This window comes from Labrus mixtus, chromosome 2 (genome assembly GCF_963584025.1).
Source record: "Labrus mixtus chromosome 2, fLabMix1.1, whole genome shotgun sequence".
Taxonomy (NCBI): Eukaryota; Metazoa; Chordata; class Actinopteri; order Labriformes; family Labridae; genus Labrus; species Labrus mixtus.
In genome coordinates this window covers 14,861,756-14,922,364 of record NC_083613.1, presented here as the reverse complement: position 1 = coordinate 14,922,364, position 60,609 = coordinate 14,861,756, and the positions used below count along the sequence as shown (strand labels likewise).

At 41.2% G+C, this 60,609-nt stretch overlaps 3 protein-coding genes across 4 annotated transcripts in view; 1 reads left to right on the top strand and 2 right to left on the bottom strand.

Annotated features, from left to right (window-relative positions):
• Positions 1-4,409: 4,409 nt before the first annotated feature.
• Positions 4,410-11,812, top strand: tmx2b (thioredoxin-related transmembrane protein 2b). Its single transcript, XM_061052936.1, has 8 exons — positions 4,410-4,701; positions 5,649-5,709; positions 6,668-6,781; positions 7,451-7,527; positions 8,096-8,202; positions 8,285-8,350; positions 8,434-8,563; positions 9,496-11,812. The coding sequence occupies exons 1-8, from the start codon at positions 4,513-4,515 to the stop codon at positions 9,673-9,675; spliced, it is 924 nt and encodes a 307-aa protein (XP_060908919.1). The 5' UTR covers positions 4,410-4,512; the 3' UTR covers positions 9,676-11,812.
• Positions 11,813-13,426: 1,614 nt separating this feature from the next.
• On the bottom strand, positions 13,427-38,784 carry zdhhc5a (zinc finger DHHC-type palmitoyltransferase 5a). Of its 2 annotated transcripts, none has more exons than XM_061052930.1 (12): positions 38,397-38,782; positions 30,031-31,928; positions 27,126-27,247; positions 26,709-26,866; positions 24,885-25,057; positions 23,537-23,639; positions 23,350-23,441; positions 22,537-22,663; positions 21,411-21,519; positions 21,205-21,314; positions 18,153-19,270; positions 13,427-15,340 (listed from the first exon to the last, which is right to left on the bottom strand). In XM_061052930.1, exons 2-12 carry the CDS (start codon positions 30,192-30,194, stop codon positions 15,106-15,108), a joined length of 2,511 nt encoding a protein of 836 aa, XP_060908913.1. In that variant the 5' UTR covers positions 30,195-31,928; positions 38,397-38,782; the 3' UTR covers positions 13,427-15,105. The 2 variants fall into 2 exon arrangements, 1 of the variants encoding a protein (XP_060908913.1); XR_009675128.1 differs by having other exon boundaries at positions 15,200-15,340; positions 17,994-19,270; positions 38,397-38,784.
• Positions 38,785-41,596: 2,812 nt separating this feature from the next.
• The window catches only part of slc43a1b (solute carrier family 43 member 1b), a 24,605-nt gene continuing 5,592 nt past the window's right edge, over positions 41,597-60,609 (bottom strand). The window contains exons 3-15 of the mRNA XM_061052934.1: positions 57,709-57,892; positions 57,547-57,602; positions 57,317-57,393; positions 51,950-52,042; positions 50,772-50,905; positions 50,177-50,319; positions 48,525-48,671; positions 48,377-48,412; positions 47,928-48,060; positions 47,386-47,515; positions 47,178-47,251; positions 45,528-45,651; positions 41,597-45,413 (exon numbers count right to left, since the gene is read on the bottom strand). Of these exons, the coding sequence (XP_060908917.1) occupies positions 45,186-45,413; positions 45,528-45,651; positions 47,178-47,251; positions 47,386-47,515; positions 47,928-48,060; positions 48,377-48,412; positions 48,525-48,671; positions 50,177-50,319; positions 50,772-50,905; positions 51,950-52,042; positions 57,317-57,393; positions 57,547-57,602; positions 57,709-57,892 (1,559 nt within the window). The 3' untranslated portion in view covers positions 41,597-45,185. The remainder of the gene's footprint in view (positions 45,414-45,527; positions 45,652-47,177; positions 47,252-47,385; positions 47,516-47,927; positions 48,061-48,376; positions 48,413-48,524; positions 48,672-50,176; positions 50,320-50,771; positions 50,906-51,949; positions 52,043-57,316; positions 57,394-57,546; positions 57,603-57,708; positions 57,893-60,609) is intronic.

Sequence of the window (60,609 nt, the reverse complement as noted above, 5' to 3'; positions counted from 1 at the left end):
AATATCAGCATTTGGAGATCCATTTCTAACAATCAAAAAGGTCTTGAATGTTTCCTAAAGTTGGTCATACTGTAACTTCTTCTGTGGTAAATCCACAAAGGTAGACGATGAGCTCATACATCAAAAATCAACACAGCACCCCGTTGTACCCCAATTTTATTTTACGTCATCCTGTATGAGATCTTATTTTCATTTTCTTAGTGAGATCACTAAGCGCATTGGAGAACAAACTTTTCCGTTTGGACCCTGTAGTGTTTTCCATGTCGTCATAGTGACACCCCGGTGTGGCCGGGGTGGAGAGTATTTGGGGACACCAGTATTCTGGAAATGAGGAGCTGTCGGCCTGGACGGTATAAACAGAGATGATTATTTTCAGGTAGAGCATTCTGTTCATGACAGTTCACTGCCATATTTTTCTGACCTCAGCCACGTTGTGTGACAATTGTAATAACCCGGCTCTTACGGCCTGACAAAAACCAGGGAAGTGGTTGGTTATTAGTGATGGGGAAAGCAGTTCTTTTCAGTGTACTGAATCAGTAGAATCAGTTCAGTAAAGAGATTCGTTCAAAAGATTCGTTCACCGAATCGTTCAGTACTTCTCCGCAGCTCTGTCTGTGAATCAGAATTTAATAAGCTGAAACACGGCCGAACGTTTAGTTCTGCTCGCGATCGTACTGAGAACAGCTGGTGGTGAATAATAAGCCAATGAGCTGAGAATTTAGTTGGATAAAGTTACAGTTTGCAAACTGAAAGCTGCTAAAACAATCACATTTATTTTCCCCGACCGTTCTGTTCAGTACACGTTCAGTACACGTTCAGTTCGTTCAGTGAACGTGATTCATGTCGGAGCTTTCGTTCAGTTCGTTCAGTGAACGAACTGAACGAAAGCTCCGACTCCGAGTCACTCTCTTCCTCTCAGCACGTTCAGTGAACGAAACACTGACTGAACGTGAACGAGCGAGACTGCGAGTCACCAGCCTCAGTCACACACACACACACACACACACACACACACACACACACACTGTACTGACTGAGGAGAGGAGGGAGGGCGGGCTTTGAGTGACTCTCGCGGTTTAGAGAGAGAGACACGAGACGGGAGAGAGGAGAGCGCAACTGAAGTTGAGGAATGAACGACTCTTTTCAGTAAGTGATTCAGTTCAGTTCGTTCACCCAGATGATTTGTCCGTTTTGAACGAATCGTTCACGAACTACACATCACTATTGGTTATTCCCCCGGAGGAGGATCATCTGTTTTTGGTGAGTCTCAGTATAACTGTAGATAATAAGTCACACGGGGGCTTCACTCTGGATCACTTCAGCTGTATGAATTAACAGATTTCTTGTGAAACACCTCCAATTAATTGGTGCTTTGTTAACAGAAATAAAGACATTGATGCAGATTTGATAAAAAGTCAATGTCTGTCCTTACGAGGAGAAGAAAAAAAAACATTTTAATTGTTTGCTAGTTGACTGGAGGTTGGATAAATGATTTCTGACTCATTTCTTGAAGTGGGAAAATCTAAACGCTGACTGGCTTTTGCGACTCTAATTTAAATATTTGAATTAGAACAGATTGATGTAGATATCTGTCTACTGAGATAAATAAATCATCATCAGATTACCACTGATGGGAGTCTGGATGTCAAAATGGTGGATTGTGTTTTGCCTAACAGGCTGTTTTTCCTGTATACTCCAACGCCTTCTGATACGTGATTGGACGATACTTATCAGAGTACAAACAGAGACCAGAACACTTCAAATTCTAAAATCCAGATACTCTCTGGTTGAGCGTGCAATTCTCAGCGGTTTGGGTCATGGGTAATCCATTTTAGCCATTGGAGTTGGATCACTTTGGCTGTCAAAAGTTCAAAAAGACAGTTAGGGCTTGTATAGCAGAGCTGGGGGAAATTTCCCAAGCATAATCATTAAAGTTTCAACACAAATACAATCTCATTGCTTTTATCCTGGAAAAGTAGAAGTTTCACATTTCAATATATTGAACCTACAGAAAAATAACTGAACCAAACTGCATGGCTATGTACAAACGAGGCACTCAGGATAAATGTACATTTTTCAGCAGCCATAAATGCAATAATAGTTCATCACAAGCTCATTGGGTGATGCCAAAGAGCACCAAATTAAGATCGTGGAGATTTACTTTTTAAGAAAAAGATGAGTCATAAATCAAAGTTATTTAAATGATCTTGATGGCTGAAATCAGGTGTTTTCCATATACTCTTATCTCAAGGACACATAGCCTTTTCCTCCTGACAAATAGTCTCATTATCTTGAAAAAAAATGACACCATCATTGTCATGAGACAACCATCATTGCCATCTCAGCAACATGATCAAATTTCCAAGCGATCTCTTAATGGTGTATAAAAAATAACTGCTTAGCCACTTGCTACGTCCATAGTTCACATATTCTCTACCTGATTATTTTGTTGTGCGCTTTCAATATTTAAAATTTTCTGAATGTCTTAATTCAATTCCCATAATTTCACCTCACAAAGTAATCAAGAACACATATTTCTTACTGTAAGCTGAACATGTTGAAGGTGTTTCTCTCCAGAGACTTGTTGAGACTTCTTTTCACAAGAGTGCTTTCAGTTTTGCCTCGCTGTGTCTCTTCTCCCTACTGAAGGGAGGAGGAAATATTTATGTTTCAATGACGCCTTCACCCTGACTGTGATTATATCTTCAGTAACTACAAGTACAAGTATGACAAGTTCTGCAGTGTAAAGGAAGCTGCAGTCGGGGCTGGAGATGCAGTGGAGAAGTTCCTAAAACTGCAGTTCTTGAGAGTCCACTTTTGGCCTTCTCCAAAAATAAGTGCCATACAAAGACCCCCCATGGTAAAATGACCAACTTTACTGCAAATATAAACATGTGTACAGCCTGGTTTAAAATGGGTCTCCTGCTCATTTATCTACTCGTGACAACCGTACATCGTATGAAGTTTTTTTTTCCACCTCATTTATTTAGAATTTATTACAGCTTCATATTCCACTTAATTCATGATTGACAGGTGGAAGCTGCTAGCTGTCTGCAGAGTGTCACCTCAGCTTATTCAGGCTGGTGGTGGAGCCTTTTTTAGAATAATATGGACGTAATATATGACAAACAATCTGTCTTGATGTGAGGTTTATTTTACTAACAGACCGTCCAAGAAGTCTTGTTTGTTTTCATTGAGGGAAAATATAGCATTAAAATTTTTAACATGTTAGCAAATAAGCAGATATCCGTATAAACTAAGAAAACATGGCCTCTGGGCTGTCACTGAAGAAGATATACTTTAATTTATTGAGAGGAAATTCATTTTTTACACTCTGTTATTGAGACATGCTACACACACATAGGCTGAAATACACACAACATACTGTTTCTCATAGGCCTACATGGATTTATTTGTACAACCTGTTTTAGAACCAGCGCTGTTGTTTGCTTTATGCCAACGGCAGTGATGAGAACAATTGTTTTAAGTAAAGACCTAGATGTAATTTCACTCAATATGCTACACCTCACAAACTGTCATAGCTTTTTTAGTCTAATACAGCGGTTCTCAATAGTGGGATTAGGCCCAACAATGGGTCACCGAGCTTCTTTCAGTGGGTCGCAAACGTGCGCCTGGAAAAATAATTATGTCAAAATGTCTCTGAAGCCTATTTCAGACATTTTTTTTTTGGTTAGTGATTTTTCATGAAGGAGCTGGTGGTGGATCCTGAGACTCGACCAGTTGTTAACCACTGGTCTAATAAATTGCATATAGGCCTACGTGGCTCATTCGCGAGATAAAAAAAAACAAAAAAACTCTGATCTTAGGCTGAATAACTTTCGCCACTCTGCAGCCCCAACCCACATGCTGGCAGCCAAAATCCTTAACTCAAGGCTTTAAAAAGGTAGTGGACAAACCATTGAGTTCATGTATTCATACACTCCACAATCTAAGTTCATATAAGCTCTAAAAATGGGACAGGTATGATTGTTTCACAAGGAACCAATCAGCAGTGACCTGTTCTAAGTCACCAATCAGCGCCTGTTGTAACACATTCGTCCTGAGTGACCTCCACACCTTTGAATGAGTATTTCTTTTAGCGACTACAACCTGCAACTCTGTACTAAGCTATCAAGAATTAACCATAGCAAACAGGAAGTTATATATTTTACATCAAATTAAAAACGTTATATGCAAATGTTAATTAAGTTTGCTAAAAAGAAACATATTTAAAATGATTAATATTCGAAATGATATATAATATTCACCAAGTGTAAGATTTATTTCCCAAGATAATGCTTCTGTATGTCTGACTTTACATGACGTTTTTATAAATGTGTTTTAATTTGAAGGTGTAAACCGGAAGTAGTATTCGGCCTACTGTGGAGCGTCAAGTTTGACGTCAGTTAACGCTGAGCATTCATTTTACGCTAGCGGCGCTACCTCCGGTTACCTCGGCCTTGTCGGGGAAGGATTCCTGTTTCATTTTTTGTGTGGCACTAAGATAGAAAAATGGCCCTACTAACGCCGCTGTTTGCTTTCTTGTATCACCTGCCGCTGGTGTACAAGTGGCTGCTGAAGCCTTACTATGTATCTTCTCTCTTCATGTCTGTAGCATTTTTAGCTGTCCGCAAGACGCCTGGTATCTGCGACCATCTGTCCTCCCAGCGAGAGGACGGCAACCCCTGCGACTTCGACTGGGTCTGTACTAAATACTACACTGTCTTTTATATAATCAGTATCTTCTAGGCAGCTAGTCTGTCATTTGAGTTCGCTGGAGAGGGATCACGGCAAGGCCAGCTGATATTGGCTGAAGGAGAGAAAGCTCCGCCAAACTCCATTACAAAAATATACAATTCATGCTGATTTGCTTTTGGGCCGTGAAACTCGCATCTTAAAATCTTAATAGCAACTATTTTGCATCAGTAACATCGTTATCTTGTATACGGCACACATAGACTCTGCATGGGTGTTTATTAAAAGACAGAGATAGCTTGAAGTAGTCACATTACGCCATTCATTATTGGCATAAAGGTAACAAGCTATCGGGAGCTAGCTGATGCTAGCAGAACAATTAGGGTAAAAGGAAAAGGTTACACTAGGTCAGATAGTGAGCCAAATCAACAGTGGATCCCAACTAAACAGTGAACATACATGTGTTTAACATTGCTAGAAAGAATCTACTTCAGAGAGTGACGTTTATTAAAATGTGTATATTTTTATATGGAGTTTGGTATGACATTGTCAAGGATGCTTGCGTGTTTTCACGTCGCAAGGTCGCCTTGCAAACATCCGGTGTCCACGTGCTGTAGAAAGTGTCATACATTTTATAGTTTATATATAAAGCTTTAGATATAAAGTTGAACACTATTCAGGCACTGATGTGTATTTTCTTTAACATTAACATATTGGTCCTTTTACTATTAGATGGTCAATTACAGTTTTCCTAAATGCTAGTGTGAGATTATGGTCTTGCAAATGCTCTCTTGCATGTTTTCCAAGGCGACACAGTTGCAATAATGTGTATTATTATTTTTTTAGCTTGAAAACAAAAGTATGTGTACTGTCAGCATCTTGCATGAAAACATGTTGTTATGGCTCTTTAATGATGTAAACAGACTGGTTAGTAATCGTGTTTGTGTTCACAGAGAGAAGTGGAGATCCTCATGTTCCTCAGTGCCATCGTCATGATGAAAAACAGACGAGCGAGTGAGTGTTTTCCTTTTGCTCTAAATTTCCAGATTGGAGCATTGTTCCCTGTATCAGTTTATAACATAACAGTGTGTCTCTAAACTGCTGCCTACAGTACATCGAGTTTCAGGAAGATTAAATTCAGGATGCATGTTGTGATTGAACCATGATCAGGGCAAAATGTTATCCTGAAAGGAAGAGTCAGTAGCTTTTTCCTAAAAAAATACATATTAACAAAAGTATTTAATCACTTCTTGGCCTCTGTACATGTGTGGTGGTGACTGTGTCTGCAGAGAGTTCTTTGACTGGATTTTCATGTTATGGTTTGTTTTGGTTGTCTCTGGGCGGGGAGCTGGTGTGTTTCCCCCAGCCAATGACAGCTTGAAGGGGGATTTAGGAGTGGCTACAATTCAGCGATTTGACATGATTCAAACCTGCGAATATGAATAGGAAGGACACTGACTATCCCGCAAAGAAGATCAAATATAATCATATGGGGCGAAACGCCAAGTGGATAAAGTTTGTTCCAAAACGAGGGTGAACTTTGGGTTGGCTTTCACCCATGCACACAGAGTTTAGGTACAAGCAGTTAACGTTCACACGTCCTGCAGCGATTCTGCGCTTCTGGTGGCGACGAGCCCAGGAGGAGGGGCCCAGTTTGACAAACATTTTTTACTGACTCTACCTCTAAACTCATAAATTATTGTTTTTCAAGGCCATGTTCTGTCTATCAGATCGTTCTGCTGGTTTTATATAGAAAATGTTATTCTCTTTTTTTTTTTATTTACGCCTGTATGGATTTTTTACTGAATATCTACTATCATATTCACTCAAACCGCATTATTTTGATCTTACAAACAGAACTGCTCTGGACTTTGAATGAAAATTGAGCAACATTACTTTCTGCCAGTTTAAATGTTTTTAATGTCTTTTGGAAAAACAAAACATAAAGCGTCTCTCTCTCTCTCCTTGTCAGTTACCGTGGAGCAACACGTGGGCAACATCATCCTGTTCAGCAAAGTGGCTAACGTCATCCTGTTCTTCAGACTGGACATCAGGATGGGACTGCTCTACCTGACGCTCTGCATCGGTTAGTCCCACCATACACAAATGCATCAACTGACTTTTCAGCTGCTGAAGCGCTTACTGAAGCATTAAAAAACATTCTGTATCTATGAGTCAAATAGACCCTGAAATAAGTAAAACAATAGACTCCTTGCTTATAAAGTTAGGACCACTCTTAGCGAACGACTCCCCTCTCCTTATTAGGCACGTTTAAAACAATAAGCAAGCAATCAGAAAACAAATTGATCGTTTATAGGGCTTTCACACCTGCAGAAAACTCCTGGAGGTGCTGCATGTGTGAACGCAAACATCCAAATTTTTCACTCGGACTTTCCCCCCAACCCGGGGTTTCTCCTGTCAGCCCCCTAGTAATTTCCCAAAGCAAGTCAGAGTGAGCTGATGAGAGAACGGAGCAGGATATAATCAGGAGAATTCACCTCGAGCCAGTTGGACAGGGCGGTGATGTCTGTATCCTGTGACTGAAGCAAGGTGCATAGAGTCTTTGCACGCAACCATATTCTCATTATGGCGTCGTAAAGCAGACTCTGGTGCTTCGTCCGCTACTTCCGTTTTTTTTTTTAACTTCACGTTTTACCTCAGGAGGAGTGCAGTGTGTTTTTGCATATGTGAAAACGGCTTTGTCTCAAATTAAGTGAATAAGTCCTAATGTTCATCCTGTTGTGTTGCTCCTCAGTGTGTATGATGACCTGTAAGCCTCCTCTTTACATGGGACCCGAGTACATCAAATACTTCAGCGACAAAACCATCGACGTGAGTAAAAAGTGATGGAAGAAGCATCTGTTGGTCCATTTCTCACAGCTTTCTTTTTTATCCATCTGATTCATCAATTTTTATTTGTATAGCGCCAATTCACACCTCCTACCCTTCACATTATATCATCCAGCCTCATCCATTCTTTATGAAGCCTCTTGTTCTGAAACTATACCGTCTCCTTTGTTTTACTGAATGTTATTATTAAAGTGCTGAAGCTTTAAGAAACTGCATATGCTCAGTCATATTTGTAACCAAAAGCTGCCGCAGGTAAAAGAAAGAGAGAGCACTGCGTAGATAGATTGCGCAAATATGTTGGCAACACTTCAATACACAAGAATTGCCGATGTATTTGTGCAATCTAGACATTATGCAGGAGTGCATCTCCATTATGATGTAATTAAAAAAATAAGAAATTAGGCAGTATTGGCTGCCAAGGACTTGTATTTATGTTGCCGTGGTAACCAAACAGGTATTGATGTTGTTGGATGTTAAATGGAATCGTATCAAAGTTATAGAAACCTAATCTCAAGACTTTAATCACGTGTGTGTGTGTGTGTGTGTGTAGGATGAGCTGGACAGAGACAGTCGTGTGACGTGGATCGTTGAATTTTTCGCCAACTGGTCTCCAGAGTGTCAGTCCTTTGCTTCAGTATACGCTGATCTCTCTCTAAAGTAAGACTCCCCCCCCCCCCCCCCCCTTCCAAAAAATATCGAGTGCATGAACAGGAGTGAGTATTTCTGGTTTGTGTTTCAGGTATAACTGTGCCGGTCTAAAGTTTGGCAAAGTGGACATCGGGCGTTACGGAGAGGTCTCGAAGAAGTAAGTCGTGTTTTATCTTAAGACGGTAGACGGAGAGAAATGTGAACGTGTCGTCTCTTACGGTTTTTATTCCTGCTCTGTAGGTACAGGGTTTCTACGTCCCCGCTGTCCAAACAGCTCCCCTCCCTGGTGTTGTTTCAGGGGGGGAAGGAGGTGATGCGGCGCCCCCAGGTGGACAAGAAGTGCAGAGCGGTGTCATGGAGCTTCACTGAGGTCAGACTGGCCAGTAAACTTAAGATCTGTGTCTCATTAATTTCCAGCTAACCGTTCATTCCAGAGATGTTTTCAGCCTCATTTAAAGGGGCTCAGGTGCTTTTGAAGAATGATGTTTAAACACCTCAGAAAATATTTGGCTCTCCAAGGACCACCATTATGACCAACAGTGAAATAATCATAGGGCTATTAGCTGCTTATACAGTTTACACAGGAGGACATTCATATTCCTAATATGAATATTATTTATTATCACCACCACGTACTGCGGCATGGTATGAGTCACACAGAGAATGATAGGTAGACAGGTTTTAGATGTCTTCCTGTGTGATGATATCCACTGCATTCAGTGAAGTCGACCCTGTATGGTATTGAGCTCTCAGTCTGCTGTAACAATGAAAGTTGAGAAGAATGGACCTGCAACCGAGTTGCCAAGAGTCGTGCTGCCCACCTCTTTAGTTGAGGAGTCTTATCAATCAAACCAGCACTCCACATCTTTATTCACTCACACGTATACCACCTTTTTCTTTAACCGCTGGATTATGACCTGATGAGGGAGAAAAGGTGATAAGTGGTGCCACCAGCCTGGTCTGTGTAACTATGTACCCCGGCACAGCTTGCAATACTCGATGAATGAATTTTTATCAAGTTAGATCTTGTGCAGTCTGTGATGGTCGCAGCTGCAGATAATAGCACCATTAAATACCTCTCTCGTATATAGCTCACTTTTTAGATGAGAAAAAAAATATAGTAACAGTGTGTCTTGTACACCTTTTGACGGCATTAGTGGGTGAATTATTCTTAGTGACATTAGTATAGGAAGAGGTAGTAACAGAAGAGTCAGCACTGAAACTTTGTTGATACCTAATTCTGAAATCTTTTTGAATTCAAAGTAACTCACATCAGTGACTGTCTCTGTCCCGCTGCATCAGGAGAACATCATCCGAGAGTTCAACCTGAACGAACTGTACCAGAAGTCCAAGAAGCTCAACAAGAACAAAGGAGAAAAGCTCAGCCAATCACAGTTCCCCCCGGTCCCCGAGGAGGAGGAGCCAGAGCAGCAGGTAGACGATGCCCAGGAGGAGGAGCCAGAGTCCAAGAAGGACAAATAAAGACGGTTTGTGTCTTTCACCTCGGACTTGTTCTGGATAAAAACATGTGGCTGCTCTTCAAAGTGTTCCGTTTGTTTGAATGAGAATAAGACTGATGTCACCATCGATCAACCCTCCCCCTCCTCCTCCTTCTCCTCTTCTTCCTCCTTCTCCTCTTACTGGAAATATCACAACAAAAGAAAAGTCCAGACCTTCATATTTTTTTTGTTTCAGACCTGTCAGAGTCCCCGGACTGTTGTTTTATTATTTGCTTGTTTCTCTTCAGCAACATTTTCCTCTAAACCTTCTTTAAAAAAACTCGACCTTGGTGCAGCTGCAGTGACCTTGCGTTATCTTTCTCGTCATTAGAAAACAAATAGAACACTTTAGCGGAGGAGCAAACTGGAGATTTCGCAGCAGGGTGTCATTTTAAAACCTGGTCCAGTGTTTCAACATCAGACCAGGAAACGTGCAGTGCAGACATTCAGATCAGAGAGCTGGACTAAGAAGTGAGACTAATGGGTAAATTGGTGTTCAGAGTTTTTAGTATCATGAAGCTGGCTCCTCTCTTGTTTTTCATTCATAATTTTGCCATTGACATTCCCAGTAATAACGCCACAAAAGAAGGCCGTGCAGTTAGCGTAGATCAAACTGTGTGCATCAGGAATCTCATGTACTCGCATTGTGATGCAAAGGAGCTAAAACACTTTTAAAAAATGGCCGATGCATCTGAACCTGTTGAACAAAAGTGAAGCCAAAATACTCCCACGATGGCCGCTGACAGATTACACATTCGGAGTCAAAGTCTGCAAAGTAAGGAATCAGCTGCTGGAGTCGCTTTATGACATCACGCAGCTTCCACTAACTTATGTTAGTGTTCATTACGTTTCCTCTCACCGCTCCTCCTCCACTCTAATCCCACACAGTGCTTCAGGGGCCTCATTTGTTAACAGAGCTGTCAATCATGACATCATACATCTTTTCTATAGCATCAATAACGGAAAAATGAACACTGACATAAATCAGCATTAGAAGTGACTCTTAACACAGAAACCACGCTTGCGAAAAATGCTTCTGACATGAATTTTAATTATATAGTTTGAACCCTTGTCCGACATATTGGGTGCTTATCACTTCTATTTGTGTCGCTATGGTAACGAAACAGAATACTAGTCAAACTCAAAGTCTAACAAAGACGGGTAAAAACCAGCTTCATGATACGTTATCTCTAACTGGAGCTTCAGGCTTTGTTGATCCGGATTCCTCAAAGACGGTTTGGAGAAGGTGAACGTGTCCTGTAGTCCAGCCCTCTCGTCTGAGTCGTCGCTGCACGTTTATCCTGATGAAGCTGTGAAGTCTGAGTGAGCGGAGGTTTTTACTGAAAGGGAGCAATGAATGTGATGCGACTTTAATGTTTCTGATACAGATTATTTTATGCAACTAATTTAATATTGAGTAGATTTTTTTTTTTGTAATTATTCTATGATTAACTGTGTTTTTGTAAATGATCCTGTAACTCGAAGGTACACACACACACACACACACACACAGAGTACGCTTTGTGCTGTTATGGTAAAGTATTCAACCACAGTGTTCGGGAGGGATCAGAAATATTGAAGCAAATTCTTGACACAAGAAGTCGAAGAAGAGATTTTTTTGAGCTTAATAGAAAATAACTCGCCTCGTTTTCATCTGAGGATTTCGTCGCAGCTGTTACAGCCTATTTCATGGCGGCAGGCTGAAGCAGTTCTACAAATGAACAACTTGCTCACCTAAAACAAAAAGTATAAAGAGGTTTCATGTTGAGAACTCCCAGATTAAAGGAATAGTCGAACAGCGTCTCTTTTCTGCTGTCATGAACTAAACTCGGTTCTGCCTCAACTTTAATCAAATTTGACTGATTCACACTCCTTTTGTTTGTCTCATTGTTTCTTAAATTCATTTAATTTGCTTCTTTAATAATGAACCCGTTTGCCGTCTGCTTTCATCCCTTAACTGCCAATTTCCATATAGTTTGTGCAAGCTGCGTTCAGTCAGCGCCACAGTTTTGCTTGGTCGGATGCCGTGCGCCCCGCCCCACTGAGTCTGATTCTGGAGCGTGAGCGCAGCCATGAGCAGCAACTACAAGATCACACTGGAATAAAGAGAAAAAATATGTTACTTTGTCTTTCTGAGGTCCGTATATTGGGTTGCTCTATTCTGTTCAATTACACTCCCAGCGTATTTGAAACAAAGCAGAACGCGGCGCTCGCTGTGGAAAAAAAAACATTGATTAGGGTGGCAGCAAACGGCGGCGTAGTGCGCGGCGCTGACGGACCGCAGCGTGCACAGAGAATGTGGAAATTAGCCGAGACATTTTTGTGATTTATCTTTAATTCTGAACGGGTTGCATTTCTTGTTTGCCCAAATGTAACGTGAGCAGCTTGTGGACAAAGCGTTTATCAGCATGATGATGAACTGACGGCATGTTTGCAGCTTCAAACTGAACTCTGGTCCTAATGAAACATCTCATTCCAATGCAGTACTTTTTAAAATCACGTTTCCTTCATGTTTGTTATTTTGAGATTCTTTCACTACTTACTTTGGACCAATTAAAGAGTTGTTTTAGATATCCGATTAATGCACAATGATTCCCCGCTCTTGTCTCTCTAACATTCCTAATGTATTTTTATTCCATTGTTGTCATATTTTCTTTTTGAAGACACTGAGTTTTTTCCTTTTATTCCTGAGTTTGTAACTAAAACTGTTAATTTTATTATGTCTTGTACACACTGGTCATGTTGCATTTTATTCCAAGGCTTTGATGTAAACGTACTACTTCATGTGACAGAAATCTGCTGAAAACACCTCGGAGAAGTCGGCCTCTTTTTGTTATTCATGCAATAAAAAAACGTGCACATGAATCGTGTAAATACTGCCGTCATTCTCCTGACAGGTTTTGAGTGAAGTGAGAACAGAAACACAAACCTCCCCCGACGAGGTCGAGACGCAAAACAGAATAATTAAAGCTGATTACGATGGGATAGGGAGATATGACCTCAAATCAATATCAAGATTAACTGAACATTGAACCTCGATGAAGATTAATGAAAGATTATTTTGTTTTTGGCCCTCATCGTTCACTGACATGGTCTCTACTATAAATATGCTCAACTATTAAAGCAGAAATTAACTTCTCTTAAACGGCAGAATATAAATAACTTGCATTTCTTGCCAACAGTTTTTCCGCAGTGTTTACATTTGACTTGACGTCTTCCATAAAGATAAAATAATAATAATCCATGTTGCGGATTGGATGTGTTGTGGAGATGTCCTTAAAGGAAGAATATTCGACTTTTTGATCCAGCAGATGTCGCCCTTGAGCACCAGCATGAAACCAAAACAACTTGCGCTGAATTGTTGTGTTAGCATGCTAATGCTAGCACTCTTGATTATGCTAAATTGTAAATTTAAACTAAATGACCATGATCTAGAAACGCTTACATGATATTTAATTAATCAGCGAGTACAGTATGTTATTCTTCTTCTCTCTAGTCCCTCAATTAAACAACTTTTATACGCAAGGGGATGAGCAGGCCGGCCGTCCTGTCCACGTAAACACACTGTAGATACGGCTTGGAAAACATCACAGACAGCGGGACTCGGGTGTCACACTCATTGTAGACAGTCATGACTCAGAGTTATTTTCAGAGGATATACTTGATTTCTGCTACATTTAAGTGTGAAAAATCGCATATTCTTTCTTTAATGTCTGAAATAACCACCACCGGACTCTCAGGGCAGACAACTTATTTATAAGACAGTTCAGTTTCAACCAATCAGAAGGGCTCTTTTTATGCTGACTCTGACAACACAACCTCTCTTTGAGTCGACATTAAAAACTCTTCATTTATCAATAACTATATTTCCATACAAATTCATATAAAACAATTTCAAATTAAATAGGTGACATAAAAAAAAACACTTGAATTTCTCAAGGCAATCGCTCAAGGAGTTAAATTTTCTAGAAAAAATCTGCCTCGTTAAGGACCGCATCAACGACAAAAGGCCAAAACATGATTTCCTTGTTCACTTTAGTTTCCTCACTTTGTGTTTGTTCAAACAGACACAGCAGAACACAGCGGCCTACAGTGGCTCGAAGTAATAGTAGTGCATGCTGCAGCCACTTAGAAAAAAAAAAAAAAGAAGAAAAGAAAATCCACATTTAAAACCACATCATCCTGTACAAACATGGAATCGTATTCACATCTAAGAATTTATCAACAAATGAATCAAAGAAACAGGGAATCAGCATGATGACGTCTTTTTCTCCCCCCCCCCCATTGTCACATTTCATCCCTCGGTCAAAAAGGCAAAAAGTCACATCACGCAGCAACATCGATCAATCGAGAAGTTCATGGGTATTGTTCCCCTTTCCGCCACTGGTCGATTGTCACGAGTCCAGAGTGGATCCTGCTCAGTGCCTGATTATCGACCTCTTGTCGTGTTGTGCATTTTCCAAATGAAAAGGTAGGTTGTGAAGGAGGACGACAGGTTGCAGGGATCCTGTCTGGGCTTTTACCGACTCCATGCATCACACAACACCTGAACACAAACTACAATGCAATCTCACCCCACTATATTTATTAGACGCTATTTTTCAAAGTAACCGACGATCGGGGCCTTTAATTAGATTAAAGGGGAATTATAGAATTGATTGAACTGGGCTCTGTCTTAACATGTCAGGGATTTAATTACTCGTAGGTAAAAACAAGATGTGCTCTGATTTGATCCGACTGATCACGTTTAGTTCACTGGTCGTAAGTGGGCAGCCCTCAACTTTGAATGGTTACTCTGATCTTGATCGGTCTACATGTTATCTTGTCTTCATGACGGGCTTGTGTGTTCTAAATGCGAGCATGAAAATGATGACATATTAACATCCGCACCTTTTTTTTTTTTTAAACCTAATGCAGCTCAAGTCCAAAGTGCATATATGAGCCGTCGTAAATCCAGAACTCCCTGTTGGACCCGGTGGGGGGGGGGTCGAGCTCCTCGCCCTGGCAGTGTTTACGCATTGCGCTGCTGTACTTGTATAATGTAAGACCCAGACCTACCTGTGCTACCTGCTGAGCTACAGTGAGGAAAAGACCATCAAAAATTTGCCAAATCCTCATTCCTGTTTGGTCTAGAAAAAAAAAAGAAGTCTGTCACAGCCCAGAGTTAGCGAGTCCTGGCTCCAACCGCCATCTTTAGTGCAGTTTTTAAGTTGGAGCTGAGGGTTCAGTTCACTTTAGCTCTACATTTATCGGCCAACAAGGAGAGAGATCTGGACAATATGGTTCAACGCATCCATAGATGTCTATGTTTATGTTTTTTTTTTTAATCTCTCCTCCATGTCAAAGAGAGATGGCTGCATCTTATCTTCTTCTCATTGGTCCTTAAGCGGGCGGGCAGGCGGGCAGCGGCCACTCAGACAGAAATCTCATAGGTTGTGCCCCCAACGCCCGTCACCTTCTTCACCCCGCTGCCCTGGGGCTTATGGGCGGGACTCTGCAGCAATGTCGAGCTCGGATAGGCCAGTCCGGGCCGGGCAGACACGCCGATCGGGTGGGAGGGAGAGGCAGGGGCGGAGCAGGAGGAGGTCGGGGAGAAGGGCTGGCTGCCGTTGGTCCGACTCAGATGGTTCATCTGGATCAGCTCATCCCTGATTTTAGAAAAATACAGCAAAGATATAAAGTGTGTTTCTATTCATGACAGGAAGTGCAGTTCATAAATGCAAAGACGGATATTTGAAATAAGAATTTAATCAATGCTGCTTTTAATCACGTTTTTTTCATTACATCTTTGGCCCTGTTTATAACTCGCTTTAAAATCCATCCTGGGTAATCAGACAACAACTGGATATCATTGAAGTACAGGCCTTTACACTTTGCATTAACAACCCGTCTCCTTTGAATTTGGATCTCACTTGCCTGCCTCACATGTAAATAAATGCCTGACTGAACGAGTCATTGTTTACATGGTACAGGTTGGTCCTAACGCTGCCCAGGATGCATCAGTGTCTTCCCTTTTAAACCAATATGGATGAATGCATGTTACACCACCTCCGTATGTGGTCTGAGCTGTCGGATCTCAAGCTGTCCTCAGGATGTATCAGAGTTTGTTCCCACCTTGCATTGATGATATCACTTGTAATCAGATCACCCAGGATATATGTTTATGTAAGGTATAGACAGGGCCTTTGTTATTCTCTGTCTTTTTTCAAATGAGCTTTGGTGTATTTAATTTGTTTAAGTCCCTCGTCTTTAAATGTCACGTCTTACAAACTGCATCACTGATCATTCTCAGACAGTGTTCAGACTCTCACTCCGACAACAGTTTTCGTCAGGTTTGACCCTGAAAATGAATCAGTTGGTTCAACAGGTGACCTTTTTTTGCCCAATTAAAGATTTAGATAATCAGCAGTTTTGTACAACAGCTCACTAGCATTAAAATCGATGCGACACAACAGAGACACATCGGCAACCGACATCAGTGCATGTCACATTATTTGCAGATTGGCCGATGTTTGTTTGCATCCTTTTGATTAACTTTGTGTGAGAAATATGTCACCAATAATGAATGACTTCTTGAGTAATGCGTGGATACGTTTTTATAGAAGGTCAAAGTTACCCCATGATATTAAAATATAATCACTTCATCTTTAAATCTAAATTAACGTTTGTGCCAGTTTACGATAATCCCTCCAGGCCTGCATAAGATATCAGGCCTGGAGGGAGAATCTCATGCAAACAGATGGACCAAACACAAAATGCCACACAACAGCTGCCTGTCACATCTGCAGAGGTAAAAATTAAAATCCAGTATTCTTGGATTTTTTTTTTTTACCTTTATAGTTGGTTAAATCTGAATTTAAAACACATTCACAATGTGAACACATCATTCTCATTTAAATGAAGATATACAGTCGGGATACCGAAGCCATGCAGCTGTGAAATATCTGCAAACAAAGCAAACCCTGAGCAGAGTGGAAAAGCAAACCCCAAGTCACAAAATCAATTAGATTATCATGCAAAAGTCTAAATGAGAAAGTCTTGTATATTGCAAAGGATGTGAAGAAACCACAGACTGTATATACAAATGGACAGTATGCCTTAGCCTGCTCCTGTTGAACAGGATGAAACCAGAGTATCCCGGGGCAGGGAGGTGAAATATTGGAAATTTGCAAGCAGAGTCTGCACAGTAGTGATCTGCTGGAAGAGCTGCGGTATTGAGGTCATGCTGCTTCCACTAACAAAAAGACATTTGACTTACTGATGAAAAGTCAAACATCAAAGAAAAGTGTTGAAAAGTTATGTTTCCTCTCCCAGTTTTTGCTGTACTCTGATTATCTGGTGCACACAGCTGCCAATCATCAGAAGCATTTCAAACCGTTTTACAGCATCAAATTAAAGAGAAACTTCAACTTCAATGTTGAAACTGGGTTCGAAAAAGAGAGGCGGGATTAATGACCTATGCTGTGAACGGTCAGAAGGGGGAGCTCTAAATCTTCTGGCTTCACTTGAGCTGAGGTATTCTGCAGTCCATTATTTATACAGTCTATTGAAGAAACACACAAAGAGTGTCATGAAAAGTTTCCCTAATATCATATCTGATGTGATTATCTGAATATCAAGTCAGATATGAATGTATTTTCTTTATATTAGAAGAACATTGATATTGACCATAAACTGTAAGAAGGAAGTGGACACAACCTCATGGATTTTGTTTGACGTTTTCTGCTGTTGACACCTTGATCATATTTTAAGACAGGGGTGGAACTGGAGGGGAGCGTGGGGGTGAGGTTACCCAGTTGCCAGCTTTGTAAGTAAACGCCTGACTTTCCCTTTCTTGTTTCAGTTTGGATACTTATTTGGCACCTGGAAAAAGGTCGGAAGCCCCCTGCTGGACACTAAAATGAATGCATTTTAAAAGCCACATTCAAATTGGCGTCACTTGTAAGATCAGGCGGCTGAATCCATTTGTTACAGGCTATTATATAAACACGTATTTTATGTTTCTGCCAAGACTTTTGCAAACCCTGGATTGATGTATTCTACATTTACATCCTAATTTGTCCTCTGAGTGCAATAAAGGCAACTCAATTTTCTTCTTTAGATCTTTGCGGTTTCCTATGGACAGAATCTGATCAGTTTATTCTATACACATCTATTCAGCTGCTGTATTATAATAATAATCAGTCACTCTGTGCCTTCAGCCTTTTACAGAAGGAGGACAAATACAAGCATGCAGATAACATCTGTACTCAGTGAAAAACAAATGCAAGACAAGCAGAGGGAGAAGAAGGAGGAACTCACAGGAAATCTGTCAGGAGGAGGAGGAGGAGGAGGAGAGAAGGGAAGAGGAGCAGGAGGAGCAGTCAATCAGGTAGTCAGGTTTTTCAGGCGGGCGGGTGTTTTTTTTTCAGGGTTAGCAGCAAACCAGTCGTCCTGACAAAAGGCGAAACTCATACTCACTTCGGAGCTTGTATTCCTCCTCCTCCTCCCATCCCTCCACCTCCTCCTACCCCCGCTGCATTCGCTCCAGCTGACGCAGAGGCCTTTCGGACCAGCCTGTACTGCATTTCGGCGGCAGCAGCACTCGAATAAGAGAGTGACTTGCCCAGAGGTGGAGGATGCGGGGAGCGGGGAGGGTGGGTGGTGGAGGTGGAGGAGGAGCCCAGTGGGGTGTCTGTGGAGCGGGTGCGGTAGGGATAAGCGTGGTGTGGCGGTGCGTGAGGGGGAGCAAAGCGTGGAGGGCGGGAGGTGGATGAGTGGTGGTGATGATGGGAGTGGTGGTGGTGGTGATGGTGGCGATGATGATGGTGTGGGAGAGGCGGGGCAGAAGAGGAGGGGGGAGCAGAGGTTAGATTGGCTGATGGGGGATGAACGCCAGGCTGTGGCTCTCCCAGCATCCGCTCCCTCTCTAGAAGAGGAGGCGGGGAGGAGGATGTCGAGGAGGACGAGCGATGGAGGAAGGGGTGATGGTGTTGGTGGGCTGAGCGGTGGTGGTGGTGGGGCGACTGAGAGGTCTGGGAGTGCATCTCGGCTCCTCTCTGCTGCGACGACAGGAAGGGGGAGGTGTAGCCACCTGATGCTGGCGTACAGGGTCTACCAGAGGGAACCTCAGGGGCTGCTGAACCAGCCACCACCCCTTTGGCTAAGTCTTCCCCACCTGCCAGTAAGCTGTCATATGACAGGCTCCCGTTACGTGACGGGTGATGAGGCGGTGGGGTCTGATTGGCTAAGCTCTTGAAACTGGTGGAAGTGGTTGTTGCCTCGGAGACGTGTGCTGCACCTGCCGAGGTGTGCGTGGAACTTGAAGATCGCGACGCCACTCCTGACAGAACGGTGGGGTCGGAGAAGGAAGGATAGGAGCGTCCGCCAAGGGTGTAGCCGGGGATACCCCCTCCTCCAACCTCTCTCCCTGCCTCCCTTCTCTCCCCACCTCCTCCCCCTCCCACTCTGTCCGATGAAGTGTCCCTGCGGTCCAGGCTGGGCTGGGAGCGGAAACCAGGCTGCTGGCTGGACTGGAGGAGGGAGGAGGTGGAGGAGGAGGAATCTCTGGCACTGCCAACGCTCTCCCCTCGACTTAACTGGAGGAGGCAGGGGGAGGAGGTGGAGGAGGGGGAAGGGGGGAGGGGGGAGGGGGGGTGAAGAGAGGAGGGCAGAGAGAGGGAAAAGAAACAAGAAGCTGAGCAAAAAGGAGGAAAGAGCAATGTGGGCGCTTCACCTTGAGTTTCTGCAATGCTTGAGCTCCCTCTAGTGGTGACATGTCAACACAACAACTCAGCGCCGGCTTTGGAAGAACTGATACTGTTGTGGTTCATTTTAATGTTAGAAATATTTTTATATTCAACATGTAAACTTTCATGAAGCTTACAGAAGATCTAAAACAAAACGAAATTGAGAAACAAAGTCTCTGCAGTTTACAATCTTAAAACCAAGCTCTCAACCAAGTTACTGGACCGGCATCACAGGTGTTGCCAGTGTGATGGCATCACTTGTCAATCATTTATCCTGATGAAGGCCTTGATTAAAAGTATGTCTACACATTAAAATAAGATTCATTTCATTGGTTCTTTCTCTAACCACTTTAATTTGAAATATTTTAAGGTTTCCATTCCTCTTTTTGGTGCAATGATGCTCTGAGAAAACTGTAGATTACAATGGTTTATGAATAACAATGTTGTATTGTCACTCAGGGTTAAGTATCAGTTGATGTGCTTTAATAAGAAGCAATGACAACAAAGTTTATCTTAAACTTCTTGTACACTGCTCGTCTCCATCTCCAAAGCCATAAATGACGAAAAGACAGAAACAAGTTGATCTTTTTTGAGTGGTCTCATATCTAAGCAGTTTAATTTGTAGGGGCGATAGTCGGCCTTTATCTGAGGCATCAAGATGTGTTTGTTGTCGATACTTGACCAGCATGAAGAGCCTGAAACATCAAAACTAAAGAACAAAACTCACTCGCAGGACAGTACTAAAGGGAAAAATTGACGGTAAATTGAATTTGGTAACATACCTGAGCTACATGGGAACAAGATGTTTGTAAAGAATCTACAGGAGACACGTTTCTAATCAGGGAGGAGGAATCAAAGTGAAAAGGAAACAAACACACAAAAGAACTAAAGAGAAATGAATGAAAACCCAAACAAAAGAAAACGGCACAGAAAGCTGGACTGACAGGTGTGAGGAGATGAACCAGATGTGGGTAGAAATACTGAGGGGGAACCAGCGTCACTGTAAAAGGCGTTAGAGGTCTTCACAGGTCAAAACTAACAGATCAAAACCCAGGTATCGGACCTAAAGAGTCAGAGTGGGTCATCCCTTGATTCTATTTTAGATCATTTTCAAACAGGGTTATGGAAACAACCATCCCCCACTGCACGATTCCTGCTGACCCCTACAGCCTGCATGTTTAATAGTATGTAACCACAACAACAATGACGACATTGAACAACACAACAAGCTAAAGATGGAAGTCAAAGCTTTTTAGCTGCAAAAGTGATCATATTAGATAGGTCAATAGATCTGTGATTTTTATAGATCGATTTTAACTTGATCTTGTAGAACATCATAGACCTGGGTCTGGAGTCTGATTTCTTGTTTTAGGGTCCTGAGACCCATGAAGACCTCTACCCAAACAAGGCTTTGATGTAAACTAACCAAATTAATTTTCTCTGCGTCCGTTTTATACTCTTGTTGTTTCTTTTATTTGGTCCAAACTGACATATCGCTGACAGTTACAGACGTATTCAAACAGTATTTTACCCACATCCCGAGCACACAGCGGAGCGGACACAAAGTCGTGACAAGAGAGGGAAAAAAATGCTTCCAGAACAATCACTTACTGATACTGATCAACAGAAAGCCACTGAGAAACCAAATCAAGATGGTCGACAGGAAATCAAAAAGAAAAAAACAAACAAAAAAAACATGAGTTTTGATGATTATTGTCCTTGTTTAGTACCTTGCTGTGATTTGTGTGAGTGTGTGTGTGTGTGTGTGAGTGTGTGTGTGTTACCTGATTAGCATAAGCATGTGTGAGCGCTGTGTGGTTCTTGCCGGGGCTGTAGGTGGGCCTGTATTTGTACATGGTCGGAGTGGGAGGGGCTTTGTTCAGCAGACTGCACTCTGCAGGACGAGGGGGAGAGAGATGTTTCAGACAATGCTCAAGTACAGATTGTTTGTAAAAGTCAAAGAGCTGGATTAGGAGGTTGGCGGGGTTACCCTCCGTGTTCCCCCGGGTGATTCCGGGGTAGCGGAGCTCCGGTTTCGGAGGAGGAGGAGGCTCGGCGTCACACGACTGGCTCTCCATCATCTCCAGACTGGACTTGGACTGAAAACAAGAGAGAAGACAGAGACGAAATCAAAGTCAAGAAGTCACATTGTTGACTGAAAGATGGCCACCAGAAAAGATCTAGCTCTGGGTTAAAATTCCTGTCTCTTACAATTAAAGAACGTTGACCATATTCAACCCCATATGACAAGACCTAACAACTGATCTCACAAATAAATAAACAACAACAGTCAATCAGTTTGCAGTTTTTAGCTCACAGAGACGGTGAAGGTGGACTCCTGTTTTCCGCCTAAGCTATGAAATCTATCAACAAAATAAACTTCAACCTTAAACATTACAGTAATGTCAAGCGGCGTCTTCAACTACAACAAAAGGTAATTTAACTGTACTACGTTATTAGACCGAGGAAATTATCTCTGAAAGCAGGAGTACAAACCAGTAGTCATCATTTATTTCTGAGGGGTGTAATCCATCACGGTGAACACCTTGCTGACACAGCCAGTTAACCTCTCTGCTCCTTCTCATCCTCCAAGTTATCCCACCTTTCACAACCATCACCATGACAACCGTATTTTACAGAGGACTTTACACCTACTCAGAGCTAGGTGTAAGATTTAAGGTGTAACTTCTGCCTTTGTAGGAAATGTCTCAGCTGCAGAAACACCTTAAATGTTAGTAGAGTGTTAACTACGTTTGAACCTACACAACCCACGCTGCACTCTGTCTTGTTTTTCTGTCTTCTTTGTGAAGCAGCATTACAGACTGTCTGCACTGATAGTTGTGGTTGTATTTACTCATGTGACCTTACCAGATTTCTGGCTTTTGAATTTCAAACAGCCGTTAAACTACCTGCGGCCATCTGGCCCTGCCTATATGCAAACCTACCTGGCACAGATTTGAATGAAAACAGCACACTTGCATAACATCCATCTACCAACATGTAAAAGAGAATCCTTTTCTATAAAACTTAAATCAGATATGGTGATATATAACAGGTGTATTTAATGACACTTCGGTAAGTTTGTCCCTCTGAGCGCCCGGTCCTACTGATCTTACCCGGTGCAGGTCTCCCTGGATGCCGTTGTCCAGAATCTTTGCGGCCAGCTGGGCCTCTGTCAGCTGCGGCCGCAGAAAAGGAGGCTGTACACACACACTCTGCACACACTTCTTTCTGCCCAGATACCTGCAGGGATCACAGGGACAGTTTTTAGAATCTCTTTCTTCAATGTTTTGACACACTAACCGAGTATTTAACATGCTGTTTAACAGCAGTGCAACTTTGGCAGGTTTTCAAAAAAATAAAAAATCTGCCTTGGTGTTTTTGCGCAGAAGGGCCTGTGTCCACTAACGGCACCTGGCAGCGTCTACAACCTCAATTTCAGAGCGCTTCTCACCGTTGCTTCCTGTTGCTAGGTTACAATAGTTGTCTTGCAGCACTTGTGCTTCCTTCAACTGTGACCATTGAGTCTGCATTAAACTGCTCTGTATACTTAATGTTTGCTTTTATTCAATAAAACTTGAGAAAAAAAATATGTAAACAATGTAAAGGAATCATGACCTGTAATTAGTTGCAGCTCTAGACCTGGAAATCCTACCCTCAAAAAAACAAGTCTGGGTACACCGGCCCTATGTTTCTCAAACGGGAGTTCACACCAGAAGCTTGAGTGGTCAGTTAGGGAAAAATTAAATCGATGAGCATTTAATACATCACTATTCTTATACTTATCATGTCAGATAAATTAGACTAATATCTAGATCTTTGTCTGAGAGGAATGTTTATAAGTTACAGTTGGAGACATGCCTTTGTAACGTTATGTAATGCTATGAAACAGAGACAGGAATCGTTCATTAAGAGGCCAAATGAATCACCTGGGTGCCTGAGAGCTGCAGAGGACATGCGAGACATTCTTCCAACATCCATTTGTGAATGGGTTCACACCTCCTCTGAATTTACCCGTTACCTGGAAAAAGAAAGTAGAGACGAATATAAAGTATCTTTTACTAGTCCATGTCCTCTTTTTTTTAATCTTGAACGTAAGATTTATCTGTTTCCTACCTGTTCGTTGGTCGTCCTGCCTCTGGCCACCAGCACGATGTGGAAACCAGTCAGACCAGCAACAGGGATAAAAAACAAGCCTGCGACACACATTACAGCCAGCCTGAGAGCACACAGGTCAAGGAGTCTTTGTAACAGAAAGATGAGGGACCACAGAGAATACTTCAAAAGGTTATCTGTTAGATGTTTGGATTTTTTTTAAATATTTTAAAAAAGGTTTATTTTGGGCTTTTATGCCTTTATTTATAGACAGGACGGATGAGACAGTCAGAAATCTAGGGGAGAGAGAGAGAGTGGGAAATGACATCAAGGATCAACAGGTCGGAGTCTGGACTGTCCGCCTAGAGGACCTCAGCCTCCGTACATGGGACGCACACACTAACCACTAGACTACCCTACATTTATTTCCCATTGTACCTGATGTGTTCAGAAACAGAAACTTTGAGGCTTTTTCTGCAAGAGACAGATTAGTCTGTCGCAAGGTCAGTATATTTGGCAACATGACCAGGTGTTGAAAAGCTTCAGGAATTGAGGGTAGAAGATGACAGGTGAACTCAAGAGTGTAGCCATTTAATTTGTCCTTTTCAATAAACTAGCATGATTTTGAAAGTAGCATTCCCTCAGTGCTCCGTCTACACCCCCTCCCCTCTGTGCTCCCTCTAAAGCCACGCCCCTCACTCACATGCACGGGCGCTGTTGCTCCAGAAGCAGACCTCAGCTCATCTCTTGCATTGTGTAGAAACTGCGTCGTCTCATGTCTCATTCAGCGGTAAGTAATCTCAGTATAAACTCTGTCATCGGTGACATGCTTTCAGTGTGGGCTAGAACACGCAAGAGGTAGAGAACGAGCAGGGAGACAGGGAGGCGTAATTGGTTCATCAGATTGGTACCTCGTGGCAGACATTGGTTGTTTTTACAGACTTACAACTGCTGCAGATGACGGATGTTCTTTGTAGCTTTTTCAGAGAACATGAGTTATTAATTTCTGTCAGGACCTAAAGACAATTTCAACCAAAATCTTAAAAAGTGGATCTGGAGGAAATTACCAACCCTGCCTTTAAAGAGTGCTAATGATTGGGAGATGCAGGTAGATTTGGGAGGAAAACTCATCGTTCACTGGGCACTTAACCTTTTCATCAGGGCACAATTACCTTGTGTTTATTTCAAATTATGTACTAACATTTGTTTAAAGACTGGAGAGACTTTTATGAAATCCAAATGAATCAAATTCTGATACAACAATTAGACCCCGTTGAAGAAATGGTGGAACTTGCAGGGTGTGACAATGTAAGTGAACCATACCGACTTTCTAAAATGGACTATTCAAAAAGACATGCTACAAGGATACGTGACGATGGCGTGCAGGCGGTCGATGTTCTGGCGATGGTAGAGGATGAAGAGCAGGCCGAAGCCGAACACGGCCATGATGTGGGCCGTCAAAGAAAGGAGGAAGAGGAAGAAGTAGCGGTAGTTCCTCCTGCCGATGCAGTTGTTCACCCACGGACAGTGATGGTCGAAGTCCTGCATTATAAATGTTTAAAGACGGCATTGTTACAAAAAAAAAACTAGAGTAGCAACTTCAACATAAAACAGCTGTTCTCATCCATTCTCATCCAGCCGGGAATCAAAGCTGCAATTTACATTCACATCACAACCATATGAAGTGGCCCAACTCTCAGAGATAACTGTTTAATTATTTATGTTGATACTTGACTTTAACTCCTGTTGACTGTTGTAACAAAAGTTGCTTTCCTTTTGTCTTTGAACATGTCAGACTATGTGAGCTTCACCCTGAAGTTAAGTTTCATTAATTAACATCAAGAAGGACTCAAATAAAGATCTCTGTTTCTTAAACACTAGTGGGAATTTGAGGGGGAGGTGCTGAACCTTTTTTTTTTTAGCAAATTACCAAAAAAGGTCCCCTTAAAGCTGAGCGGACACTGTGTGGTTTAAGGCCGATTTAGAGTCGTACATCTTATTTTGAAGTCGGGCCGAATTTTGGCCTGATGACTAGCACTACCGGTAGTCATGACCCTCATACACTGAGGCATGAAGGCAGATCACAGCCTGATCAGCTGCTCCTGATCGGTCGTACATATGAATTTCTGGCATGTTTGATGTTTCGATCAAATGATTGCACACACTCAGCAAACCTGTTTGACATTGATTTACTTTAGATGCTGTGATCCCGTGTTTAGCCAGATAAATAAATGTGTTTACTTAAATTTAGCCTTGATTGGCTTCTTTTCCCCCCATGGTTTGCTACTCTAAATCATTATGGGTAGGTCTGTATTACCGTTCTAGGAGTGTACTAGAAGTTTGTGGTGCTTTTTATCGATTTAAGACATCTTTTTATTTGTTGTCAGAACATGAAAAATGGATAAGAAGGTTAAGATTTTTGTGTAAGACTTTTCTGTAAGATATATTACAGAAGTGTCAAAAACACAACAGATATTTCTCACAATAAAAGGTGATTGGAGGTCGTGCGCATGATTCCCGCATAGTATCAATGAACCAGGACTAATGTGACAAGCTTTCTATTCAATACTTGAACTTGTAATCAAGCTGTGGTACTGAGATGTATCACATTATTTATTTTTTTCTGAAGCCTATGCTGCAATGTTTAATATCAGTGTGGTCGTGCAGAAGTCTCCATTGACGGTTTTTTAAATAATACACGTTTTGATAGAATTCTCAAAGAAAATAAAACGATAATGATCATTGACTCCTTTTTTCAAAGACTGAGATAGTTTTTTGATGCACTGATATCAACTATTTATAGCCCGATCATTTTGATTGATCAATTAAGCACTCACTTGGAGAACGATGTATGTGTGCTGCCTCAGGACTAGAAGCCTTCCAGAATCACTTTGCGTACATTACAGAAACATTTAGCAAATGTATAATGTCTCTAAAGTGCTGCTGCTTGTTTTAGCGTCAGTGTTTTGTTCATTTAAAGGATGAAGAGAGGCTCTCTAACATCCACCCAAACTGTCCTGCCACATCAGATTATTACCCACACTCCTCAAGGCATACTGCTGATAAAGTTTAGTCAGATATATCTACACTGCACTGGCTTTAAAATCTGATTTTTTCTTAATGGACAGGGAGCAGCTGATATAATCTATTTGAAGAACATAGTTGATATATGCATGTGTGAGTGTGAGCCCACCTCCACACAGTTGTCGCAGACGGAGCAGTGGGAGCACCGCGGCGGTCTGTAGAAGCGGCACGTTGAACACCACTTCATCCTGACCTGGATCCCTCTGATCTCCACTGTCTTGTAGAGCGGAGCACGGAAATCGTCCTCCTTGTCCTCGTCCTCTTCCGCTACAGAGTGAGAAAAGAAGACACAAACATGAACCCACACAACTCATATCGACCGTTAATTGAAACATCAACCTCAGTGTTTGTTTCATGTTCAATTTCTGAATAAAATTAAAGCATTAAACCTTAAAAGGCATTTTGAATAGAGAACGATTTAAAAGGTTGTAAAAATAGAATCATATATCAAGAAATATAAACGATAAAAATGAAGCAATGTAAACACAGTGCAGGTCAGCAACACACAAACAGTATATGTACTCACCTCTGGGGAAGATGCCAGGATCCATGAATGTGGCCATACAGAAGTTTGCCAGAACAAACAGGAAGATGACTCCATTATAGATCGGCACGGCTACGGAGAAACGCTCCGACAGCCACGGACACCTAAAACACAAACGCAGAAGATAAGCCCTCAACACCTTGAGGATGAACGATAACGAGATTCTTTCACATTCTGTGGTTCAATTGTAATCTGAGGATTTAAAAACGACTCATGAATAAAAGACATTTGTTTATAAGCAAATGTTTCTCATCAGGATGAAAAAGTGCATTGTGGGAAACTTTCAGACTACTTTATTTATTTAATTTCTTTATATGGATTAATGCAGGAGTTTTTACCTTTTTCCCCCGACTCCACCCCAGACTAGGGCTGGGAGATATGGACCAAAACTAATATCTTATTAGTTTTTCACTGAATGGCGATACTTGATATATATCGATATGTCTTTTATTAACAGTCAGTTGCACAAGTTCAACATGTACATGAAAATAAACTACCTGTTTGTGAAATCAATTAATTTTATGCATAACAAAGTAAACACAGTTGTGTGTTTTGTTAACCATTTAGTTTGTTGAGTTTGGCTCAGAGAGAGAGAGAGAGGAGCAGAGTGAAGAGGGAGAGACAGTGACATGAGAAATAGGTGAACTGGCAGCTCTACCGAAGACGTATAAAACGTTATTTTAATGCAACATGAACTATATCGATATTAACAATATTGTCAATATTGTCTTACCCTTTATCTCGATTGAAAATATTTCGATATATCTTAGAAACTCGATATATCGCCCAGCCCTACCCCAGACCAACACAAATAGTGGTACACATTTGTCAAAAATATATGAATTACCTAAAGACCTTTGTATGAACTATCCAGTAAGTGTCTTATATTGATTTTGGTTAGTTTGTGCAAATTTAATTTTGACAACGCCCGGACGTGTTGTCAGCTTTTTTCAGGATCAGCTCTACCTCTCTGCCTCTTACTAGGTTCACCACAAGTTAGGTTGAGAGAGCATTTTCAATATGTCGACTAACATCAATGGACTTCAAAACACCTCTTCAGTAACCAATGGGTGACGTCACTCAGACTACATCAGTTTTTATCAGTGGCTGCATTAGGGACAGGCATGGTAAATGGACTTGAGCTTCTATAACGCTCTTCTATTAAACTATTACAAGTGTTTTTACACCGCAGGTCACACCTACACATTCACACACTGATGGTAGAGGTTTCTATGTAAAGTGACAATCAGAAGTAACTAATCCATTCATACACATTCATACGCCACCAATGAAGCAGAAGGAGCAACTTGGAGTTAAGTGTCTTGCCCAAGGACACATCGGACATGTGGCTGCAGGTGTTGGGGATCAAACCTCCAACCTTCAACCCCTACACCCCCTACAACCCACTCTACCAACTGAGCCAAAGCCGCTCCCATGTGAACATTAACCTGCAGGGGGGACCGGAGGCTGGCGGTGCTAACATTAGCCTGACATAATTTACCTGCTGACACTGCATGTGATCACCCGTTTAGCCGTGTTCGATATACTGTTCTCAATTTCAGAAACAGAAATACTTTATTAATCCCAGGGGGAAATTTGTTTGCTACAGTTGCTCATAACACCAAAATCAGTAGGAAGTACAGATAAGTTTACATTTGAGCAGAATAAGAATAGCTTGCCTGAATTTAAAATGTTGTTTAATCCACAGGACAATGAGTGGCTATGAACATCCCTAATCCAAGTCAAAACAGTGTTTGGTTATCCGGCAGGAATAACAAATGTTAGATATTAAGTCACAGTTTGAATCAAAACGTTTCATTGGTCAGTGGCGGCAAAAAAATGCATTAAATAATCCTTGTAAGCCTTATGGCCCTCATGGTGTTTCTTTGTTATCATGTAGGGAGTGAGAGAGTGACGATAGGCCGACTCGGAGAGAAACAAACAGAGAGAGTCTGGATGATGGGCTTTTGTCAGGGTGACAGATGTTGGCCTATTTTCTCCACGCTAATCTGAAGCACAGAGCTGACTGCCCACCACGCTGACCACACACACACACACATTACATTTTCTCACATAGGAGCACTGTTAGATACCCACATGCACACACACACCTGTCAATCTGACTTTCTCACTTTAAACATTGTACACGTTTTTCCCCGACAGACATTGCTTCACACACTCCAGCGCTCACCAACATTTTGTCCTTATCACACACACACACCAGAGCGAGGCGTCTGCAAGATTAGTGATGACAGTCTATAACACCGTTGACTTAGCATTCTGTCAGAGACACTCAGGGGGCTGAAAGCCTGAAAAGTCTGTTTATACATGAAAACAAACTGTTCAGTTCAAATTTCTGTTTTCAGGTTTTGTCACAAGAAAACATATTTATATTTTCATTTCATTGTACAGTGTTCCCCTTTGTTATTTTTTGTATTATATATTTGCTTTAATACAGTTTATTTTAATTTACTTAGCTGTTACTACAACTTATTTATTTTATTTCTACTCTTTTTTCTTCTTTATAATGTTATTCTATTTTATATATAATTTTAACTTTTTTGTAGAAGCTGACTCAGGGAAAAACACACAAAATTTCCAATGTACCTGTATTGTCCCGTACCTGTGCAAATGGCAATAAACATCTATTCTGTTTGTTTTTTAAGTTTTGCATCTAAACTTAAACTTCTTAACTGTAAAACCACCTGAAAACCTTGTTCCTCTCATGACCTTTCATACACACTGGCTGTTGGCAAAAACGGCCGACTAGTCACCTGATTACAGCCTCTCTCTATTATCTTTTTTTTGTTTCACTGAATCTATTGTTCAGTGTGTGAGGTATTTTTTGGGGTTGATAATCAGGCCTGTATGTGTGTGCGACACTTACGTGAAGCAGAAGAAAAGCGTGGTGGAGCCAACCAGGAAGAACGTGGCCGCCGACACCGGGACGTAGCGGGAGGGTCGCAGCGGTCTGCTTGGTGGGACGACGGTGTGGGGGAGGGGTGAGGAGGATGGACCCCGCCCTCCACTCTTACTACTCCCACCTGGCATCACTTGCTGTGTGGCTGTCTGCTCTGCTACTACTACTCCAAGAGATATCTCATTCAGAGCTTAATGTTTCTTAAAGTGTCTATTGATGGGTATTTGGGGTAGAGGCGATGGAGTAGCAATAAAAAATAAAAATATGACAGTTGATGATGGGTCCTTTATGTAAAACAGACAAACACACTCCTGTGCATCACAACACGGAGATAGTAGAAGAAGCTTGTTTTCTTGGGTTCTTAGGTCAATCCTGATCTTCTGTGGGTGTGTGTTCCAGATTAAAAGAAGCTTACAGGTCGCTCTTCATGTAAAGGCCTTGTTTTTCTGTCAGCTCAAAAAACAGGTGGGAAGGTGGGATGAACAAATAAGCCACTGATGGGAAGAGGAATAGGAGTCCGGCCAATCTCTTAAAGACTTGTAGATCAATTCAGACCACCAGTTTGAATCTCGTCTACTCAATGATTCCATCAACTACGTACGAAAGCAAATATAAAAGTCATCATTCTTATGGGTTTAAAAAGATGTTCTGCTTATTTCAGTGTGAATAAAAGGCTTGGTGAAAGAATAATAATAATAGTGCAATTAACGAAAGATGGATGACATTTAAAAGTAAAATATAAATAGATAAGGAGACCACTTTGCAGACACAGAATTACCTCTAGTTGTTCAGTGGTGTGAGAGTCTAAAACTGAGGGACAGGTGAACTGATGAGCCAAAAGTCTGATATTTAACTGATGCAGTTTGATTGAATTGGTCAATAACTGGCAATTTAGTGAGGTACCAGAGTAAGGAGAGGTAGACCTGTTTTAGAACAACTGCAAAGAAATGAAAAAGAGAAAGAAATAATCTGAGATTTCTATTTTTCTTCCTCTGTGACTCTCTTCATCAGAGAAGCAGTGCAGATGAAGGTGCTATTGGAGAATGAAATTTGATTTATCGCACTGGCAGATCAACATTTGATGTGAGAAAAAGTCTTGAAAAACAAAAAAACAAACAAAAAAAACAATAACCCCTCTCTCCTGCTCTCTGTCAGAGAAGGAGACAATTTGCTTTCAGTCCAGGACTCGTATTAGAAACAGGAGTCTGTAAGCGGGCCAGTGGAGCAGCCTGGTTTTCCTGTGTCGGGGCATCCCTAAACCCCGTCGGTGGCTGATTCAGACCAGCTCACCTGCCTGTTGCACCGGGGATGTGATTGGAAGACAAAAAGCAGGAAGTGATAGAGGGGTTCTTTCCGAAACATGTGAGGGAAAACCCAGGAGAACATCCATCAGTATCCATGTACGTGAAATAATTTGAGAAAGAGCTACGATTAGCGTGAATAGATAGTCATCATATCTGATATATCAGTCAGATCGCATAGAACATCTCAGTTCCCTCCCTGTTCTGCTCCTTTACTGGACTGTTAGTTATGTAACTATTGGCCTCCCAAGGCCGTTTTCTCCAGGGCCTTCCCTCGGCTTCCTTCCCCAGCGGAGAGCACTGAGGCTTGGATAACGCCCTCTTGCAACAATCCCTTCGAGGGTTCAGACTCTCCAGAGCAAAAATAACCTCAACGAAATATGAAAAAGCGTGCACTTTATGTGTTGAGGATGAAGACTCCCAGGGCCATTTCTATCTCAAGGATTGTTTGGGTCCTTCTCCAATTTCTGAACACTCTTAAATCCAACGGATGTAATACAAATGTTGATCATCACGGGTGAAAAACATATGGATCCAGCCTGATGGTTGGTCAGGATGCTGCACCTACAAGGTAAACAGAGGAAGGGTGAGTTGGTAAAAGAGTGTACACATCCTCTACAGATTTATTTCCAATCAGTCAATCGACACTGCAAGAACAATTAAAAGCCTTGTATGTACAGTCAGAGCTCTGGTTGCACTCTATCAAACTGAGAGCTGTAACTAAACAAACTCCAACAATCACCGGTGCTGGATAACAATTATAAGGGAAACATGGACTTCCTTAACTTGTATGAGAAGAGTCGGTCTCAGCCAAAAGACTGGAGGACAAATGTTTCACGGTGTTTACACTGTAGGAACTTTACAGAGGGACCAATAACTTTGTCTGGAACTCAGACACTAAAACTGGTACTAAATTACCATAAATAATGAGTCACACAAATCTATAAGAGGCACACGTCTGTTTTAAAGGGTCAACCAGCAGGAGAAAAGGTTTGAAGTCCACAACGTGCAGTTTCTGTGCAGTTCTGATTTCCGCCATGTGGAGTTTGTAGTCACAGTGTTGGTGTGTGAGCCCAACATCGTCCTCGTATCGTATCATGAGTGGAGTCTACCGTTGCGGCAGCTGAACTCGCATTCATGAAGGCACATGTTTTGACAAAGCTTAAGATAGGTTATAGTCCCATAAAAATATCTCTCACAGCTTCTAATACTGGTTTATTAGTCACACGGGTGTGTTTTGCTATTGTTTTTTGTTAGCAAAATAATGATCATACAGAAGTGTGTAGTGTTTTTTTCCGGTGGTTGAACACGGTAGTTTTATGACTCTAGAGCAGACTCTCTTGCATTTTTCACTCGTCATTTCACACTTGACATACGTACTTCCAAAAACTGCTATTGTTCTCTTCAGGGGGACTAGCTCTCGCTTGTTTTCCTCTGTATGTCTGATTTTCGTTTCGGTCTGTTGTTGTTTTTTTTTTTTTTTTTGCTCTGGACTGCAGGCACAACATTCAGCGAAATTAAGCAAATTAAGACTGCAGTGAAATCAAAACATCTCAATCAATCTTTAATTTATTAAGTGCTAGATTAAATATGCAGCAAGGTTTTCTGTGAGCGGTGCATGCATTTTAAACTTCAATGTAGCAATCTTTCATTTCCCTTTATTGGGAAAAGCTAAAAATCCTGATCGAGATTAATGTTTCATATTTTGCAGCACTAGAAAAATTAGGAGAAATCCCTGCGTGGGAGGTATTACTTTCTGGATCAGAGACTATCCAGGCAGAGAGAGCAGAGCTAAAAGTTGCTGATTTGTCAAGTACCGACGTAGCTTCTGTAATAACGTCTTTCCTCCTTTGTTGACAATCCCAAAAGCGTTGCCAGGGACAGGGGCTTCAAAGACACCTGCAACCATGGCATCTACTTTGTATTTTGCATATGAAGCAATGTTCATTGCTTGTGTCCCTGTTAAATAAATTAATAACATTTATAAAAAGGGTGAACCTTTAGTATCGATAAGTTAAAACAAATAAGTGTGGTCCACTTTGTAACTAATTTAAAAAAGAGGGAGTGCAAAAGGAGAGGATGTTAACAAGTGTGCTAATGAGTTAATAAGAGAGTGGGAGCAGCAATTAGAGGAACATTTTGACTTTAATTGATGATAGTTTCATGGCTGACCTCTAAAGAAGTCAAGTGCAAAACATTACTGGGAAAAATATATAAAGGTCTTTTGGTAAGAACAAGTGTGTAGGCATACTCTGATAGGATTTTATCAATGAAAAGAAAACTATTAAAATTAATGCAAGTTTTTGAAAGCAATGTATCATTTTTTTCCTGTCTGCCCTGGGGGGCGGGGAGCTCAGCTTTTCATATAGGGCTTTAACACTTACAGAATACTCCTGAACTTTATGTGTGAATGCAAACCGCCAAATTTTTCACTCGGGGTTTCTCCTGCCAGACCCCTAGTATTTTTTCCACAGAAAGTCAGAGTGAGCTGATGTGAGAACGCAGCAGGACATAATCAGGAGAAGTCACCTCAAGCCAATGGGAGGAGGTGGTGAGGGTTATATTCTGTGCACGACACCAATGATCTCCATGCACGTGATTAAACCGCTGCAATATGGCCTATTCACCATTATGTTCTTCTCCGCTCTTTTGTTGACAATTTGATTCTGTTGAACTACGCATAGCATTGATATAAGAGATTTTCCCATTATAGCGTTGTATTGCAGGAAAATGTCCGCTATATTTCCTCATCGTTTTTTTAAAAGTCATGTCTTGCCTGAGGAGACTCCCACCGTCTCTTGCTGTGAGGCGCATATGTGAACAGCCAGGTCAGGAGAATTTCAGGAGCAGTCCTCATGAAGTAATCTAGATATTTTTACGATTGCAGATGTGAAAACTGCTTTAAATACAAGTATGGGCGGCTCCAAGGAAAGGTAGGGTGTAATCTAATCAAAATGTCAGCAATCATTGTTTTTCCAGCAATATATTTTTTAATGCTTTCTTTACACCAGTATCTCATGGTTACTCAGTATCTCCAGATACTCAAGTCTAGGTATAAGAAAGAGAAAAATGGTATGGGATAAATCTCAGGATGGATGTTCTGATACCCCCCAGTATAAGCCTTAGAGGTTAGGATGCAAACAAAACAAACTCACTGGATCATTTCAGCTAAAACTTAAGAGTTTGTTAGAGTAGTGAGTGCACACATCCCTGAGCTTCTGCTATTAAAGAACCTCCACAGGAAAACCATCTAGTTACACACTGTGTTGTATTCGTCACCAACAAGAACACCAACAAGTCTGAGTGTAGGTGTCACTTGCCTCTCCGCCTCCTGTCACAGCTGAATTAGAGACTCAGACATGCAGAGACTGAGAACCTGTACTCTGCTGTTCACCTTATGGACTCAAGACTTTAACCTTTCAATCAATAAGCAGATGAGTGCACCTGTTCAGAGTCAGACCATGATTGATGCCCTTTCTGAACACACATAACATTCATCTATGAACTGCTCATTCCTGCGTTCCCTTTGCCTTCGGCTCAACCTGTGTTGATGTTCATTGGGGGCGATTGCCTTTTCAAACCTTATAAAGTTGAAGAAAATTAGGACAATATTCTCTGACAGAAGGTCTCCTTCCCATAAGCATCCCCTGAGTCTGGCACAAATGAAAACTAAGAAACTGTGTCTCCAGTGGGGCTGAAATGAAAGATTAGCATCTGTTCTAACCAGGGGTGTCACTGATTTTAAATCAAAATGAGTCAAAGGCTGTATTGGCAATTGCTTATTATATCCCTCGTCCCGCTTATTTGAGCACATTCAAAAGGGGAAAAAAACAAACACTTGACAGTGTAGTTAACTGGTGACCTCTTAGCTGCACATTTGGAGACCCCATAATAGCTTCAAGAGTCAGAGCTGACAGGGAATTCACAGAAACAGGTTTAACAGAACTGGAAAATCCTCCCGCTTCCCTGAAGTCACCGGCATGGAAACCTTTTGTGTTCCCTGGGAGAAACAATCGTCTGGCAGTAAAATAAAATGCCAACATAAACATGCTCAAACTATTCAGTTGGTGGTTCTTATTCTGAAAAAAAAAAAACATTCCTTCTAAGCTGTTTGTATGCCAACTGAAAATTTATTATTTTCCAATATTCCTGTTGGCATGCAGGCGAAGATACTTTGAATAAAGCGCAGAGCTCTCTTTTTACAGGGTAGAGGCTGTGTGTCACAAATTGTAGTGAAACTACTCTGAGACGTGTGTGTGAGATTGTGCTGTGTACGCTCCTAAAACCTCAATTATAACTGCACATCCCACAAATCTTATTCAGGAAGTATTTTACAGTAATGTTATGAAATGCACTGTCTCTGAAAACTTAAAAAACAATCTCTCAGTTTGGCAATATTATTTTATTGGTATTAATAGGATTTGTTTGTGTGCATATAAAGCTGTCATTGGCTATAAAATGCTTAAATCCAAAGTCAAATCAAACTGCAGTTGGAGAATCATGAAACACTATCTTCTTAAAAAATTATTGAGTTTATGTGTGTGTAGATGAATTGACCAAATAACAGATAAAATAGTTATCTATTTGGCATTGGCAGAATGAACCTATGATTGCAGATATGATGGGATTTTGGGCAAACCCTTTAAATCATGTAAGCCTAAAAAAGAGGTGCAAAAATCATGAAAATGAGGGCACGGATACTGATGTTTTTAAAACAATTAATATAAAGAAGCAAAAAAAATCTGCACACCAAGGTGCTCCCGTTTAAAGGATTTATAAACAAGTGATGTTTCGAGCCAATGGGCTCTTCCTCTGACTTGGAAGACTTGTACGGATCTTTTTTGATTCTATTTACCTATTTGTTTTTACAAGCATCCACTTAGGGATGTGCATGTCTTTCTTTATTTTATATAACAATTGAGCCATTTGCAAAATCAGCTTTTTGAACCTCTTGGTAATTCTTGATGTCTGTTTTTCAAATTGTCTATAAGCATTAATGTATTTAAATGTTGTTATAGACCCTCCTCTTGACATGTCACTGGGACACATCTTACAAACTTCATGTCGCTGGTCTTTCCCAGAGACAGTGTAAGACTCCCCCACTGACAATTTTCTTTCACCTTTGACCATGAAACAAAATCAAGACTTGGTCCAACAGGTGACCCCTTCTGCCCAATAATAAACCTCGATTCTGAATCAGTTAGTTATACTAGATCACAGGATTAAATTGATGTGTCAAAGCAGATATGCATCAGCTACTGACTTCAGTGCATGCTACATTATTTGCCTATGAGCTGAAGTCTCATGCAGGGCAGATATCAGCCAATATATTCAACCAGTTCATCAGTGGAGCCTTAAAAATGGTCTACACTCATTTTCTAACCATTTTTTTTTTTTGCCTTAAAGTAGAAACCCTTAGAATAAATGTTCTACAAAAATAATGTAAAAAAAGCGTACATTTGGGTTTCAGGCTCAGACAAGTGTTCGGTGTTGGAGGAAATGTGTAAAGTCTGCTAACACACACATTCATACTACAGCGCAAACTAGCAGCAATTTAAGATTTTACTTGCTATTGATCTATTCATCTGAGCTTTACAGGTCGCCACAGCAGGCACGTTTAGGTCAACAGTAAAGAGGGTTTCTCTTTCACATTACCTCTGAGTAGCATGAATATAAACTCCAAAAAAATAAAGGACGAATCTGCTTAGAACATGCTGAAAAATTATCAAATTTAATGCATTAATGTAAACCATTCAATTCATCTTAAAATGACAATGTTTGGTTTACATTATTACTCTCAAATAAGTCAAATCTTGTTTGACCAAGGACAATTTCCATTAAACCATGTTACATATTGTATTTTAGTGGTGCACTGTGCCCTCTTTTATTCTATTACAGATGCACTGAACAAGCAAACCTCCTATGTGTAAATCTGCTTGACAATGCACCTAATTCTTATCTTCTTTATCATTATAACACTGAATCCTCACTTCCTCAGGCACATTCTCTACCCTCCAATACTGTGCATGTTACAAACCCTTCACAGACACGATGGCACCTTCTTACATCTAAAGGAGCCTCCAGCATTGCCAGCACTTCCACGCATAGAGCCTGGGTGTGTATGGCCCGTTGCAGTCACGGCAGCAGGACGAGCTGCACATGCATCAAACCTACACAATTGTGGCTTTCCCCCAGTATTACCAACAAGCTAATTTCCAAGAAATGACAGTCCCATTTGGATTATAATGTGGTGTAAGAAAGGAAGACGTACGGGGCGTCTAAAATGCATGGATAAAACGCTTTATAGTAAGTAACACGCCAGCCCGAATTGATTCAGAGTCACACGGCCCAGCAGCGCTTGGTTTGACAGCTCATAAGATGTGATTCATCCGGGCAAAAGGTGTGCCTGCCATCCTCCTAAACACGGAAAGAACGACAAGCCAAACCCCGATTAAAAATCTAACAATTCAGCGTTGAGGCTGTGATATGACAGTGTGAACGCTTTCACACATTACGCCAAATAATTTCCTCGATCAATTAGGGATCCAATCTGTTCATCGGCGTGGACATGTAATGGTGCAATGACTTCTGGGTGTTATTATCGGGAAGCGAAGCAGCGGTTCCCAGGCAAAATGTAAGGAAACGGAATATGGCATGGCGTTGTGTGCAAGCCATCCAGCCCACACTGGGGAGTGGGTTGTCCTGAAGCCGGGGTGGGGACGCTCAGTGAGGACGATAACAACCATGCAGACCCGATTTTAAGGTGCAAAAAAACGCTGGTGTTACGTTAATGGCAGCTTCTCCTCTTTGAGATGGCTGTTTTATCTCGAGTCCATAATGATGAAAGCAGGGTGGAGACAGCACACCGGCAGTACCTCAAAGGATATTACTGAGCAAATTAAAAAAGAATTAACATCACACCAACGTGGAAACCTTATTACTCAGACAAATCCACAACATGGTGAATTTTAACTAAGCACACTGGTTTTCTTTGGTTAATCTGGTTAGCAGCAGGCTAACAATCCAGCTCACCTGTGAGGGCTTTAGCAGAAAGATGTCCCAGTCCTTGTTGTTTAGTGTGTCTTGGGGTGAAAAATCAGCACGGATAACCTCGACACATCCATTATTATTATCCCGACATGTCATTAATCTGTCCTGCTTTCAAATGCTAACGTTAGCTCTCCCAGGCTAATTTATAAAAGGTTTCGGCTAGCTGCAGTCAGCGCAACTAACTCTTAGCTTCTTTAACTTCCCCGCAGGCTTCTCCGCAAACACGGAAGTTAGGGAGAAGAAGAAAAAAAAATAAACACAGTCCCAAGCGTGTGTACTTCTCATGTATCCATAAAATTGGTAGGCAGCAGTAGATTCCCAGAGGCCGACATATTTGTCAGTACTATAAAAACTCTGATGCCAGGGTCCAACGGCAGAATTATCGCAATAAACTCCGCCCTGATTCGACGACACGGGTGTCAATCAAGCAGAAATCGAATTCTATTGGTTTCTTCTTGACGTTGCCCCGCCTACCCAGGAGTGAACGTCATGATTGCACTAAATCGTGATTACAATTTATTCCCCAGCACAGCAAAGCTGCCCGGTTGCTTGTTGACTGAGTTAAAATGGATAATAAAACCTGGGTAATATGTTTCATTGTCACTAAGCATGGTTGACACATAAGCTGTCTCTGACATGAGGTTTTAATCCTCTCATGTGACACACTGACACAGTAACGTATGTTTGTGTGTGTGTGTGTGTGTGTGTGTGTGTGTGTGTGTGTGTGTGTGTGTGTGTGTGTGTGTGTGTGTGTGTGTGTGTGTGTGTGTGTGCGTGTGTTTGTGTGTGTGTGTGAGAGAGAGAGAGTGTGTGTGTGTGTGTGTGTGTGCGCGTGTAAAGTGCCTCAGTGTCCACCACATAATGAGAATGCACACACACACACACACACACACACACACACACACACATATACAAACACACTTGCTACACAACAAAGGGGAGATTAAAATGACAGCAGGGGCTATGAGGATAAACCCAAGCTCCTCATCAGCACACACACACACACACACACACACACACACACAAATATTAGAAAATCTCCAAAATAATAACAAATCTAAAATGCTGCCAACAGGAAATAATACACTGACTTGAGCTGTGTCTCGCTTTGTGTATGTGTGTGGGCCATGTGTTGAAGACCCTTGGCAGTTGGCATGTGGGTCCATAAAGCTCTTAAACTAAGGGGGCAATCATGGCATAAAAAAAAACAATGGATGATCTTTTTATGACCCATTTCCCATGCGGGGTCGAACAATGAAAACAATCTTTCACTATGTGCCTCCACTTGACACTGAGGGTTTTTTCTGCGAATGATATTTTCTTTGTTTTCCTTTTAATTTAGGGAACAGATAGAGATGTAATCAGGTGGGAATCAAGAGAAGACACATTGTAAAATACATCCAATAATAATGTTGATGATATTTTCTGAATAATGCAATACAAAATTTTGTCAAAGTGGTCAAAGAGTATACCAGGAAGCGAAAAACACAGTATTTCAACGCCTTGGGTGTGGTTTGAACATGGGTGTTACAGTGGGGGAAAAAGATAGACTGATGCTGCAATCATTTGCTCCTCGGATGGTCCCAGTTTCCGAGTTGGGAAGTCATTCTTCCGACTAGTGTGTTCATGAGCTTTTAGTTTAGCAATTTTAAGAGTTATTTGAGCAAAAAGTTGATATGCAATACATGAAGTAATAATAATAAGTATGTTGTAACATTATCAAAACATATTTTGCCCTCCATGTGATGCCGAATATGTCGTCAAGTCGGGCATGTGATTGTTTTCTGAGTTTCCAAGTTGTTGTTCCGACTTAAGCAGGTGTTCATGTCCATTTTCCAACTCAGGAACAAATTTTTCCGATGTCTCCGACACCACATGAATACAGGGTGAGTCCCGGGCCCAAATGGAGGAAGAGGCCTGAATTAAATACATAGTTTTTCTTGGAATTTTTTAAATATTTTTGGGGGCCTTTTTGCCTTCATTATATAGGACATCTGAAGAGAGACAGGAAATGTTAGGAGGAGAGTATGGGGGATGACATGCAGCAAAGGGCCGATGTTGGATTCTAACCCACCACCGCTGCGCTAAGGACTTTTGCCCCATACGTGGGGCCCTCGTCATAACCACTAGACTAACTGAGTTTTTAAGGGTGCAACACAAAGTTATGGTTATCCAAAGTAGTCATGATACCAGAATTACAAACATTATGATACGAGAAATGACACTTTATTGAAATCTATTTCTATACCACAGATAGTCATCATCGACTAATTATTTTTTGTTTAACTACCAAAAGTTGCAAGCAAACGAATGAAATTAAGATAATGAACCAAACTGATGCAAAAAAAGAAAAAAAAAGTACAATCTTTTTAATTGATTTCTTCCTCCATTTTGGCTCAGGACTGGTAGGTTAAAAAATATGACCATAATAGTACTACTATCTGTTTCAGAGTATTCAGTCCAAGTGTAGTGAGTGCACTTGCAGAAGTGGCAAAGTGGAAAATGATGTGAAGTTATGAATTATAAGTTCCTGTTTTTTATTTTATTTTTAAAGGTCACATATTATGAAAAATAAAGTTCTACCATGTTTTCTAACACTAATGATGATAAAAGTCCATCCTCTCCGTCTTTTGCCTGCTCCACTTTTCAGAAAATATGTGCTCAAACAGGCCGTTTGGAGATTTTCCCTTCATGACATAACAAAGGGCAGTAACCCCTCCCCCAGGTGGGTGACACTCCCACAGCTAGGTGTTTGTTCTGCCCTCTGAGTCTGCCTTCTCACCGTAAACAATAGGACATGGAGCAAGAAAACTGAGTACCACTAAGCCCTTCCAGAGAGGGGGCATGGTCAGACACAGCTCATTTGCATTTACAGGTACAGACACAGAAACAGCCTGTTCTGAGCAGGGCTGAAATAGAGTTTATAGGCATGATCAAATATAGGATCAGAGTGGATTTAGAACAAGAAACTTCACACACATGTTTTGAGGAGCTCTGAGACTTATTTTCACTGGGTGAAAAGAAGGATATGTGACCTTTATTGCAGTATTTTATCTGGCCCCAGCACGCCAGAGGAGTGTGCAATTAGCTGGCCGGTTGTCTTTCAATCATGCGTCAGGGTCTGCGAGCCTGTTATCATATCGTGCCCTGATTTGATCTAAAACCAAAATAAGAAACTCAGCTTCATGAAACATGTTTTATTTTTTTCTTTACATTTCTCGACAACAAAATCAAAGCAACATTTAAAATAGAGACAGAAACAAAAAACAAATCTTCCTCCTTCGAGAAAAGCTATTTACAACAAAAACTTTAAATTAAACTTATATCTTACATTATATCTTGATGGCAGGATTTTTGATCTAACTTTGGCTTCTTTTTCATCACCTCCAAAAGTGATGGTGATAATGTGACAATTGATAACTGCAGCCACCTTTTTAATAAGGCTATAATAACGTCACACTGTGGACGGATACATCAAAGCAACAATATAACACAATAAATACTACCTTTCTAAGCAAACACATTTGAAGTCCTTTAAAATTGTTGGTCTATATCTATATGTGTATTTTTTATGTTTTAAGGTGAACCGGATGTATGCATAGCAAAAAACAAGATTCAAATAAGGTGCTTTGTTTTTTGTGCAATTCTGCCTCTAAAGCAATAAAACTATAAGATTTTATATTAAAGGGTTTAACACCAAGGCACTCCAAAGCATGCAGATTATGTCAAACATGTTTTTTACATTTAATCACAGAATCAACCTTATTCTTAAACTATACATTCTTCTATTAACACTGTACACTACACTACAGACACTCACAACAAAACATGGAAGCAGCCAAAGATGGAGAAGTGTTTCTCCTCAACGTACTGCACCGCTCTTTACTGTATTTTACTTACTCTGAATTTTATAATCACATTTTCATATTTGCTCCAAACAAGTCTGTGCCTGCACAGAATCTCAGAAAATTTTCATGAGAGGAGAACAAAACGACTCCACACTTCGTCTCGTTTGTGAAACACTGGCCTGAACAGAGCTACGATTGGCTCAAATATCCCTCGTTAGTGATTTAGTTCCTGTTTAGTTATTGCAATATATCAAGTGCAGCAAAGTGGAACAACCACCGACACACATGAACATCTTTCCAAAACTTAAAGAAAAAGACACAATGTGCTTCTGCTAACTAAAAAAATATCAACTAAAGAAGAGACAAAGTTAAGAGTCACATTTACAGAATCAAATCCAACTATTACAAAGACTCTCGGAGAAAGCTGGTTGTCTGAGACCGTCAGAGTTAAAGATTAATTAAATGTGGTTTCTAGTATTATAAACATCTTAAACTGGAACTCAGATGATATAGGCTTCAGTCAGGACAGCTGTCAAGTTAATGCAGTAAATGTAATCATTGTTTCATTACATTTAGTGGTCTTTGGCATCTGTATAGGTCTTTGAGCTGAAAGCACTTTCTTTTGCATATTTGGGGGAAAAGAATACAAGCTGTGAACAGATGTCGGAATAATCACCTTTGAACTTGATTTATAGCAAACAGCTGCTTGATTACACATCCAGCAGTTTATAAGCAACATGCACATTTGTGTGGAGTCGTGTTATTGGAGACCTGATGAGTTCAAATCCAATTTGTAGTCTTTTTTTGGTCTGCTTTGGTCTCCATCGACTCCTGAGGTTTGTACCAAACTATGAAAAAGTTGCTTTTAAGTTGTAAGAGAAAGGATCTGTTCCTCTTTTCAAAAGCAACATAGTCTTGTTTTAAATATCTCTTCATCTGTTTTTGATGACAAAATATTTTTTGCCTTTAAAAAGATGGTGATGAGATGTGAATACTATGTAAAGGCTTTATTTTTTAACTTGTAGTTTTTGTATTTTACCGACAGGCGACTTCTTGAATGCAATTTTCAGGCTCATGAAAAATTCTGCAAAGTTAAAAGAGCAATATGTAACTCTGACACCTAGTGTTTCAAATGGGTACTGCAGCCCAAATTCAAAACATCGGAGATATGTCTCCCCCCGCCCCCTCCTCTTTAGAGTCGACGCTCACGCAGATTGACAAGTCGTGGACACTGAAGCTTCAGTGTTTAGCCAACTCTGCATCGGTCTGTAAACCTTTCTGTGTTCTAACCTCTCTCCATGTTTCAAAAGCATTTCCAATATTGATCCTAGTTTGAGCACGTTTCTGCTCGTGGAGCTTATTAGAAACATGCAGAGGCTTTTTAGGTCGGGTACAATCACTTCTATCTGAACCACTTCTCTTGCCCGCTTCCATCGCTGCAACACCTGTTGGTTTGACCTGATAACTGCTCTCATATCTGACAAACCGAGGGGCGTCCAAAACGGCCGTGTGGGGGTGCCTTAAAACCGCCTACCTTCTCTGGTCCAAACAAATCCAGAGCATTCAGGACCAGAATCTAAAGTTAGAAGGAGGACATACTGGCTGCTGCATTGTTGTCAGAGGAGCCAGCACTTCAACATAGCATGTTTCCTTAATGTCTGATCATATAGTAAGGTACCTTTATCATTTAAATCAGTACATATCTTACATTACATATTGCTCCTTTAAGTTAGGCTTTGATAAATGGCTAAAATGGTTTTGTAGAGCTACTGAATGTGGTTCAAACACACAGAGTGTGGTGTGGTCCTTTAATTATTTTATATCAATTACTGTAAAGGTCAAGGGTGTAGGGATTGTGAATATTTCCCAGAATGCAGCTCACTGGTCAATCATATGTACATCTAGCCTGTGTCTGAAATCACACACGAATACACCATTGTATAGCGGCATTATCATACCCTATACAGTCCATTCATTGTACCCAACAATGCATTGTGAAAAGTAATGTACAAACTGGTCACTATCCAACGTAATCTATATATCATCATGCAATGTGGTTCAAAGATTTTTACGATCAGAAAGTGGCGTTTTACCTCGGTCAGACGGATTAGAGGAGCGTGAAAACCGAACACAGAATCACAATAAAGTTTATATTTGGAGGATATGTTACTGAACTCTAGAAGCTGTTTTAATGAAGAGGAAAGGACTCTCAACTTTAGTTTTTCATAATGATGAAGACAGGCATGAGACCATCGTCTGTAAGCACCTATATATATATATATGTATATATATATACATATATATATTTAAAATTCAGTACTTGATATTTATTTATCAAATTCAATTGTTTTTGTGAAATTACGATGAGAACCATATCAATTAGCATTGAAATTCATGCCGTATTAACCTTATTTTTGATGCCGACATGAAGCTGCACAATTCAGTTCTGCTAAAACGATGACATCATTACCGACAGCCAGAGTGGTGTCTGAAATGTTTTTCTTGTTGTGCCGAATGAGTGCCCTATATAGTCCGCTGCAATGTAGGGAGCTGGGAATGAGAGTGTGACTTCAAACACAGCCATAGTCTCATTTTTTTGCAGTTTGCATGTGTTTCATGAAACAATCCTTTTACTTTAGGGCACAGAAAGTTATTGTTATTTAATTCCATCTCAGTTGTTCCTGCAGCACCTTCTTATCACTGTTTGTGATCTTTGTGTGTTTTAAATAAAGCTTGAAAACTATTTAAAAATATATTTCTCTCTTGTTTCATTTTTGGTACTGTTATTGCCGCTCTTCTCAGTCTAGATCGAGTTGAGGCTGCGTTAATGTTAGTCCCAGAGTGTTGATTTACCTGTGCACCATAACTACAAACAAATGGTCTATAATGAAATAAATGGATCATATAAATCCTATAAATCATTTTAAGCTGTGTGCCCATTTGTTGTGCAACCGTTACCTACATGCCCATTCTTTTTGCCATTGGCCGTTACGTTCTCTGATTGGTTAAGAGGAACATTCTCTTTGTCTGATTGGCAGGCGGCCAGCTTATCACGTCTTGCCCTTGCCAGGATCAGGTTTCTACGGTGATAGAACAGATAGCCCGGCAACAGGAAGCCGGCCGAGGAGAAGATGAGAAGTCCCAGGTTGATCTGTTGTGAGGAGAGACATGTCAGTGCTTGTAATAAAAACCTGTTATAAAACCTGTCTGATTTGTCTGTTTTCTCTTGTCTTCTCTTTAACCGTGTGTGTTTGTGATCTCTCACCCAGTAGGGATCTCCTCTCAGGTGTCCCACCATCAGGATGAACAGTGGCTGCTGGAGCAACGCAAATGCAGCGCTGATCATTGACTGCATACCTGTCAGCGTCCCAAAGTGGTTAGCAGGATACCTGAAGAGACAGAAACAAAAATCATCAGAAGGGAGGAAAATCATGCAATCATTGTTTGATCTAGAGTTGAAATATAGACTAAACATCACATGATCATGTAGTATTGAAATTAATGTTAATGACCGACATAGTTAATCATGAGCAAACAAAATGTATATACTGTACAATAGTATAAATGTTCTGGTGGAAAGGTCACCTTTCACTGTACAGATGAATTATGTGCTCACACTGAATGAGGTTTCATTCAGTGAAACAGAAATGTTGCTGCAATGCAGACAAAGCAAAAGCACGCTGCCCTGGTGATCTATGCTGCCCTGTGTGCTGAAACCTCAAAAGACGGGGCCCCAGCATGCCCCCCTGCGTACTGCCAGTGCCATACGCGATCAAGCTTCCAGACCATAGTCGGTGATAAATAGTGGATGAAGCATGAGTGACCATCAGTTACAGCAGGGGGCTTTGAAGCCCATTGATGGAGGTCTCTATGCTGGAAATGCTGTCCCAACCTTACTTTCATTCAACCTAGCTACAGGCTATTAGGTGGAGTTGAGTTGGGTTTAAAGCCTTTTTGACAAATCAGGTCAGCCACACACCCAATATGTATAACTCGTATACTGTTAATTTCTGGTGTAAAAACAGGCTTTTATGAATGTGACTTCCTGTGCTTCTGCAGTCAGCCTCAAGTGGACACTGGACTAACTGCAGGATTTTGCACTTCTTTACTGGCTTCATTTTTCAACACCAGCGGTTGCCGCTTTCACGATAATGATGCAAGTGTGAAATCAGCGCAGCTCGAGTTGTCTGCGTGAACTAGCTGGCAGGCATCGCTCCATTTGTGCTACTCAAAAATCTTGGTAACTTCCTCTCATTTTTATTGTATGCCTGAATACACATAACACACACACACACACACAACACTGTTGTATGCCCGGATTATCTTTATATGACCTGAAACATATAGCCACAAACTCAGAAACGGTCAGTGCCTTTACGCACAATATTTAATGCCATTAGTTGTTCAAATGTTCGGACACGCCAACAGGATTGGACATCATTTATTTACTTTACTACTGCTGGAATCCAGGGCTTTATGCTGTACTTTCTCCATAATGGACACAGCAGGAAATAACGGTGCCATGCACTTAGAGCAGATTTCAGTTGGTTTATGGCGCAGTCCCCAACGCAGAAGGCCTCCTTTGCACCTGACCAGACCAACACACGCAACGGTCCTAAAGTTAATGCAAGTTAATTTCCTGTTTACACAATGTTACTAAAATTTTGCTGGGTGGAAAATACCAGTGACACTTGGGCTGTGCTCCAAAACGTTTAGTGCCTGTTGACGATAGGCCCCCTCATGTTCAATCAGAGAACTTTCGACTGTTGAAGGAGGTTGAAGGAAAACTCATCTAGGCCATTGTGTTCCTCACAAATGCCTACCTTCACACAACGCTTTCAGAATTATACATAAAAAATAAGGATGAAAATGAAATACTTCAGTACACTTTGAAGATAGCAGTGTCTTTACTCACACAGCAGCATAGAGACCCCCACAGCAGGAGTGAATAAATCCTCTAACTATGGTATGCAGGACAAACGACACCACCTTACAGAGAAAAGTAAACATAGAGTCAGATAGCTCAACATTCACATGTCCGTTTCTTTATATAGATATTTGAATTCTGCGTTAGTATGCTGGGAAACTTTGATCCTTGTGATTCTGGTCAGCATTTTACTAACCTGAACGGGCAGGTTGTCAATCAGGGAAATGATTCCAAACGAGACCAGTAGGAGGTTGGTGAAGATGAAAGCTCTCATGGCATTGGTCAGTTTCTGGATCTTTCTGTCTCTTTTTGGTGGATCTGATTGGCTGAAGAGGGAAAATGTCAAGAGATGTTAAAAATAAAAGGAGAGTTACAGCTATGACATATTTGAAATGCATATTATTGGGGCCAGTATGGAAACATGTTTTTTTTTTTGTTTTTTTTTTAGATGTATTTTTGGGCTTTTGTGCTTTTATTGGAGAGATGGGACAATGGGTAGAGATGGAAATCAGGGAGAGAGAGAATGGGGATTTACATGCGGGAAAGGAGCGGACTATGGCCTCCATACATGGGACACGCGCACTACCCACTACGCCACCACGCCACCAGCGCCCCTGGAAACATGTCTAATGTAATTCCAGGGCTAGCATGAAAAAAACGTAATACTTTGCTGTAAACAAACTCTTGCCTTTCTGACTACTTTGTTATTGCAGCAGCATGATACCTAAATACAACTACCTCTTTTCAGATTGTGTGTTTGCATTTTCCTCCTCACACTCCTTCATCCTCCAGTCCATGATGTATCCAATCAGAGGACAGGTCAGCAGACACAGGAGCTGCATCGTACCAAATATCGACGAGTAGAAACCCACTTGGGAGCAAAGAGATATAGAGAGAGGTAAATTCAAACTCACATAACAACTACAGTAATGCTTCTACTGACAATATGTTTTTTATGTGTGAGTTTGAGGGTTATTTTCCGTAGGATCACAGGTTCCCAAACTTTTTCAGCTGGGCCCCCTATTTGGCAGGTGTGCATTGTTAATAACCTCAGGCCCACCACTTTGGGAATCACAGGTTTAACAGGTGTTTCGAAGCATTCTCCTTCACTTATAATATATGAATCAAACAATACCAGATTATCCTTTTTAAAAGAAGGACAGACAACTAAGTATCTTGTCTCTTACCTTGGTCCTTTGCCTCCATCTGCAGCTCCTCTGAGGCTGAAACAAACAACAGGTCAGGAATCACCACCACAGATAATTTCAGACATGTTACCTGTCTCTGTTAAGCTCAATGAAAACAACAACTTTTCTTAGGTCATTGTCATCTTACGGTTAGGGTCGCCATAGGTGACCAGAAACTCCAGCATCTTGTTCATGGCACCCATGAAGAAGATCAACCTCAACTGAGTCATCGCCATGGTGATGACACTCCACAGGAAGATGGGAGAACACATAGAGTGACAGAGCGGCAGTGGGGCTGAGACAGACAGACAGACAGACAGAGAGAGAGAGATGTGATGTGTGAAAGCAGCTTCTAGTTGCAGAGTTTTTCAGACAGTCGAGCCAAATAGATTCAGTTCACTGAAAGTTCAGTTTCCTGCTAGTTTCACAGTTTCTCTTTTATTTTTCATGCTTTTATTTTGATTTTTTTTTTTACAGTTTGAACAGGGCAGACAGATGTGAACGGAGAGGAACTGATTTTCTTATGTGGCCTGACTTTAATTGACTAATCAGCAGCAGAAAGTGCAACGCATCTGAAAGTGACAGAGCAAGGTGTGGGACAGATTGATGAGTCGGATGAGTGATCAACACTTACGATGAGCAATGCTTTCAGTTAAAGCCTCGGGGAGTATCACCCGACTTTAAAAGAACCAGTTTCGCAGTTAAATGTGGTTTAGTTAAAGGAAGGAAAACTGATTCAAAGGTCAGACGATGTGATGCAGGTTCATGTTTACTAGAGTTTGCTGTGAGAATGACTGGAAGGAATATTTAAGATTAGCTGTTTATGTGTCATTTATTAAAGGTCACATATTATGCAATATGCATGTTTCTCTAACACTAATATGTGTCTCTAGTCTGTCTACAAACCCCCCAATGATGAGAAAAGTCCATCCTCTCCGTCTTCTGCCTGCTCCACTTTTCAGAAAATGTGTGCTCAAACAGGCCGTTGGGAGATTTTCCCTTCATGACATCACAAAGGGCAATAACCCCTCCCCCAGGTGGGTGACACTCCCACAGCTAGGTGTTTGTTCTGCCCTCTGAGTCTGCCTTCTTATTGTAAACAATTAGGCAGGGTGCCATAAAGCCAAAGCAACCCGAGCCCTTCTAGAGGGGCCTTGTTGAACACTTGTTGAACATTTACATTTAAAGGTACAGACACAAAAACAGCCTGTTCTGAGCAGGGCTGAAATAGAGGGGTTTATAGGCATGATCAAATACAGGATCAGAGTGGATTTAGAACAAGAAACTTCACAGACATGTCTTGGGGAGCTCTGCGACTTATTAAGTCAGTGGGTTGAATTAATTTATCCCAAATCATCGCCTAATCAAGGGGGCATGTCATGACACCTGTCAATTATTTGCACTACAGATGTGAATGGAAGAGGACGCCACTGTGCAATGCTTGGGCTGTAAGATTTAAACCCATTTAGACATAAAACATGTTTTTTCTTGTACGTTTTGGGTTTGGTTACTATTTCAGGTTGTTCTCATTTTTATTGTATAATAAAGTAAGAACTTAGCCCTGCTAACCCATTTAGACCTGCTGTACCCTGCTCTTATTTATATTCTGATTTTCTTCTGTAAATGTGTTTCTGGTGTATTGAACAAAAAAAACTATTTTTTGTTTTGACAGTAAAATGTATCACTCATTGAGACTCTTTGCTGTAAAAATGCAAAATAAAAAAGGCCTTTTTGGCAGCGTGCTGTTAATCACTTTGTCTGACACATACCAACCATATCACCTACTCTAACGGCTCTTACCCTGAGTCGTTCCTTGTGAGTCCGTCTTCTCGGCTTCTGGCTGCTTGGCTCCCATCATGTCTTCCATGACGCTCACATGGGTGACGTAGGTTTCCCCTGTCATCTTGTCCTCCGTCACGATCCCACTCAGCTTCACCTTTTTACTGCTCAGAAAAAGGACGGCGAGAGAAAATAGGCTATAAAACATATAACATATCTCCAGCCTTTATCCAACAGGACAACAAAGAGAAGGAAAGGTTTTGTCTGCTTTATCTAATCTTAACCCTCTGACTGAGGAAGTGACCAAAAACATGTTTTTTATACATGATTACTTTAGTGGATGAGATCCATGTAAAGTCAGAGGTGAAGAGGAGTTGAAAAAGATTCATATTCTTTGTAATGAGTGACTAAGCAAGAGGCCAGACAAGAGTCAAATTTGCTTTCCTTAATTTGAATCTCATCAAGAGAGTTGATGAAACATTTTGGATTCAATCTATTAATAATAATTGCATATGCCTTCCCATAAAAAGGTATAGGCTACATGACTCATCACTTTATTTTCCAGGAATGTGCGACGATGTTTTTTGTATCTATGGTCCTGACTGATTGTACTGACGTGTATCTGATGTCTTCGGGTGCAGGGAAAGATTCAACGGGCCAATTCAGGAAGCAGTTGAGGAAAACCATGCAGGCTATACCAGACCACACCCACATGATGATGTGGAACGACACGCCGAGGTCGTAAATCACCTGGAGAGGAGGAAGAGGAAGAGGAAGAGGATTGGTATGGGAGAGAAATAGAGCAGGAAAAAGGGGAGATTGGGATTTTTTAAAAAAGGGGGTAATCCACAGCTTCACTGTATCATAGTAATATATGATTGTTCTTTTTACTCTCTTTCACCCCGTGTGCTCCCACTTTTATTTAAAATCACTCTAATTAAATGGAATAACTGATCTATCTCCATCTCCCCCTTTTCAATTTATATATTTGCTTTAAAGGAACTTTCTTCATGATTCATATCGAGGTTCAAAGTAATCGATAAAACAGTAAATATCAGGGGTTTTCTGTCCTGACGGGGAAAGCTGAATCCTCCTGCTCAAGGAAAATGGCAGCAGTACCTACATGTATCAGGGTGCATTGCAAAGGAGCCACAGCTGTGCTGCATCTTCAGCGTGGATGGCATAAACACAGCTGAACATCCGACTGAGCCAAATCTCTTTAAAATATTCTTGTCCATCACATCCTGTGCACCCACACTCTGTGTTGCCTTTCTCTTGGTTCATAGAGTAGTATTGTAGCTGGGCCCCAAAAAATGATGGTGCTGTAAGTGTAACAGATTTTAGCTGTGCACAAGAGAAACAGAGAACATGAGCAAAATCTGAAGTTTTTCTAAATGTAAAGCTTACTCTTATTAATGTCACAACTCAGCTGAAATAATCCCATCATGATGAAGCCTTGTTTTCAATGTATTTATTTCTGCAAGTTCTTGTGTTCCTTTTTGTTCTCTCCTTCTGTCTACAGTTCTTCAGCTGTGTCTTTGACAGTCATTCAGCTTCATGTCTCACAGAGGAAAGGCAGGGGAGATGAAGAGAACGAGGAAGAAGATAAGAAGAAGAAGGCAAAGGAGGAGGAGGATGAGGAGAAGAAAAAGAAAAAATGGAAAAAGAGGCATAGGAGAGAGATGAATAGGACGACAGTAGAGGAGAAGGATAATGAGAAAGAGGAAGAATAGGAGGAGTGTGTGTGTGTGTGTGTGTGTGCGTGCGTGTGTATGTGTGTGTGTGTGTGTGTACCTTGACCCCGGGGAATGTGACGGCTGAAGAAGCGTAGGAACCGATCATCAGGGAGAGGACCGTTGACCGAACATTTCCAAACATGTTAGGCAGCTGGAAGAATTAAATTAACCATAATCATCAGGAGAAAAAAAAATCTATCAATATGCACAAAATAATCTTCTTTAAATGCTTAATGTTCATGTAAATATTTTTATTTCATCTGAAAGAAACTGTAATGAATAATAAAAAAAAGGCTCATGTTCTTCAGAGGTGTTTTAAAGGCACTGAACAGCAGGGGGTGCTATTGCATTATTAAAACCTTACCCCTGAGTAGTAGAACTTCAGCTAACACACACACACACACACACTCACAATCACAATCTGACAGCAAGCCTCAGCGTTGACATGTGCAGTCAGTATTTCAGTATTTCCATCTCCAACACTCAAAGTATTGTAGTATGTGCTTTTAGTGCCAGTATGCTCTCTATCTGCCCTTCTCTTTGTCCCTCACACACACACACACACACACACACACACACATGCACACAAAACCTGACTTTCACTCGTCCTTTTGTCGTGCTGACTTGGCATATGTGATTTTTGTGGTCTTGTGAATGTTCTCTAAAGATGCAGATGGGGGTGAGCGTGTGTTTAGTGTGTGTGTGTGTGTGTGTGTGTGTGTGTGTGTGTGTGTGTGTGTGTGTGTGAGTGTTAGCTGTGTGTGTGTGTGTGTGTGTGTGTGTGTGAGTGTTAGCGTGTGTGTGTGTGTGTGTGTGTGTGTGAGAGTGTTAGCGTGTGAGTGTGTGTGTGTGTGTGTGTGTGTGTGTGTGTGTGTGCGTGTGTGTCTGCAGACTTTCGCTCTAACTTTAGTAGCCAGTGTATCAGTTTAACGCTACAGGGTGGCCTTAATGCTCAGTTTACACTGACTACACACACGGCACGAGACACTGTGGATGACTGTTTATGTATTTTAAACGTCACTAATTGAATTCCCAACAATACACTATACATACTGCAGCCATGACATGTCAATTATACACACAATGGAAGAAAAAAACAAAACATTATTGCAATGTTGTGCATATTATGTTGATAGTTCTGAAAATGACTGGGATATACCTTCTTGATTTTATATGCAGAGTGGAGATTGGATGGACATTATGTCTTTGCTTGTTTGCTCAAAGGGTCTTATATGATGTTTAGTGAATAAAACATCAAACTCTGAAAGAAAACAAGAATCCGAGTTCTCAAAAAGTACGTTTTGATGGTGTTTACTGGACATTTCTGAGCTTTAGTGACCTTTGGGATTTTTGCCGCGTTGGGTATGATAAAATGAAAACTGTAGTTGTATACATTTTATGTATGGGCACACTGGTCCATCATATTCTTACATAGAACCAACGGAGAAAAGTTGAGGGAAAAGATCTGAAAGAATTTGAATAAGTTTGATATCGACTGTAGTTGACGTTCATTTGCCCTAAAGACCTTAGGAGATAGGAGATGTAACATTGTGCTGCTTCTATCATCTGAAGGCCATTCAATGCATCTCTTTTCTCATATTCTTCACCACTTTTGAAACAATATATAAAGTGAGAATAAATGTTCAGTTTCCTCTCAAATAAGCAAACAAATCAACTCTGAACCGCCTCCATCCGCCCCCCCCTTTTCCTTATTGATCTGTCTGCTTATCTGTCCAGTCTGTCTGCGTCACAACGGCTGACTCAGTGGTTTAAATTCTTAGCCTAAAGTTAACCAAAGAGAAACGAGTCAATACCAATGAAGCCTCCCAAATTGTGTAACAAGGAGGGGGATTTCTCACAGATGGACTAGGATGTATATCTTAGTTTGTTAGCTTGATGTTAACATGTTCTGCAAAAAGCCATTAACTGACTTTTAATCCATTTTACTTGTGTACTTTACATGTATATTCTTTATTCTTTATTCTGCCAAATATTTTTTTGTAAATCATTATCTGACTATTTTACTTCAAAATAACCTTATTTTATTTTGCTGTAAAACATTTCAAATGTCTGTTGACTCATTATGCCCTCAGGGGTGTCTTCAAATTGTTTTCTACAAATTACAAAGCTTTGTCGCAGCTAAAGATCCAATCAAATTCTTGCCAGAATTATGTCCCACTTTCTATCTTGTGATATCCCGTTTCTGTTGGAAATACGTCACATAACTGCAGTTGAATACTCTGCAGGGTCTGTTTCAAGGGGACCTTCAGTCAAGGCTCTAATCCAGTGACACGGCATGACTCACTCGGTATGTCTCAGTTCAGGAGATGTATCCCTACGCTCCCTCCTTATTGGTGGTGGTGTGTGTAATGCGATCATGGAGTCATATTTCTTGCACCCATCCAAGCTCCAATCTTTTGTATTCAAGAGGAGCAAATGTGCATGTGCAACTTTTAACTGGAGTCCATGGAGGCCCAGGGTTCACATTTTCTGGCCTAAGACTGGAAACATGTCAACAATCAGTCACTTTAGACACATAATGTAGAACTATATTTTTCTATATATCTAAATAATATTAAACCTGCCCTTTGAAACTGTGGGTGTAAATAAATATCCATTCATTATCTTCCACTTATCCGGGGCCATGTCTCGGTGGAAGCAGGCTAAGCAACTTAGCAACTCCCTACCAGCTCCTCCTGGGGAGTCCCAAGGCATTTCCAGGCCAGAAGGGATAAACAATCCCTTCAGCGAGCTCTTGGTCTTCCCCTGGGTCTCTACCCAGTTGGACGTGCCCGGAAGACCTCCAAAAAAAAATCTTTCTCTTTGTCATTCTCCTTATGGGGAGTGGTTGGGCGGTGGCCTTGCGCCCTCTATTGATCAGCTGCCATTGCTTAAGGTAATGCATAATCAAGAGTGGTTGCTTTAGTCACTGGTGGGAGTTGCTGGTGTTACCTCACCTAATATAGACTTAACTCTCTTCTTTTTACGTCTTCTTCTTTGGAGGATTTTCAGTGGATAACAGGGGACATTTAAGAAGATTTTCTGAGCAAAACAATGCATGATGTCACAATGATGTCACAAATTATACATACAGTCTATCTTTGTGACCAAATGTCTTCAAATGAATAATGCAATTTCTATCAGCCTCAGGTGTACTTGGCTAAATGTGAAACTACACTTAAGGGTCTCAGAGCTATAAATGTTGCTGAAGTCTTTCAATAAAAGGACTATTTGATCGTTCCTTAGTTCCCTGGAAATGAAAGCTTCCAGGATAAGGTTTTTGTTTTTTGCTGGCTTCAGAGAGAGCCTTTATTTTTGTGCAAACTGCCTTATCAAAGTTGACAGAGCTGGTGAGGTTAGCTGGGAAAATGTTCACGTTTACCACAGGTCATTATGTAAAAGCTTATCAACTAGATAACACACACACACACACACACACACACACACACACACACACACCTGAGTAGGAACGTCAGCAGTGAGGCCAAAATGACCATGTCAAGTCCAGGACAAGGTCTGTGTCAGGAAGTGGGAGGAAGAGAGACAGAGACAGGGGACAGGGCTGTGAGGGTGTGTTTGCCGCCCAGGGTTCGGATTGGCTGAGAGGCTGCAGCAGAATTTAGAACAAGTGGAACAGCATGTGTTTTCCAAAATACACATCCCAACCCCCTGTTCAATCAACACACACACACACACACACACACACACACACACACACACACACACACACACACAGGAACACGTGCTTTTAATCACAGGTACTCAACTCACAAAGAGTGTATGGGACAAGACCATTGAACTTTAAGTTTGTACATCAGACTCATAACAACACTGCATCGTAGAAGTTTGCTGCCCTGCTCTCTGTATATCAAAATCTTGGGGTCTTTAAACTTTTAGCCACTCCCCTCTCTTTGATGTCAAGGCATTGACAGACAGAAGGGCAGAAGTGGCTATAACGAGTGACCTGGTGACCCAACAGTCAATGCAACGTATTCCATACATGGGGCATTGACGTCCCAGGTTCAAACCAGACTGCCGACCTTTGTCCTCTGTGCCTGTTCCCATGTTCCCCCATCACTGCTGACTGTGTTTCATGACTTCCAGGCAGACAGTTAGCTTCCCCTACTCTGATGATGTACATAACCTCAGTGTCAGTACTGCAGGAGACGTCATTTAGTTTGACCCATTTCATCCCAAATTACTCCAAACAATGTGTCAATAGTAATCCTTTGTGTATACTATATTAACCTATTTCTCTTTGGCAGTCAGCAAAATCATTACATTTATGAACCAGGTGACGTGAATAACAATGATCATGACATGGACCAATAAGTCACAGCTACACGACTGGGTCAGAGTATCTCCTGTTGTTCCTGGTATGTGCTGCAGTACCAACACAAGTGATCCAAGGAAGGAAAATGTGAACTGACAACCAAAACCAAGGTTCATCGATGGGCATGGAAGCAAAATCTGGCCTGTGTGGCCTCTTTCAACAGAACTGCCACTCAAGCTGAAATTGCTGACAGTGATTAATGCTGTGTATGATCACACAGTGCATCACAGTTTGTTGTGTAACTGGCTGTCCTTTCTCACAAAAAAATGTGCAGCTACACTCCTGCACAATGTCTAACTTGCAATAAAATAATTAGCAATGTGTTAGTCCTAAAACATTGTCATTATACTGTATGTAGTTATTTGTGCGCCAACTTTTAAGTACTTTAGATTGAGACTTTTCACAAGAATTAGATCAAAAGATAAAAGTAGTATTATGTTCAAACAATTGGAGAAATCCATCACCCCGCTCCCTCCTCCCTAGAGTCGATGCTCACGCAGGTTGCCATGTGGTGGACACTGAAGCTTCAGTGTTTATCCAGCTCTGCATCTTTCTGTAAACCTTTCTGCATTTTAACCTCTCTCCATTTTTCAAAAGCATCTCCAATATTGATCCTAGTTTGAGCACGTTTCTGCTCGTGGAGCTTATTAGAAACATGCAGAGGCTTTTTAGGTCGGGTACAATCACTTCTATCTGAACCAGTTCTCTTGCCCGCTTCCATCGCTGCAACACCTGTTGGTTTGACCTGATAACTGCTCTCATATCTGGCAAACCGAGGGGCGTCAGGGTACCGCCTACCTTCTCTGGTCCAAACAAATCCAGACCATTCAGGACCAGAGTCTAAACTTAGAAGGAGGACATACTGGCTGCTGCATTGTTGTCAGAGAAGCCAGCACTTCAACATAACATGTTTCTTTAATGTCTGATCATATAGTAAGGTCACTCTTGATCATTTAATTTAGATCCCATTACATGTCTTTTCAACCTGAATATACATAACAGAAGTTTATGTGTGTGTGTGTGTGTGTGTGTGTGTGTGTGTGTGTGTGTGTGTGTGTGTGTGTGTGTGTGTTGAGTGGGTCTGCAGCGTACTGTGAGTGAGGTGAAGGTCAGGCAGATTCCTCCAAAGCCGTTGAAGGAGACAGCGAGGAAGATGAGGACGGACAGCACTGGTGGAACACGTAGAAATTAAAAATATGATAAGCTATGATGAAACCTTCAAGGGACATACAGTTGTTTCCCCCAATGTTTACTTATTTGTCTTTACTTTGTCCCTCAGTATTTTTCCTTATTAAAAAAAAAAAAGAAATATGTTGTCTTACTGTCAGGGTCGTACGTTGCAGCAGCTATCATTGCACAGGAGGCTGCAAAACAGGCACTGAAATATGAACAGACACTGTAAGTCAAATGGGCCTGGCCTTTTAGTGATTTATAATGAATTGCTGTCAGATAAAAAAGGCAAAAATAAATGACTGTAGTCGTACCTGCCGAAGAGCCTCAGTGGGCGTGGTCCATATTTGTCCATCAGGATCCCGAGCGGTAAAGTGGCAGCACTCAAGAGAAACGAGCCGATGGTGAAGCCCAGGTTTAACACCTCCTCCTGCTCCACACAACTCCGCCAGTGACCACTCTCCATGGAGGAAACGTTGACACTGACAGTCTCATTTTCTGTCAAAAACACATCAGAGAGAGAAATAGTGAAGGACCAAACAATGGCCACAGCATGGATCACTAAACAATGAGTTGTCACCTTAGCACCAGAATTACTTGTCTTGTTAAACTAATTAATATTCATTGATGTACTGTAAGCCCACAATGCTGGTTACATGTTGTGTCTAAGCTGTAACGCAGCCACCCACCACTAGACGGGGCTGTAGCACTGGTTAATGTGCCTGCTCTACCCGCTCTACTCCCCAAAGGAAAACCAGCACATGTGACGGATGGCATCTCGTAGGAGCAGAGCAGGTATACAAACAAATGACCACTTAACTGGAGTGATGTGTTCACTATATTCAGCACATGCATGTGAACGTTAACCTAATTATATACCTAGTCATCCCACTTTACTCGTTTGTCAAATTCTAGTTAGCCTATATATAGGCCAAACCCCCTTCCTGAGTCTCTCTCTGCTGTCCACCAAGACCAACCTTACTAACAACATCCTCTTCCACGATCCTTATCATCTCTACATACAGTACATATATCTGTCTCAACATTCATATGATCTTTCTATAAATATATAAAATTATTGCACCAAGTGAGGTGGTTTATGTGAAGAAGATAAGGGGACCTAGCATTGACCCTTGTGGCACTCCTGTGGATAAATTGTGCGCTTCGGACATCTTCCAAGACCCAGAGGGCAGATCCTGATATGCCAAGTTCAGAGGGCAAGGATAGCAGCTGACAGGTCCAGGCAATAGAACTGAGGACTGACCCGCAGCTCTATAAATATAGTGTGTTGTTACTGACAGTAGTGCACTCTCAGTAGTGTGGCCCCGCTCAAAGTCTGACTGATTTGGGTCAAACAGATCATTTCTGGAAAGGAACTCAGAGACTTGATTATAGACTGGGCGCAAGTTTTTTTGATAGAAAGAGCAAAAGTGGAACCGGTCTGTAGTTTTCAACTTGGGCTAGGTTGAGTGTGGAGCTAGCTTGAATGCAGTGGGGAACACAAAATAGCCTTCAATTTGGTTTTTGAAGAATGTGAAAAACTGTTTCAAATAGCAATTTAAGAGGCTAGTCGACTAGTCTGACTGAGTAATTTAAATATCCTTTTAATAAACAGGAAGATAACTTGTTAGGAACACTCCTAACTAACATGATAGGCTGATCCCTGTTATTTTTTTGAAAACCCAGAGATTAAACACACCAAATACAAGTGTCGTGTTTCTTCTTTTATTGCTCTCATGGACTGTTGTGTGTCTGTTTTGCATTCTCTTTGGCTCACATTGGGTCATCTATTTTTGGATAAGCTAACAGTAACCTAAACATCTGACCTAAATCCCAAGACTAAACCTACAAGAAACCTCACGTTAAATAAAAACATTTTTTTATAATTTATTTATTTGATTATTCACTTATAAATATTCACTTTAATGTTTTGCTACTCGTGACTTAACTGCTAGCAATCTGAAACTGCAACTAAACTTCCTGCTGATTTCTTTTAAATGATAAGAACAACTCACTTGTGCTCAAAATTGTTGTCATGTAGATTAAAAAATGTCCTACTAAAAAAGTCAAGGATTGTGCCCACCTGGAGCTGGAGCATTACTTTTACGGCTAGGATATAGCAGGACTAAGTCCTAAGAATATCCGACTAGTATCCAAGGTTACGGGAAATGTTACAGTCACAACTATTAAAAGGCAAGCGTATAATGGCAGCATGCCTTGTTTAGATAATGGATCACTGAAAAGGTATTAAAACGAGAGTCATCTGTGATCGGACCACAAACCCTCTGGACGTGTACTCAGACAATGTGCTGATCAAAAAGCCTTTGGCAGGCAAGCCTTGCTTGAATAAACAGAATAGCTTTCCCATAACTACAGCATGTGTGGGACAGCAACACAGAGCTGTCACATGCCCTGCAGGCTATGATTGCTCTGAGTGTGTGTGCCCACTTTTAAGTCCTTTCTCTCTCCTTATGTCATAGTCAGTCACTTAATGAATACAGCAATATACTGTAAATAAACCTTGAGGGGTGCTCGTTTAATTGAAAAGACTCCGAACTGTCCGAAGACAGCAGAGCCATATGACGTGTTTCTTTGGCTCTACAAAGTCGCCCACAGATCTACATCCACCTTCCACGTCATGTTGTCTTTCAGTTTTGTAGTCGGAAAGTTATTAAGTTCAGCATACAACTCCATGAGTTTCCTTCTTTTGCTATCTGTACAGTTATTATTTATTTTCTTCTGGTGGGATGGAGGTGAGTTACTTGGCAACAGTCAACGCTCCACTCATGTTCACGTGGACGTGCAGATAAGATTAGCCATCTGTGAGCACAGTTTCATAAACTGTGGGCAGGGTTTTGTAAACACGATTTATTTCTTCAGAGGAAGCGGTACAGACCATTTCACAATGACCACATCTGCCAAGTGAGTGAGTTAATGCTATATTGTGTTTTTGCATTTGACTTGAAATCTACCCTTAAATCCAGAGAAATAGGACTTCACTGGTGGATGTGGTCGCCGTGAAAAGAGTCAATTTATTCTTCTCAGGAGTTTGTGTTTACAAGTCATGCCCACAGATTGCAAATTAGTGCGCATTGATTATGAAATGTACGCAGGGATTTGTAAAACTTTTTTTTCTTAGCTGACACCAGAGGGGCTCCGTACAAGTCAGATCCAAAGCTGACAAGTCTCACACAAAGGAGCATCTTCACACGGTG

Bases quoted from the DNA above. Each gene is read 5' to 3' on its own strand.
- zdhhc5a (XM_061052930.1), bottom strand. From the start codon at position 30,194: ATGCCAGGTGGGAGTAGTAAGAGTGGAGGGCGGGGTCCATCCTCCTCA. The intron at 23,442-23,536 runs GTAGGAAACAGA...TTCTTTTTCCAG, and splicing joins GCAGGACGACCAACGAACAG to GTAACGGGTAAATTCAGAGG. The intron at 21,315-21,410 runs GTAACCCCGCCA...CTCGTCCTGCAG, and splicing joins CACCCGGGGGAACACGGAGG to AGTGCAGTCTGCTGAACAAA.
- tmx2b (XM_061052936.1), top strand. From the start codon at position 4,513: ATGGCCCTACTAACGCCGCTGTTTGCTTTCTTGTATCACCTGCCGCTG. The intron at 4,702-5,648 runs GTCTGTACTAAA...TTGTGTTCACAG, and splicing joins ACCCCTGCGACTTCGACTGG to AGAGAAGTGGAGATCCTCAT. The intron at 6,782-7,450 runs GTTAGTCCCACC...GTTGCTCCTCAG, and splicing joins CTACCTGACGCTCTGCATCG to TGTGTATGATGACCTGTAAG.